Raw genomic sequence first — 72,089 nt, forward strand, 5'->3', positions numbered from 1 at the left:
GCATGATGCCTTCTGACATATGTAGCAAGTACAAGTTATTTTCTTCTAGATTCTGTACTTATTTCACTTAGTTCACCACACTCAAAGGTTTTATGAATTTTTGAACTTTTCTTGGGCCCCACTGTCTGAGACTCGATTTCCTCTGACTGTAACTCGGGTACCTCTATTGTTGGTTGCAACTTGGGTTGCACTTTTTGTTGCTCAGTTTGCATTGGTTGCAACTCGGGTTGTACTGTTGACTTAGATGACTTTGGTGGTGTTGACTGCTAGGGTGGTGTTATCTATTGTTGCCCAATCACATTTACTTGCACCTTTGGTAAAGTATCAAGCTCAAATTAAGCCAAGTTTTTGTAGTCTTTAGGTTCCTTGCTAATTTTTTCTTCACTCTTTTTTGCAAACTCATCAATTTTTACATGTACAGTCTCTACAACCTTGTGAGTAGCAAGATTCAAACATTTATATGCTTTCCTCTTGTTGGAGTAACTTAGGAATATGCCTTCATCACTTTTTGCATCAAAATTTCCTTTCCTTGTCTCTTTTAAGATATAACATTTGCTTCCAAATACTTTGAAATAACAAAAATTAGGTTTATAGCCATACCATAATTCATAAGGTGTATGATTTGTACCTTTCTTTAGTTAAACTCTATTTAGGTTATGAATAATTGTACTAATTGATTCCTTCCAATATTTGGTTGCAACATTTTTCCTCTATCATCAGTTATTTTGTACAATCCATGATGGATCTATTTCTTCTTTTTGTTATGCTATTCTGTTGAGGTGCACTAGGTGTTGATACTTGTCTTTTCAGTCCTCTTTCATTGTAGAATTCATTGAATTCATTAGAGATGAATTCACCTCCTCTGTCTGATCTTAGGCATTTTAGATTCTTTCCTGTTTCTTTTTCAACTTTAGTGAGATACCTTTTGAACTTTTGAAAAGCTTCAAATTTTTCTTTTAAGTACATTATCATCATCATCCTAAAATCCATCAACAAACAAAATGAAAAATTTGTCTCTAGTGTAGCTCTCTATCCTATTGCTCCATAAAGATTTGTATGAACTAGTTCCAGGACTTCTTTTGTATTGTAGTTTTTACTTTTGAAGCTCGTTTTAACCATTTTTTCAATCTGACATTGTTTGCATATGGCCATTTCAAGTTTCTTCAAATTTGGAACACATCTTACTCTTTTGTTCTTACTTATGGTAACTATATTGTCAAAGTTTACATGACGCATTCTTTTATGCCATAGCCAACTTTCCTCTACTTATGAAAAAAATTTGAACTTTTAGCAAGATCAAGATAGAATAGATTACATTTTGTCTGATTGCTAGTTCCAACTAGGTTTCCTTTACCATCCAATAGCCTGGCTTTCCCATTCATGAATTCTACCTTGTATCCAATGTTGTTCAACTATACCACACTTAGAAGATTGTGTCTTAGTCCTTCAACCCAATAAGCATTGTCACATTTGAATTCAATAGATAATTCAATGCATCCTTCTCCCTTCACATAACATGGTTCATTGTTTCCAAATATATCACTTCCACCATCATAGTGCTCCAAGTGTTCAAACTTAGTTTTGTCATCAGTCATGTGATGAGAATAGCCATTGTCTATTATCCATGAGTCATTCTTGCTAACATGAGAAATAAGTGCCATATTTTCATTATCCTTATCATATAATTCATCTTTCATAGCAATAAACACCATTTCATCTTCATCATCACTGTCAAAATCTTTAGCACTATAACAAGATTTCTTACCTTTGCCTTTGTAGCTATTGAAGTCCTTCTTGCCTTTGAACTTGTTGAATTTTTTGTCATCTTTGTTTTCCTTATTTGGACACCTTGCAGCAATGTGACCAACTTCTTCACAAGAGAAACAAATCAATAGAATTTTTCCTTTATATTTACCTTTGCCTTTTGGTAACCTTCTTTCGAGCAAGGCTTTAATAGCTTCAAGTTCATCATCTAAATTTTTATCTTCTTTACTATCAATTTGTTTGCCTTTTGAGTTTCCTCCCTTTCTACCAAGAGTTAGTTTGGCTTTGAATGTTGATTATGTGTTGCAAGAGCTAGGAAGATAGTTATCAAAGTTATCCAATTCAAAAGTTGTTAATTTCCCCACTAATACATCCAAAGTTATATCATTTTTGGGATCACATCTCATATCTTGAATAGCTAAAATTCTTATTGCATAAATAGAAAGAAGAGTTCTTAATACATTGTTGACTATTGTAACATCATCTATTTTTCCTCATGTAACTCTGGATTGCACTCACACTTGCTTTACTTCTTTCACTATATTTAGCAATGTTTTCATCTTCTCTCATTTTCATTTGATCAAACTTGCCTCTTAGACTTTTTGCTTTGGCTCTTTTCACATTGTCATCTACTCTATAGATTTTTTCTAGCTTGTTCCACATGTCATAGGTAGTAGAACAATATTTGACTTCATAAAATTTAGAAGAATTGAGAGAGGAAGCAATATCAATTATCATTGTGTTGTGATTCTTCATGTCCGCCATCTGACCCATAGTTAAAGGCTTTGGAGGTACCACATATTGATTTTCTAAGAAGTGCATACCTGTATCTCCAATGGTTCCCAAATGTAGCTTTATGAGTTCTTGTCATGCTGAAAGGTTATCTCTATTAATCTTGGGGGTCTCTCTTTTGTAAGACATCTTTGATTTTTATTTGAGGTCCTTGAAACCTTTCTTGTAAGCATCAAAAGTATTGATACCAATTGTTGGAAATATAAGAAGAGTAGATGAGATGGGAAGGGTGAATCAGTTACCTCACAAAAACAATTCCAAATCCTTTAGATGTCAATACAAACTTCTTCTAAATCCAAATCCTTGTACAACTCGGTTTAACAAAGCAATCTTAAGATAATGATGTGTGTTAATCTTTGGTAACTTAGTTGTTGAAAGATAAAGCAATAAGAAAATAACATGAACACATGAGACACCAAGATTTAACATGGAAACCCAATTTGGGAAAACCACCAATGTAAATAGTTACAACTTTTCACTCTTTTGAAGTGAGCCCAATTAGGAGCCAACCCTATTAAAGGTTAAAAAACACATTGTTAGGTGTGACCATGTTAAAGGATTTGAAACATCCTATTAGAAGTGGCCTTCTTAGAGGTTTTAAGATACTTCAATCTAAAAATGCCACGTTGGTAGAGGATTTAAAAAATGACTATAAAGTCAACTCTATTAAGGTATTTGTTCACTGCTATAATTGTTAGAGAGTAACAATGATTGACCTGATTGATGAAGCAACTGACTTGCAGATTCAGATCATTATTCTGGTTTGTCCTCTGGATCCTCCTTGATCAGAATATTCTTTATAGCTCCTTGGATGTTTTTTCCCTTAATCTAATATCCTTCTTTATTTGCATCTTATTCTCTTTCACTACTTCATCCTTCAATCCACAACTTAACCTTTCATATATATGAAATCCCATGTCAATTCAGCTTGAATACCCTCTTCAAATAAATAATTAACATCTACTAAGTTGGCTTGCATAAACCAAATAATGAACAAAATTATTCTATTGTTACTCGGTTGACATTGAAACTAAGTCACTTGGTTAACATTGAGTTCTTGTGGTAATCGACCTAACTTGGTTTACACTAAGCTCCTTTGGTAACCAACCTAACTTGATTTATATGACTTGGTTCTTTCTAAACTTTTGATTGGCTGATATTGGAGTCTTTTGGCTCAATTACTACTAGCAATGCTTTGTTAGAGTGTGAAATTTGTGTAACATCAATGGAAATATACAATTGAATAATTATTTTCAACACCTCCAATGTCCTCAATTTTGTTAATGAAATCTCTACTGATGTAGCCAATTTTTTGTACAACATCAAATGCATAAGCAAAGGGTAGTGATGGAACTTAAGATCTCCCAAATAATTGTTCTTTTCTATCATGATTTCAGTATGCATCACATATATTATATTTTGCACATAGTCAAATTATGTGTTTGTGTACAAATCTTACACATTGGTGGTCATCACATAAATATCAACAGTTACATTTGTAGACCTATCTAATCCTAGCTCTTTGTGTAAACCATAAACAATATTCTTGAAATACCCACTTAAATATTTCAAAGGTAAAACTTTATCTATATTATTTGGTATTTCACCAACTTCCTTCTTCTTCCTAGGAATATGCCACAACATAACCTTGCTAGTGTAATATTTTATCTATCTTCCATATAAGGCCTCATACTCTTCTAGCTTAATCTCCACACTCATAAGGCCTTGTAGGTCAAATGCTTTAACAAATGTTTCCTTTTCTAGTATATACAATATAATTATGTCCTTCTTGTGGAAATATTACATAGTTTGGTTACATGTATCTATCAGTGCATTCATTAGATCGACATCAACAAAGACTTCAAGCACAATAAATTTTGCCATATTTATGTCCCAAGGATTCGAGGCTAGAAATCCTTGGAGTCTGTTATTATAAATATACATGAACAATTCATCCCCATTATTCTTTGGACATATAGAGAACCTGTTGAAGGTATAAGGATCCCTTTACTCATGAGTATTGGTAGACTAAAAATTTGAGGACCCTGGGAACAAATTTATCCATTATTCTACAGACATGTTAGGCTTTCTCACTCTTGTATGCACTTGTTGAGTTGGAACCTCTTCAACCTCAGGTGAACCTTGTTCTACCATTTTAGTTTGAAAGAAAGTTGTAATTCTATTATAAAAATCATACAATCTTAAAATCTCTCTGATCTACAATTTTGAAAACTTGATATCTCTATAATGGTAAAAAAAATTGAGAAGTGAATTTTCCTTAATAGCCATGTAAATGGCCTACTGCATTAACTCCTTACATGCATGAATCTTTTATTTTTACCAAAAATCATCTCTTTTATTTAGATTTGGTGGTGATAAAAATACCATTAATTTATGACTTGGTTTTATTTTTTAGGATCCCTCTCATCCTTCTTCTGCCAATTTCAAAACCTATATCCTTTTGAAAATTATAGTCAAGATGGTTTCAAATTTTCATACACCAATCATACTAAACTCATCTCAGCATTTTAACTATTAGTGGGCAATCCCTTGGAATCCTTGTGAAGTTATGCCTTCACCATTTGGATACTATTGCAAGGTTAGGGCTTACTACACAAGCTTCATCTTTAATGTCATTAAGTTACATAAACCTTTTGACACAACTTGAAAACCTTTTCTCAACACAAACCCTTGAGTAGTTCTGAAGCCATTCTCAATAGCCACATACTTCTTTCGCTACTTTGTAACTCCCAACTCAAAATGTCTTAGTAGCCTTGAGATGTTTTGCTCTATCCTTCAAAATATCTATCTTAATTTTGATGTGAGATTTTAATATTTTAGTTAACACTACAAATAAATAGGGTAAGAAAAGCCCTAGGACCCACATGATTCAACAAGCGCTAAAATCTAGTCATTAATTTGCACTAATTCTTCAATCAGATCTGCCTATGTGGTGCAACATCTTGTCCCAAATACCTCTTCCAAAGTTACACAAACCTTCAATAGTAACCTTGAGACCCTTTAACATTTTTGGGCATAAAATATCATGAAGTTATGATACTTGATTCCTCTTCCCATCCTAACCTCAAAACATCACTTCCAATCAAGCTACAAATCATTGAGAATTTACTCTTGTCATCGAGGATTCATATTAGAACTTCAGGACCATTTCATGCTACATGATTTTGACAAATGAGAAGTTGAGAAACAATTATTTTGACCTATCTTCACAATGTTGGAACATTCCATTTCATTCATACCTTAACTACTATGAAATCTTAGCTAACCTTTGGTCATGTCTTTGGAACCGCTTATATCATATAGAAAATATAACTTGCAATATTATGTTGGCCCTTTACATCATAAGATCAAAATTCTTTCTAAAGGCAAGGACATGAGACTTGAGATGTTATGATCAATGTGATGTCGTGACTTTGGAACACTAAGGTAAAAAAAAATTATGTTCAATGTTATGTCGTGTTGTAATGTCGTGAATTTTTTTACATGGCACAATGTCCCCATAGCATGATTAAAATACCCTTCTCTTAAGTGACCAAAAAGGTAATGATAAAATATAATAACTCTAAGGTTTTTAAGATTAGGAAAGTAAAATTTGAAACCCTAGCAACACAGGAAGACCAAAGTTCATCATTTCTAAGGCAAATTTCTTGTCTTCTTAAATGTTTTTGCACTTATTGTAAAACATACCATAATGTACCCCTAAGCTTGGAATGATTTCCTTTGCGTTCTCTTCAACTCATAAAATTCAAGAACTTGTTAAATTTGCATAAGATGCTTGCAAAATTTTAATATAATGAGTCTTTATTGTATTCATCTTTACTTTATATATTTATTTTCTATCAGTATAGTTATGGAAAATTATTCCATTCTGAAAACTTGAAAAAAGAAGAAATGACTTAGCTATTCAAACCATTCCCTATTCCTTCATCATAATCACTATCTTAGATTGGGTTCACTTACAAATTTACTACACCATGATGAGATTGGTACTTACCAATTGAGTTCACATCTTGAGATACATTATTTCATCATCAATAAGGTAGATACTTTTTTATCAATGAAAATTATTTACATTTGACCCTATTTAAGTGTACGCACTAGGGAAAAAATAATTGGGTTAAGAATACCCCAAGTGTAGCTTGGGACTGAAGTCCTATAACATAAGTATGATTTCCCTGTAAAGGGTCTTTAAGAAGGCATACCTTCTTTAACAACATATCTAGATATACGTAAATGAGATTAACACTTTTTGTCTTCTTTAGGTTTGAAATTAACCTTACAAAGAGATTATAGAGAGATTACGTAGAAATTTGAGGTTAACCTTACATTAAGAGTACATGATTTACTCTCGTAGATAACCTTACAAAGAGATTACATAAAATAATGGCCAATCTTTCTTGAACATCTAAAACCCCTGCTAAGTGGAGCAAGGATGTAGAACTTAGTAGAACATCCAAACTTGGGTAAACCTACTAGAAAAACTTTCATCCACAAAATTCATTAACATTTTAGAGCTAAAACCATTATATCATATTTTAATGCCTAACTCAAACATATGACAATAGGGTAACCAAGGGTAGCCCTAGGCTAGCTAGGTGCGAGGGAGTGATAAGAAATCATTTTTGACCATTTTCTGGCTATGGTGTACTTCCCTTGGTAATCCAGACCAACCACTTTGTTTAGACAATGGAAACCCTTTAGATTAATGAATTTGCTAAGGATAATAGAGTTTCTAAGCTTTGGATAGAGGGTGACTCTATAAATATAGTTAAGTGTCTTAATGGGTCCTCTTGTCCTTCATGGACTATTGAAAATATTATAAGGGGGACTATTGATATCCTTAAGTCTATGGACAATTATTATGTAACATGTGTATATAGGGTATTGAATAGGGTAGCTTATTCAATTTCCAATGTAGTGGTAAGGTGTGATCCAAATATGACATGGCAGGGTACTACAAATATGCCCAAGGTTCTCATGTCGATCATTGAAAATAACATTATTAATGGGAAGGAAGAAACAATTAGTATAAAAAAGGAAGTGCATAGAAGTGATGGATTATTGATTAAAAGATGCCAAAAGGGGAGTAAGGATGGGATATGTAATTATTTCTCCTTTATTTGGCATTCTTTTTGGGTATTTTTTAGAGCCATGATGTTTATTTTCATATATCAGTCTCTGGATTTTTGTGTGAGTATCATTTCCTATAGCTTTTTGGAGAGTAAGGATAAGAACAAGAAAATGGGTAGGCAACGAAGGGAGTGAGGACCCTCAAACTGTGAAAAATGGAGATAGTGCACTAAGGTTTGGGAGATCTTAGAGAGAGGTGGTTTGATAAAATTCATGGAAAGACTCCATGGTGGGAATCCACAAGTTACTCAACTATTTATGAGAAAATAAAATGAAGGCACACTAAATGTGGGAGGTAAGAATGTTACTATCACTAAGGAACTTATTTCCAAAGTCACTAGCATTCCAATTATGGACAAACAATTCTACATGGATTGTAAATTCTTGAACCCTTTCATTGAAGAGTTTCCCAAGGTTCAATACCAAAGGTAAAACTCATTTTTAGCCCGACAGTATCAAGAAGCTTTGGCATTTTTTTCTACATGCAATTGTCTACTATATTACTTTGGATGGTAAATTTAGTAGGGTTTGTTTACACCACTTTCCTATTATGAATCATTTTAGGCAGGGTATTAAGATTTTGATTCCCTTTTATCTTTACTCTTTGATGAATGCCAATATTAATGTTATGAGGGAAAATTATTTCCAACCATTCCCTTCATGATGGTTTAATGTTTATTATCTATGAACACATTAAAGTTCATTATGTGGGGAAATTTGTTGAGGTGAAAGGTTTGGAAAATGACGAAGAGGAGTTTAAGAAATCCCAGGGTTTCTCTGAAACTGAAGATATTGAGGGCATTCATTTAGAGGATGATGATGCTTCTAAACTCAAGGGTAAGGAAAAGGGGTCTACTCCCAAGGCTTATGTGATGTCTACTAAGATAAAAATGAAAGCTTCTCCAAGTAAGAAGAAGGACAAGAAGGTTGTGGGATATGATGATGATTATTATAATGAGGATGGAGATATGGAGACCAATGTTGAGGAGGTGGATTATGGCAAGAAGAAGCATGGGAAGGGATTATAGAAAAAATGGAGGAAGGGTAGCCCAACTATGAAAACTCTTAGAACCCATGTGACCAAGAAACATGCCAAAGTTATTATCTCATCTAATGATTATGATGAGGATGATGATGATATGGCAACTAGTAATGAACATGACGGAACTAGAAAAAAAATCAACCTTTAAGGAAAAAATAGAGAATTAGGAAAGGTAATGATGGAGTCAACAAGGACTCAAATTCCCTATTGAATCTTATCAAAGACTGGTACAAGGGTGCTTCTCCTATTGAGGAGATTAACTAGGACACTAATGTATGGAAGAATATGAATATGAACTTAGTGAGGGTTGGCAATACTAGAGAAAAAATAAATCTTATGGTTGGTGAGGTAGAGCCAGGTAAAATTGAATTTTGAGAGCTTATTGATCCTTTTATGTTGATACTTAGTGACTATAGCAAAGAAGAAAATATGGATGTGCTTACTAATGCTAGAAACAACATGTTGGAAGATTTTAAATCAATCAAATTATTATTTCATTAGATCATGGATTTGAATGAAAAGATGGGTACCTTGGAGGGTAGGATGGTTGATCAAAGGAACCCTAATTCTACTGAGAAGCAGAGCCTTATGATGGAATCCTTGACTAAAATGGTGGCTTTTCACAAACTGAACGACAAGGTGCTAGAATTGGATAACAAGGTGAATGCCATTACAAGTTGTCTGAGAAGAATTGTTGACTAGAGCTAAAAAATTCTAAAGGCGTCCAATGAGCACATTAGAATTTTCATCAGTAAGTTGGAGAATGTTTCAGGGGAAAAGACCATTTTTATTGTTCCTAAGGGTCAAGGGGGTGCTCCTGACAATAAAGATGAGCATGGTAGGACTAGAGCTAGTACCAGAAAGATGCCTTCGACTTCCTTTATTGATGTTAGTCAAATTAAAGATTTTGTAGAGAAGATGGATCACCTCAAGCTACATGATACAAAACTCCTAAATAACATGGGTTAGGTTCCCCCTGATGTCTTGGTGTTGTTTGCGTTTTCTATTAATTGATTGGGGTGTTGTCCCTTTTTGGTTGGCATTTGCTCTTTTGTTGGATTTGTCTTTTTTTTTCCTATTTTGATTGTTGGGCTTAATGCTTAATCTTTAAGGTTTTAATGTAAAGGGTTTTAGGAACCCTTCAAAACCTATTTTCTTAATAAGAGAAACTAAGACATATGACAAAGATACCAAAATTCTCTCTGCATAGAAGCTGTATTTTATTTTTACCAATAAGAGGCAAACGACCATTTTTATTTATTTTAAAATTATACGCATTTTCTCCTTTCAAGTGCAGGCACCGAGGGAAAAAGAATGGGGTTAAAATTATACACAAATACAAACATTAACCACTTTCTCTTCTTGAACAAATGAGGAATTCCATGAGATTCTAAAGAGCAGACCATGTTGGGGGAGAGATACTAGAGAAGATCCCACCAATGTTTGAGAATTATTGTCAAACACAAACCATCAAAACCACCTTCTCAATACTATACATAATTATTAGAAAAAAAAAATGCATGTGCTAGATAATGAAGCTAATGTAGAACATCTTACTAATAGGATAATAAAGAACATACCATAGCTAAATCCATAAGTAACTAGAAGTATATATCTACCAAAGTATTTAATTTTTTAAGTGTTCTCATAGAAGTGTACATCTACTAGAAGTTTATACTTATGCAATTTAAGAGAATTGTTTAGTTCTTCAATAGATCAACTCTTAGGATAGAGCTTGGCCAGACAGTATAGAGTAGGATAAAAGAGATACAACCTCAATTTTGGATAATACTTAGTTAAAATCTAAGATGTATAAGTATTCATAACCATAGTTAAAATTAAATGCAAACAAAGTTGGCTTCAATTTAATATAATATAGTAAATATTATAAAGCAAAAACTAGTGACATAAATAATTAGAAAGTTTTCGAGGGCTCCTTTCTTTTGAGAGTCAAAAGAATCCCCAGCACATAAAACCAATATTAAGATGTGCCAAAAATAAAACATAATCCATAGCCATTGAAATGTAAATTTTGAACTAAAATAATGATAACTCTATCATGATAGTAGAATATAACTTATGCCAGATGACTGCATGGAAGGCTACACAAAATCATAAATGTACTCAATCCATTATCGAAATTTTACCAAAAGCATAAGTGCAGAATTAAAAGTTTAATAGTTTAAGAATAAAAGCTAGTATTAAGATGGAATTTTCCAAAAAAATAGAGGTATTCATTAATCTTCTCTAAAGGCCACTCACAATTCTTCAATAGTAGCATGCATGGTGTGTTCATGCAAGATGCCTTCCTCCACAGAGTTTCTTTTAAGCTAGTCTTCCTCTATAGGATCTAGTATAACAAAGAAAAGCAAAAGGAAGTGAAGGTTCCTTTTACAGATCCTTCTATCTTGCTAGAAAGCTATCAGATCTTCTCTAAAGATTATGGGGTAATTTGGGACTGAATAACCCTTGGTACACATAATATTCTATTTCATTACTAGATGAATCATGATATCCCCCCTTATATTCATTAGAACCATATCAAAACTCCCCAATAACTCAATTTCAAACAATTCTCTACAAATACTAGTAATAAGAGTGTTGTTTGCATAGAAGTGCCTAGCTATAGCTATGAACCTCACCATTATATCTACATTGGAGCAAAATATATTATGACAATTGGTATATTGTATACCTATTTAATAGAGAACTACCCTCCAAATGACATTGTTTCTCATAGGGATGAATTGCCTAATCCTATCTAAGGTTGTGGGGGATTTGAAGGCCATGAGTTGAGATGAGGTTTGGAGTTTAATGTGAGTATTCATGGATTTAGAATGCAAAACTAAACCAACATTTTTCTATAAATAGGAAAAACTTGTGATAAAAAGAAGAAGCCATAAATGCTTACACTACCTAAGATAGAATGAGAATTAAAGACTCAAGCATGGGAAGGTGATATCCTCGCATGGTAAGGACACATCACCTTTCTTAGGACAAAGTGAGTAATTAATCCTTGATAAAGAATTCAATAAGATAGCAATCCAAGGAAGAATACATCAAAATTGTAGCTTTTTTTAAATGAGTGGCTTAATATTAATGACATAGACTTAATTGATAATTATGGTGGGTACATATAAGGATACAAAATGGTTTCAAATACCATCTACTCCCTCATTAGCTAATTTTTCCACATAGTTGTTTCCTTCCCTCATTAGAATAAATACTTAAATAAAGAACATTAATTGAAGATTATTTGATTTTGGTGAACTATTTAATCAATGACACATAAAGGTGATAAACTGGAAATTATCATTTCCAAGGATGAATGCCTCATGTAAAATGTCTCTACATTTATGATGAGAAAAAACTAGTAGCAAGACATTCTTTATATTTGTAGACATTCTTGTTAGTTTCTCAAATGACTAATCTTGCAGTAAGAATGGGTCTTCCTATAATTGAAGATTCTTTTAATGATAATCCAAGCCCACTCATTCAGCCTGACTTAACTTAGGATAAAGAAGAAGAGAAGAATGATATCCTTACAAGTCTTTAGATAACATCTCTAAATGTTTCTACTAATCCTAGGGAAGATATGATTATGTTGGAAAAGGAATAGAAGAAGAAAGACCTCCAAGATATTTTCATCCATTTTGGGATGGATATGGTTGATTATGAAGGTCATATAATGGATGTGTTGGAGAACTTGAATTTGGATGATATTTGAATTTTTTGATGGTTCAAAGCTTGTTGTTTCCTATTTGATATTTTTTTGTAGGTATATATGTAGGTAGTTTACTAGAAGGAAATATGATAGAATGTAAGGAAATATTCAGAATGTAGATATGCAGACCCTTTTTTTATCATTTTGGATGATTTTATACTGAGTCAATAGAGGAAGGCTAGTTATCATTATAGATTATCTTGATCTTGCATGTATTTTTTGTGGATACTTCTAAGTAACAACTTTGGAGTTGCACCTAACGAAGAGACTATCAATTTTCTATCTATACAGTTTGAGTTCCATGTCCATGTATCAATTTATAGTTAAGTTTTTGTTGTTTTATACCCTTAAGTGATCACTAGCTTGTTGCAATCCTATTCTATAAAGGATTTTTAAGATAACTTGAGGAAGGTCCAAGTAAAATTTGAAAAGTAGCAATACAAAATCTCTGTTTTTAGTTAGATAGAATGTGTGATATCTATTAGAATTGTAACCAATACAAAGAATGGTTATGGTGTCCAATTTGTGGATGTAATCCTCTGGGTCTATTTATTGTATGAAACTTAGAAAGAAATGATAATGAAATCAATAATTTTTATGGATCTCTCAATTTTTAATTTTCAATGAATGGAAATTAGGCCTTTTATTGACAAGGGCCCTAGATTTATCTAAATATTTTAAGAATATCACTACAAAGATGTGATCACTTTAGAACATCTTGTACTACACACATTTCTTTTCTCTGCAAAATGCTATAACATAATTGTATATAAAAAGGTCACACACTATAACATAAGTTGATGCAGTGCAGGGTAGGAGTATCCCCAAAGGAGAAGTCCTAGCCCCTAAAAATATAACCACATAGAAGAAACACAATAGCAAGAAACAAGAATGCAAGATTTGATACCGACTCACAATAATTTGTTCATAAATATAATTGATTACATGCAATATGCTCGACCGTAAGGCCTTTCGGCATAGGGCCAAATACAAATAGCAATTAAAAAATCAGTTCTGCAAGATCCAACAAGATCCAACTTACAACCAATCTTAGCTAGTCCAAATACACAACTGGATAAGAACACCAAGAAGAATCCACACTTGTATCCTCAAGTCCACCAAGAGGTCCTCTAGTTCCTAAGCCCCAGCTCTAGCTCTTCAAATTAGCATCTATCCTTCATTCCATCCCCACTCCATCTAAGATCCAAGTGTAAATTACCTCACATTCAGCACTTTGTCCATACATTCACAACTCCATCACAATCCTACTGTAAACTACCTTACATTCGATGCTCTATCCACAGACTCAGGAAAAATCGCTCTTTAGCTACTCCCCACACTAAAATAAATGAATAAAAGACTCCAAAATATACCTACTTATACCCAACTAATCCAAAATTTGGCCTAGCAATTACAAATTAAATAAAACCCTTACATTAAATACTTGAAGAGCCACAAGTTGGCCTCCAACAACAATTAAATGTCCAAAAATCAATATTCGATAAAAATTGTGATATCTCATAGCTCCGATTGAATTAGAACTCATGCTTCAAACCAACGGTACAAATTTAGGTCCTCTATAACCCCTTAAAGGTGCAAAGGCTGATTCACCAAGGATAAGTGTGCATCCATCCTGAAAGTCAAGCACATAAAATTGTTGCACAAAACTATTAGAAATTGATACTCTGGGAGAATTTCCATATCTCCCAAATTATAAGGAATTAGGACTTGTGCCTTTACTAAGAGATATTACTCTAGGACCTCTTCAATCCCTAAAAAGGACATCCTCTCATTCATTGCACAAAATTATTTACATCTCTCACAATGGGCACCCAGAAACTAGAAAACCATAGTTCTAGCAGCAAGGTAAAAACAACACAAACTTCAACTCAATCCATCCAATCTCTATGCAATCATGAGGAAAGGTTCTCCAATGTTTCTTCAACACATCGCTAACTATGAAAGCATAACTCCACCAAACTCCAATTTTGTTGCTCCTGCATCAAACTCCCTAGGTAAATAGAAAAGTATGTCCCATACTTTGATGCCCAAAGAAAGATCTGCAACCAACTTCATCTTTACCAAAGGCTTCCACTTCATCAAAGTCAATAGAACGAATCTGCACATCATCCATATCTGCATCACACTATTAAACACTATAATCTCAATGATACAATCAACATGCTCACTCCCATGAACAAACTAAACATAATGCTTCATCAACAAATCCTCTACCACATAAGTAATTAGTAAATCCACACTAGCATCAAAAAACTCCATATTAGCAGCACTATGTAACTCCTCAAAAACATATGCCAAACTCTCAACACCAACAACCTCATTGCTCATAACAAGATGCTCCACAATACACAACTCATCACTAATAACAACCAAATAATCCATGGCCAAGTGCTCTACAATTTCCATGTCAGACCCAACTAACTGATCATGAAAAAAAATGTCTATCCTAGCATCAACAAGGTTAGGAATATCTTTAGCAACAACCTCAATTTGTTCTATAGGTTCTGTATCAAACTTCACAAACTGATCAACAAAACCAACCTCTTCCACCTCAACCTTGCTATGCCATTTTCTCTCATGAACAAGTCTCTTAACTAGCCAAACAACTCTCTTTCATATTGGTAAACTTGAACTCCATAAACATCTACGAAATGCCTTCTTCATCTTGTCCTTATCTCAATCAGTCAAACTAGTTTCAAACTAAGCAACCACCTTCTTAGTTTGATCAGCCAAACTAGCTTCAACCCAAGTGGACATCTCAAAGAAATTCCTCTCCACCACATCACAAAGATTAGTAATCATCTCAAGGTCCAATCCTCTCAAAGCCATCTCCCAAGATCTTCATAAACTCTCTGCAACAAATCCTTCCCACACTCCTTGTGATAACCTTGAATTGTTTGCAAGTCAGATCACAACTTGCCACCTCGCATGAATAATCAGGAAACACATCACAATTCAAGGACTACAAATCTACAATCCCCAACTCTCAACGATCATGCCTCAACAAGATCAATCTTCTATCTTTGCATCCATCGATCTATCTGTAAGCCCATTGAAATTGCAAGTTAGAACCATTATCTGCCACCTCACAACCAAGAGATCTAGGACTCCAAAAAGAAAATCCACCACCAGATCAAGATCAACTCAGATCTACTTCTCCAACCCAAGTCCTGGTGAAAAATGCCACAACTTCGGTGATTTGTCTACACGCTTAGGAACAACCTTCAATTTGATACCACCTAATGCAGTACAAGGTAGGAGTATCCCCAAAGGAGATGTCCTAGCCCCTAACAATATAACCACACAACAGAAACACAATAACAAGAAAAAAAAATGCAAGATCTGATATTGACTCATAATAATTTGTTCATAAATATAACTAATTACATGCAATATGCCTAGCTGTAAGGCCTTTTGGGTTAGGGCCAAATATAAACAACAATTACAAAATTAGTTCTGCAAGATCCAACTTACAACCAATCTCAGCTAGTCCAGATACACAACTAGATAAGAACACCAAGAAGAATCTACACTTGTACCCTTAGGTCCACCAAGAGGTTCTCTAGTTCATAAGCTACAATTATAGCTCTTCAAATTCACATCTATCCTTCATTCTATCCCCACTCCATCCAAGATCCAAGTGTAAATTACCTCACATTTGGTGCTCTGTCCACAAAATCAGCAAAACTCGCTCTTCAACTGCTCCCCACACTCAATTGAATGAATAAAAGAATCCACAAGACCCCTACTTGTACCCAACTAAGACACAAGTTGGCCTAGCAACTAAAAATTAAATAAACCCCTTACATTAAATACTTGAAGAGCCACAAGTCAGCCTCCAACAACAATTAAATGTCCATAAATTGATATCCGAGCAAAATCGTGATATCTCATAGCGTTGATTGAATTAGAACTCATGCTTTGAACAAAAGGTACAAATTTAGTTCCTATACAACCACTTAAAGGCACAAAGGTTGATTCACCAAGGATAAGTGTGCATCCATCTTGAAAGTCAAGCACAAAAAAATTGTCACGCAAAACTACCAGAAATCAATACTTTGGGAGAATTGACATATCTCCCAACTTATAAGGAATTAAGATTTGAACCTTAAATAAAATTTATTACTCTAGGCCCTCTTCCATCCCTAAAAATTTCAGCCTCTCATTCATTGTGAAAAATTAGTTACATCTCTCGCAACATGCACCTAGAAACTAGAAAAACACAGTTCCAACAGCAAGGTAAAAACAACACAAACTTCAAATCAATCCATCCAATCTCTATGCAATCATGAGGAAAGGTTCTCCAATGTGTCCTCAACACATCCCTAACCATGAAATCATAACTCCACCAAAATCCAATCTCGATGCTCCTGCATCATAAGTAGCATACTAAAAGTAACCTTCCAAGAATCCATGCAAGTATTTCTTAATATTAATTGATTACCAAATTGAATAATTAAAAGAGGACCAATTTAAAATGAAAATTTCTTCAAATGTTTAGTATTTGTATTGATTCAAAACTTCAAAAAGAGTACATAAGAGTTCATGTTTCTATCACCAAGTGCACAACCCTAGTCACATCAAATGAATTAATAATATTATGAAACTGTGAAATGGTACATTTATATATTAAAATTTCCTTTAACTCTAAATGATAGGAAATAATCAAATGTGAATGTGTGACTAGAGTCACATCAATGTACATTGTCCTTGGTCAACTTATTTGTTTAAAATTTGATTTGTATTAACATCTCTGGCCTAGCAAAAGGTGTGATCAATTGAATTAAATTTGGCTCATTTTAACATCATGGATCGATGTAAGGTCTACTCATATGGAATTAATGCTACTAATTCTATTAATTAATTATTTTTAGTGCAATTCTTGAGTGTTTTTTTACACAAGCAAATGGTGGTTTGACTCTTAGGGAGAATAATGGAGTCATCTTTCTCTTTAACATGCATAAAACAACTGAATCTATTTTATGTACAAGAAAACAAACAAAGGTGGGATTAGCTATTCAATTTTCATCATGAACATCTTCAATAAGTAATTGAATTGTTGCTAGGAAAGATGTTTTTTAGAGTGAAAATTTGATATAGGACAAACAAAAATATCTATTCAATGATAATGGCGTGGGGTTAGAAATTGGGAGATTACAAACCCAAAGTAAGATTTATCATGAAAAGGTTAATTCCAATAAGATAAAGGATGGGCATGGAGGAAATACTCTATTTTTCTACTCTAAAGGTGGGTGTGTGGCTTAGAAACTAGGACACATGCATTGAAAAAATAACACGGACCATGGTAACACCTTTTGTATGAGGTTTCCTAAGCACTAGCACTATGAGAGGTTTAAACAAGCTTGACTTGGCTAGTATTAGGTTCAATAATTTATTATGGCACATGTTTATGATGTGGACATCAACAAAATGAAAGATTTAGTGAATTGGGGCCCAATCAATGAAGCAAATTTGGTACTTAGCATGCTTAATAGGGTTCAAAATCCTTGAAACCATAAGCAGGAGGATTTTGAACCCATAAGCAAGAGGATGAGTGGCCATAATAGAAGGTCAATGCAATTATGGATGAACATATTTGTGACATCATGTCGAGGTCCCTTTAAGTAGAAACTTAGTTGTGGAAGCTTTCTTAGGTCTCTGGTTTTTTTAAGTTGATTAATGTCTCGTTACTGTGAAATGATACCATCGGATAGTGCAATATTGGGCAACACTTTTTCAGTTTTTTCTTTCTACTCTACATGTTTTTAAAATTTGATAAATATATTTTCAGATGTAAAGTCTCTAGTTAAAGAAAGAAACGACCCTGTGTCTGGAGTAAAGGAAAGTTGGTTTGTGGAATTTTCTTTTGAGTTGCTTTGGAGGTGATATTGGTTGGTTTGAAGTTATGTCTCCTACAACTGTGCTCCCAAGTGAGTTATGTGGCTTTTTGGGTGGTATTTTGTAAAACAAATTTTGATTTAGGTCGATTTGGCCACAAGTTAGGTAACTAATGTTAGCAAGATCATAGACTCTGAATTTTGTGGAGGGACTTTAGAAAGTTGTTGTTTTTGAAAGGAAAATTGAACATTACATAAATAGTATGAGTTGATGTAATGCAATCTTGTTTTTTAAAAAATCAATAAAATACAAAATTATTTCCAATAAAAAGTTGCATATAAACAAAATTTAATAGATTAAATATTAATTTGAATTCACCATTTTTTATTGCATATTTTTGTGTGAACCAAGGAAAAATCACCCATTTTTTATTGTCGTTCTGTGCACTAGAAAAAATTGACCAAAAACACCAGTGAAGGGGTCCAACAACTAAAAAACTAAAATTGAAATTATTATTTTTTTCATATTTATTTGACTTTGTGGTCACATCACTTATAATTTTGCACTAATTTTGGTTGATTACCAATTGTTCACCTGCCAAAAATATTTTTTCCTTTGCATAGGAAATAAAAATTTCTACCATTATAACTACATACAATTTTTATAGGTACCAAATTTTTTGCCAATGCAATTCTTAAAGTTATTGATGGTTTCCACTTGTCTATCTTTCATTTTATTTTTCTTTTGTTACCTTTGAATCCCCTTTGTAATATTAAATTGATCCATTTTATAAATGTTCTTTAAACTCTCATAAGCCAAGTTTAATATTATATGAGTTTAACTTCATAACTCCTAATGTCCCAAAAAGGGAACATTACAGTCCTCCTTCGTCAAGATTGCTTGGACTCTAACAATCATGAGCCCATTATCCAATATCATGAGGGTCCCATATCCATCTTCTAGCATCACTTTTGTCCATATTGGTAACTCTAAAGTTAGGACTTGTCATGTTGTTGTACCAAAAGTGAGAATATAACCCAACTATCAATATGATCCCTAAATTCCATGTCAATCTCTAAATGCATGTCAAGTGACAATAGGTTGTGCAACTTTGATAATAAATCTATGAATGTGTAGCATCACAACATAATCCACAAAATGCAAAACATATATCTTGTTAACACCAGGATCCCAAACTAACCTATCAACACGATCATGGGTATAGAAATAGATAATCAATGAACCTCAAACCTCCTGCATTAGAAAACTAAATAATAGATGTCCAACACAATGTCCATGTGCAAGCAAACCAAATCAACATTACTCAAGATGTCATTATCATAATTCATATTGACATCAAGAATGACAATGTTGTCACCAATATGTTTTTAAACTGAAAAGGTAAACATCACATATGCAATATATTAGAACATCTATAGTTCCCACTCATCTATATGCAATTAAATGACCATTGTAGGCCAAACTAAATCTTAAAATATACTAGTAGTCCAAGAGGGACAACCACTAATAATTGGAGTATGCAGAAAGATAAAATCATCAATCAATAAGTAGGCAACTATCATATCATAAGAACTTGGTGATAAATCTCTAGGTAAGTTGTAAAAACCCTCACAACACACTAAGGACAAATCTCAACTATCTACTTCACCATGAGTATCATCACTAAAATCAACATCTTCAACAACATAATGATTATCTTCACACATAGTTTTTGAAGTAAAATTACTTGGTTCATCTTCTACCACATGATATAGTGAGAGAATATATCTGTTGTTGTAAAAATTAGAACTCATGTGTTTGATTTCTTTTTGGTCCTTGAAGCTTTCTTCATCATAATGAATCTCATATGGTGAAGTAGAGAAATTAAGTTCATCTTTATTCTCACCAAGGGTATTGATCTATTATATAATATGTATGATATCCTTAGTTCTATGATTGTGTACATCATCTATGTGAGTGACTACTATAGAATTCAGATTTTGAGCTTGATATAAAGGGTAATGTGTCATACTTAGTTGAAAAAAAATTTCATCCACCTCCTTCTCCTTATCTTTTGCATGTTTGATGGCTATATCCCTGTCCTTGAGCAACTTTGAGTAATATAATTTCATTCTTTCCATCACCCTCTTAAGGGTGTGAAGGTTTGCACTATAGATTCCCCTCATTATTCCCTTCCACTCCTTAATATTATTAACTTCCCTAAAGGTATCTTCAATATTTTTATGGGTGTTATCAAAGTGCACTAAGGTTGCAATGACCATATAATTTGATACTTTCATCTTATCCTCTAAATTATATTCTCCAAAATCATCAAATAGAAATGAAATTTCTAATTGGTCCTTCAAATCAGCCCTCATAGTAATATCACATTGATCTAGTTCTAGAACAATACACTTTTTTGCAGCTACAATATTTTCAAAAGTGTTCTCCATCTCAAAATGCATGACCTTATCCTTTGTCATCTTATCAATTTTGTATGATTTACCATCATGGAAGGTTTCATTTTCTTCTTTACAAACATCAAAGTTTTTGTCAATGATAACCTCCAAATAAACAAATAGGATGTTATTACAATTACAATTCTTATCATCATCCATAATGGGTTCCCTCTCATGGTCTTCATAATGTTGAAGCTAGACCAATGAATCCTCAACTCGCTCAAAACTGATTTGAACTTCTTGAACCAACTCTTCCTCTTTGTTATCCTCACAAGTGTGCCCAAGTGACCAAAGTTGTATGCAACTAAAACATATATGATCTTTCCTCATTTTGTTCTTGCTCATTTTTTAAATACCCGTAACCTATATGGCTATTGATCTTAGCTCATGCTCAAACATAAGTTCCTTAAACATGTCAAATTTATGTTCAATTATTTCCTCCACAAGTTAAGCCATGTGTCAGACTTTATCCTCCTTCCTCCATATAGCTAGAAAGTTTGATTTTAACTACTTACACACATCATCATCCTCATCTAGAATTAAGGACATGATTGTTTTTATGCAAGTTATCACCTTATCTATAAGATGCTTCCTTACTTCACTTAAGAAACATTAAAATTTTTTTAGCACCATTTGTTCACAATTGAGATCCAACATGATGATAACAAAATATGACCTTTTTCATGAGTTCTAGGTATTAGCCCTTCTACCAAAATGGGGTTGGTAACATCATGAAATCCACATAATCTATCTATGACTAGTTGTAGAACCTTGTTAAAGATCCTATCATCATAAGGATCAATATGAGATGTTATTCTGATGATATCACTAAGACAAGTAGCAATCATTAATCTCACCTCTTCACATTGTTAAAGATTCTATCATTATAAGGATCAATAGGAGATGTTATTCTGTTGATATCACTAAGACAAGTAGCAACCATTAATCTCACCTCTTCACACACGGATGCTCCATTCACATGTGTTGGACTAAGGCAATCATGGAAGGTTGTAATGCCTAGTATAAGAACCTCTAATCAAACTGATCCACTTTGCCTAAATAAGAAAACCTTCCAATTTTGTAAGGACACCATCCATACACTACATAGACACCAATTTCCATTCCATAATGTACAACTTATTCATTGTTGCCTTTATCTTTCTACAAATCCCTTAGTTGCTCATAATTAAAAGTGTTATTAAATCCCTTCAAGAAGATAATATTTTTTAGATTTTCCATTTTCCCCAAATCTAAAATCCACAATGTAATACGCTAATCTTATTTTAATCTTTTGTTTAATTAGCTTTAAGGAAAATTTTGAAACTACTTGAACAATCCTTGCAACTCACAATCATGTTCCAAACTCCAACCAATAGTCTTAGCACTTAGTCAAAGTTTCAAAAGACCAAGGTTGTAGTATATACTGATATAATTTCCTTCCAAATCTTAACCCCAATCCAGTTGAACATTATGCATGTTGTCATACATAAAATTTACTAGTCATATTGGAATAGTGAGCAGTATTCTCCAAACTTTGGATGTCTTGACATAATGCCCAAGTTTGTCCTCATTGGTGTAGTGTGTTGGTTGCCTTCTAGTGATAGACTTAGATTTCAAGTTTGCACAAAGAATAGTATCATCATATTTAGAAATTCTACACAATAAGACTTATCAATAATGATTGCCAGAGCTCTTCACCTATTGATATGTTATTTGTGGCCTCTATAAGCCTAGTTTTAGAAGGATAATGTGCCAACAATAGCTAACATATAAATCCATCAGGAAATCATATAATTTGAATTCAATGTCTTTCTTCAATATAGACTAGAACTAGCCTCTAAACTCCTCCCTCTTAAATTATCTCTTCACATTTATTTCTTCAGATGTTGTAATGATAATAGTTTTATTTTCTAAGCTGACTAGAACCACTACGGTATCATTGAAGCTCACAACCTGAACCAATTGGTGATATTGTACTAGTTTTACTTATGAACATATGCCCTTGCAAATAACTCTTTGCCTCCAGAGGGTAATGACAACCATATAAGATTTAGTTAAAACCATGAGGGTATATATGCTACAAACACCTCCCCATAAACACAGATCTCCATAGACTACCACAATGGTTTTTTGAAGGGAAATTGCATGAGGGTTAAGGAGTAGAAATTATTCCAATTTTACAACTGAAAACTCTTGACTTCTTGAATATCTTATCTTTGCACACAGTGACTACAAAATAGCTTGTTGGAATATCACAAGGTGCTCATTTAACAAGAGCTCCACCCCATGTTTTAAAATATCCACTTGGGCATTGATAACAATCTAGAAATAGATAATCTTTGCCACTTTCTGAAAGTATAGTTTTCATAAACTCTGATAATATATAAATTTTCTCTTGTGTAATCAAATTTAAAATTCAAAATTGCAAACAACTTTATTACTCACAAAACCTCTTATTAGATCTAACATGATGGTAGGGTAGATGCACTAATACCACTGTAATATCCTACCCTGATATACTCCAAAATATTTTTTTCTCAATAAATTTCAGAAATAACATCAAAGAATTTATTCCACTAAACCAACATATATATGAGAAAATGCTCATGTATAAAATACTCATAAAATGTTATTGCATTATAAACTAGCATACAATAAAAATCTAATAATATAAATAGTGATAACAATCATATTGGAAAAATGTACTTGAAATGTAGCTGTGAACTTCATAGTGAATTCACCACACAAAGGTGAATCAGCTATGTCCAATCCACCAAAGAAAAACCTAAGGGTTTGCATTCTCTGATCCTAAATAGAAGTTGAAGCTTCTGAGAGATCTCAACCCAAATCAATATCCAAGCATGCCCAAAATGAGTCTCCCTTCTTTTAATGCATCGAGATGTCACTCTTCAATTTCCACTTCTCTGTCTTTCATCATCTTCTTCTTTTGTCACCTTTTAACCCCCTTTATAATATTATATTGACCCATTTTATAAATTTTCTTTAAACTCTCATGAGTCAAATTTAATGTTATATGAATTTAACTCCAGAATTCCTAATGTCCCAAAAAGGGGACATTACATATGAACATATAAAGGCCTTATCAATGGAGCTCTTGGTGAAGGAACCAACATAATTTATAACCTTGATTCAAGCCTCTAGATGTTTCAAAGTTTGTTCTAATGAGGTTTGAAAATTACAATGGTCCATCGTGGAACCAAACTAACCCTAAGGTTGTCCCAATACCTCAAGTATCACTAGGCAATCGAAAGAAAATGCCACTCATAGTGGCATGAGCCATAACCATACACAAATCCCAATGACTCAATGAACAACAATTGACATTAGAAAAAAGAGAGTCAAGGTCTAATGTTCATTGCCATATTTAGACTTGGGTCATTAGATGACCTTCACATTCAACTGATGTTTTCCTTTGATAGATATTCCAAAATGGAAAACAACCCATACACAATAAAAAGGAAAAATGAGGCTCGATTGCACCAACTCACTTTCTAACAAATCAAGGTCTTACAGATATTTGAAGACAAGCAATAAAATATAAAGAAAGAAATTCAAATATAAATAATGAGTATTTTTAAAGAAATATATATTGAAATGATATTAGACAGAACTTTATCAATGTAAATTGTAACATGAATCTATACATATGTACTTATTTTTGTGCATGTCTTATGTGTCACTACACAATTTTATCATATCATCTATTTGGATTTGTATTGTAGGCATTAGGGATTGGTAATGTAAATTTTTAAATACAATTAGACTAAGAAGGTACACATAAACTAAAATTTATTTTTATTTCATCTAAATAAGATAATGGAGGCTAAACCTATAAGCATTTTAAATTTGGATGCAATTACCAAATGTGAAAGGAAACCACATTTTTTGATAATTTTGGGCCAAAATAATCTTTTTTATTTTACTTAGAGATCCCAAATTAGCCAAGATTGATTCTAAAATCATAAATGATGACCACTATGTAGAACAACCTCTGGACCTTCCTAATTAGATGAACTTTCCTCTCGACAATCCACATAGAGGTCAGTTGCACAATTAACCTCTCAATGAACAATCTTAATAGAAAAATCTTTTGTTTGATCCAAATGTTCCCAAATATTGACAATCCAATTCTTTAGCTTTGACTTGGAGATGTGTCTATTCTAGGGTTGCATGGAGAGACATCCCTAAACCCCTGGAACACACCCCAAAGATGGGGAGACATCTCCCTTCTTAGAGAATTATCTAGAGACTTGGCAGGATTATTGATGCATGAGCATTTTAGGTCTTAAACAATCTTGCATAAACCTAGAAAAATTATTTCTTATTTTTAATATCAGTTTGTTGTTCGCAAAGTAGCTATTGCTACTTTTGGTTTCTTTTTGTGTGTAGTTGATATCATTCAAGGACCTCTCTTAGATCCTTGTCCTAAGTGTGCAATATCTAATGTTTCATAGTTCTCGAGTTCTGTGTCATTATTTGTGGTCCCTATTTTCTTATTATTTTTATCCAGTGAGGCATGTTGTTTGATTGGCATAGTTTCCTATGCTTACATGGTGGTTTGCGTAGTTTGGAGCTAACTCCTAACACACACATGGACCTATATCTATGTGCACGTGGTTTAATTTTTTCCTATGCTTGGGTTTTGATTTACTCTTTCAAGAATGGACCAATATTGTAATTAAATGCTTCACTAGCCAACTTGTGACTTAGCTAGCTATAAAAGAAGCTTGGTTAGATATAGGAAGAAAACATTCTTAGAGGGGTAGAAGATAGAAGATGTGAGCTTGGACTCTGAATTGTAATTCTTGATTCTATATAAGATCGCAACCTAGTAGGCCTCATAGTCAGGCATGTTGTTATTTTTTATGTGAAGTTAAATAATTACATCTATAAATATGCTACATTTGGCATTGTGTTCTTTGTGGTTTATCTAATTTTGTGTGTAGCTTCCCTGTGTAACTCTGAGAAGGAGAGTGTTGGTAGGTTTAAGTCAAGTTTATTCCACATGTTTTAGGCTCCTTTCATTTCCTCCAACGTCAATTACAGTGTGCTATATTTTATATTTGGGTGCAATTTCAAGGGTTAAGAATTTTAGATAAACTCTAACAATGTCTAGATGAGTGGGGAATTTTTTTTAGTTATCTTGTGATAATTTTTAATCTTTCTATATTTTGTTTGATAACTCCATAACCCTTTCCTACACATAAACAAATAAGGAAAATATTTCCTAAGGGAGTTTACATTGGTCAAATGCCAACTTTGTAATCAACATTGGAAATTAAATGAAATTGCATAAAGGAAAGGATATTAAAATGGTAAATGCTTGATTCACCTTGCATAAACCTCCATAGACAAATGTGAAAATTGTTCATACCCATGGAAATGCTTGAATATATTTGAAATCAAGGAGTCAACCTTGGAATGCGATGTAGAATCAAGGAGTCCCTCAAAGATGCATGGATCTATGAACACTAATCCTATATCTTGAATACAACTATGATTGATAATCACTTGTAATGGAGGAGAGAGAAAGTGAATGGGAGGAGATATCTTCTTGTGCGATTGAGAACTCTTCTACTTGGCCATCATGGGAGAGGAAATTGCTTCAATTGGAGAATATTTCCTTTGCCTTGAATGATCTTGAAGAATTGGAGACTTGGAGAAACTTGATCTTGGATGCTTGCCTTCCAATCTTGAATCAAATTGCTCAATTGATCTTAATTGCTTGATAATTTAATTGAAAATTTGTAAATCATGAATGTATATTAGAATGAGGAGAGATGGGAGGTTTGTATACTCAATCCATCATTTCAAATTCAAAAATGACCTTGGGCCAAATTTGTGCTATAATCCTTAGGGACAAAATGCCATAACTCTTTCCTAGGTATAAAATTAATTTAGTATTTTGTACCCTGAAGAATGAGACAAATTTGGAAAATGTGTCAAGATTGATGAAAAGATGTAGGGCGAAGAACAAAGATTGCTAGGATCAAGCATAATTAGAATTTGGACCTCGAAGCCTCCAAAATTGGGTCCAATAGGTGTTAATGAATAACTTTAAGCAATTATTTTGCAATACTACATGTGGTATGTTGAATATTCAAAGATCCCAACATTAATTGTAGATTTCATATTATATAGTGTAAATAATAAACAATATTATAGATATATCATTGGTAATAGAATGCATTTTCATAGTAATAAACTCATTGCCAATATCATATGATATATTGTGAGCTTTATGTCACATTAGTTCAATCATTATTAGTTCACTTTTGTTAAATATATTATCAAATAAATGCACATGTGTTTGCATTGTCTTAAATTACTTCATAAATTATCAATTTACATAGTAAGGAAAGGGAGTCAAAGTAACAATCTCAACATTCTCTTTACATCGAAAAAGGGACATTACAATGACTATCAAAACTCCACAAAAAAGCCCTATTGATCTCTTCTTCTACAACTTGCAAGATACAAAACTAAAAATTAATTGATAACTCTAACAAAGAAATACTTGAAATCTAATCAGAAAGCTCTATTCTAAACTTGCAATCTAAGTTAGTTGATATCAACATAATAAAATAAAATAGTTCAATTCCACAATATAGAATCAATACATGATTAATAGAAGCCTTAGTACTCAACTAAACTTAATCCCAAAATAATTTGGAATTCTTTACCTTATAAAAATTAAATATACAAATTTAGTCAACTATCAAATATTTACAAAGAGTAGGCAAGCATGACTAAACTCTTATTCTTTCTAACCTAAGCATAACTTTAAGTCTTGACCAACACATGTTAATCTTAGAATCAAACTAACACAACACTCAAAAATATGCAAGGTTTTCTAACTTATTACATGACCACAAACAAGGACAACACAAACTTACATGTGTGTGGACTTAGATGACATCGATCACCTATTCACCATGTCTATGTCCCTCTATTAGGTAATACTCTCCCTCTCTTTCCTTAAGAAAAAATAGATAACATGTACCCACTTTATCAACCACACCAATAACTAGTCATTACATTCTAATAATCATATACATTAAAATAAAAATAATATTCATTCATTATTACTAGGAATGATAATATTAGATTTTCTAAATGATCATTTCAAAACATCATACTATTTTAAAATAAATTATCAAATACATATTAACATGATTTTGTTTTATTAACAATATCCTAAAAACAAAATGTAACATTATGTCCATATGACTATAAATCATTGTAGACCATAAACAAAGTAGACTATAAAACAATCCATTTTCATTCCACTATTACATAACCAAACTAGACTATAAAACAATCCATTTTCATTCCACTACTACATAACCAAACATTTCCCGTGCTTGAAGTGGAATCCATCTCTGGTAAGGAAAAATAAAATACAACATATGAACTTTTGCTATGCGTACTACGTGGAAAACCACCCGCAGTTTCAACAATTTTATATTGCGCATAGGCTGATCAACCAAAGCTTCCACTAATCATGGCCACGCTCAATACTCATCTTCATACTGTTCCTAGTGGTGAAACACTCGAAAATGCTCTGGTTTGCCGGCAAATGAGCAAGCCTCGCATTAATATAGAGTTGACAATCGGCATGATAATTTGAAACACAACAAAATACTCTTCTTCCTCTTTCCGTTAGGTTTTCTTCAGCAGTTGCAAAAGAGCAGATTATATAGCCCAATATCACAATGATGAGCTTTACTATCCCGACGGACTCTACTTTCACCCGCTTGCCTGCTGCGCCACGCCTCGATTGCAGGTATTTTCCTTTTCGTTTCCACTGCGTTTTTTAATTATATTTTTTAGTTTACAGGGCTTATATTCATGGTAGTACCGTTGCAAACGTAGATTGGAATTCGTAAAAGTAGAAGCTTTGAGCTGTAACTCTGCTCACTTGTGTTTTTATATCCAGCAGTGTTAGGGGATTATTTTTGAAAGTGTCCAAGATTAAGGCTTGTGCAAGTACCACTTATAATGAATCTTCATTTCAATCGCATGGCCTTGGAATAAAAACTACAGCACGCTCCTCCCTTATTAATCAGTCAGGTGAATTTGGCACCTTTTTGCATTCTATTTGTTGGCAAACTAAGTTTTCTTGCATTTAGTCTTTCTTTTCTCCAGTTCTCAAAAAGGCTTTTGTTTCTGTTTTTTTTCCTTTGCATTGTATTCTTGGTCTCTGATTTGTGTTGCCCACTTGCGTACAAGATTTTGCTGTTACCTACTTTCAACACTTTAACGTGTTTGGTACGGATTTTAGATCCCCGGCTTCACAGTGAAATCGCCCGTATTTTAGTATTTACAATAAAAAAGCTGTTGACTGTTATTTTCAGAACACATCAATTAATTACGCATTCGGTCATGGTATTTAACAATGGATGGATTGATGAGTAGGAGTTATTTTCCACAGCAAGTTAAATTGTGATATTGCTATCATGATTCAACTGTGTAATTTTTGAGTCAAACTCATTGACCCATGTTTCATGAGTACTGGTTAATAAGAACCCACCTCTAATGCGAATGAATGAAACACACAGTAGTCATTAAAGGGATGGGTTTCTTGAGTGGTTCCATTGAAGGAGGCAACCAGGAATTTCTATACAGTTTTGCATGGGTGTATTTGGAAAACTTTGGATTACAGTTTGGCCACATATAAGTCTTATGTTGCTGCTCTTGAATTTCGGTGGCTTTTTAAGGTAATATATAACTGCAGAGCTGTTCTATAAATGATCAGGCACTAAAAAAATTACTGTAGATTTTTCAAAAGGATTTGTAGTCACATCTAGAGTAGGAGAGGAAGGGAGGATGAAAATATGTGGGTACAGTTCAGCTAATTCTCTGGCGTTTCTTTTGCTTGATATTAATCTTGGAAGCTCTTCTGTTTATTATCTGCTGATCTTGTACATGTGAACCATGCTTTAGGTGAGGTGGGAGATGGGGGGCATCTTACTACTGCCTGTCCTCCATTCACCCCTTCCAGTCCCTCTCTTTCAGACAGATTTTCAAATTTTTTCTGGCCCTAGTACTGGTATAATGGATAAGGAAGTGATGATAATAATGGATGTTGTAGCCAAAAAGAACTGGAACATCAAGGAAGGATAGCTAGTCCTTGCATGTTGGCTGTGGAGGAGAATACATTCATCAATTTGGAAGCCACATAAATCAAGATGAATGTGACAACTCACCTTAGCTGTAGCTTTATTTGTAGATTCATGGGGATCTAACTTCCTTAAGAAAATATGCTTGCATGGGCTTATAGAAATTGCAAAACTAAGCATGATATTTATTATAATATTATAATGTTTCTTTAATGGTTATCTTAGTACTGTCCATCCTTCATTCGCCCCTTCCAGTCTCTCTCTTTTAGACAGATTTTCAACTTTAATCTGGCTCTAGTAGTGGTGTAATGGATAAGAAAGTGATGGCATAATGGATGTTGTAGCCAAAAAGAGCTGGATCATCAAGGAAGAAGAGCTAGTTCTTGTATGCTGGCTCTGGAGAAAAATACATTCATCAATTTGGATGCCACATAAATCAAGATGAATGTGACAACTCACCTTGGCTGTAGCTTTATTTGTAGATTTATGGGGGTCTAACTTTCTTAGGAAGATATGCTTGCATGGGCTATAGGAATTGCAAACCTATGCTTGAGACTATTAGAATATTATAATGTTTCTCTAATGATCATCTTAGTTAGTCTTTAGTTTATTAAGTAGTTTCTATTTTCGTTTTTAGTTTCATGATTGCTTCTGTTAGAAACATCATTTTTAGTTTTCATCTCCTTTGTTTAATAACAACATTGATTTACCATATCATGGTATTAGAGTAGGTCGATGGGATTTCATAAAATATGGCTATATTTTAAAGGAAAAATTGAGCTTCTTTTGATTTGGAATTTTTTCTAGAAACTTGTTTTTCAATTTTTCAATTTTTAAAATAAAAATATTTGGAGGTATTTTATTAAAAATTGTGGTTCATCTTCGAATATTATTGGTGAAAATTGTAAGCCTTGTTGACGGTTTGGACTGTGCAATTTCTTGGTTTGAGATAAACTCTTTCATTTTTGAGGGTTGCATATTGCTTGCATGTGCTTTTTGTGAGTTGCATAATGCCTATCTGTGCTGTTTTACCTCATGAACTCTTGTGTTTTGCTGCATGAATTTCTCTTTTGGGTTTAATTAAACTTTTTCCTCAAACATTATCTATTGGGTTTTATCTTTTTTTCCTCAAAAACGATGCTTTGTATGTTGATCCAAATCTTGGATTCTATTGTCTGGTTTTGATCAAATTTTCACCTCAAAAAATCATGTTTGGTTTTTTCAATTTGTCTCTTTAAAAATCGTGGCTTTTGGCAGTTTCTTTTGAGGCATCATGCTCATTTGCAAAGTTTAGAGGGTTTGCTGATTTATCCTTAAACTGTGCTAGTTGTTCTCAGTGCTTGTCTTTGTCTTTAGGGAAGAGCAACTCTCTTATTCAACATCATGTTGGATGTTTTTGTGATGATTTCTGCTTAGATGTCTTACTAATTTTGGGAATGGCAGAGTCAATGGCGGACTCTTATCTCTTGTTGCAAAGTATTCTAAAGAAGGGGGTACCCTTCTTTGTTTTCTGACGAATTTTGGTTACTTGTGGTCATTGACATGTTGTAGATCCAGGGAGTGTCTCAGCAACAACAAAGTGTTTTGAATAATTTGTGACCAAAAGACATCAGTTAGACAATGACCATTAAGGGAGGGTATTAGAATATTTCAATATTATAATGTTTATTTAATGATCATCTTAGTTATTCTTTAGTTTATTAAGTAGTTTCTACTTTCATCTTTAATTCACGATTGTTTCTTTTGGAAACATTGTCTTAGTAAATCTATATAAGGAGTTTTCATCTCCCTTGTTCAATAACAACATCAATTTACCAGAGTAGAGATCAGATTGTTTATCTGATGATGCTTCATTGCTATCATCGCTAATGATTATGATTGGGGTCAAATCTTTAAAGTAGGTCTGTACTTCTTTAGGAATGTGAGATTTGTCACAAAACATTGGCATTTAGGTTTTACTTTTAAATTGTTGGAGGAGTTATCGACCATAAACCTTGTTTGTATTCCTTTGTATGTTCTGCAAATGGGTCTTGATTATTTGTATTTGACACTATTGCTAAATTGTTGTAAAAAAATTGATTAATACACCATTTCATGGAAAAGGTCTTTCTTGCTATACTGGAACCAATGTGGAGCTAGCTTTGTCCATGCCGTTGCCAAAAAGCATCACTCTACAAGCAAAGGATATAAAGTTGATGATCCAACCTCTAGTCTTTGAGAGCCTACTAGAGGATATCATGCGTACAGGCATCAAGGGAACAATCCTCTTTACAAGAACTACAATGATCAGGCAAGAGCTCAAGAGGACATTAAATAGGACTTGAAAGGAATAATTTAGTGAGAAAGAAAGTAAACAAGAAAGTTAGGACCAAAGATTAGAACTAAAAGAAAAAGGAAGTTGTTTCAGAGTTGGCTCTTGTTGAGAAGAAAGAGGTGGTTTTAGAAACCCAACTTCTGATAGGAAATATGGTTTGTAAGGACAATCCTATCCTTTTTGAATAACGTTTTAGGTTTGATTTGCATGATCTCATTGTGGAACTTGAAAAGAACAAAAAAATGAGCTGAAATAGATACTTTTGGAGTAATGTGATATGAAGCCCCCATCCTTTAAAGGAAGAGAGGTAGAAGATCCAAGAAAACCCTCAGATCCAAGAAAACCCTCACCTTCAAGAGGTGTTTACTTGGGTGGAAATGAGAAAAATAAAAAAGGGGACTTAAGCAGGAGCAGGACTGACCAAACACGTCTTTCTTCAAAATATTGCAATGGTTGATGAGGGGGTAGGTAACCATGCAGCTGAAAGACATTTAGGTGGATACTAAGAGATCCAATCCTTTCTTGTCACACCTTATCAATGAAGGCTAACAGATTGCAGCTCCTATGAAAGTTATATCACAGCAACAAGAAAACACAGTCAATATTAAATCATGGTCGTGGCCCATAAAGTATAACTTAGGCGAATTAAAATGTGATGCTAGTGATGCATAGAAAAAGCAGGTCATATAATTAAGAATCTATCAAAGGGCAGAATTTTTGTTGACAGTTAAACTATTATTCTTCAAGTGCAATGATGAAGGGTTGTATCCCTGCAAGGGCAAGATTATCGATAGGGCGCGACTCCTTTTGAAGCTATACGAGGGAGGACAAATCAATTAGATAGGCATCCAAAAAGGGATCATCATATGTAAAGAAACATTCACTCTATGATCAGAATATCAGATCAGATTGAAATAATAAGGCAGCGGCTCTATAGAGAAAGATTATCCTTGACAAAGGTTGTTACTATGCACTCTCTATTGGGGACTATATGAGGCAAACCTTTTCTACTTTTGAGAAAGATTATTTTGGCAAAGGTTGTGAGCATTCATCCCCTCTTGAGGACTAAGACAAACCTATTCTTGGAGCACGGTATTGAAGAAGATCGGATTTGATATAAGTGATTTGCATACAGTTAAAATCAACAATCTTGTGGTATGCAATGTGATGATATTGATTAACATATAATCTCTTATGTACTATAATATAGTGAATAATTATAATTGTTATTCTATCTAGATTCTTAAATTATTTATTTAATCTATTTATTCTCATACAAATAGTCATGTAACGGTTAGTAAAAAAACATGATTAGGAGGGTAGAGATGGTTTTCCCCTCTAAGTAGCCATCCATGTTTGATGGACAAGAGTTTTTACCACTTGTGGGCCAAGGGGTGTTACATCATGCTTTGGGTTTAATTGTGGCTAACATTTTGGACACCCTGTCATGCTTTCTTCTCCAACCCCTATGATGATTGGTTGTTGGAAGTGAAACTAAAGAATAGAAACAATCATATATGGGTTAGTAAGGAGACATGATTGGGGGGCCCATGACAGGTTTCTCTATCTAAATAACTCATCCCATGGATGAACAAGAATTCCTGCCTCTTGGGCCAAGGGGTGTTATATCATGCCCTTGGGGCCTAGTTGGGGTGAATGTTCTAAGCAATCTATGGTGCTCTCATCTCTTAATCTTTACTATGGTTGATTATTGGAAATGAAGCTATAGGTTAAAGTATGTGATAACAGTTAATTTCTTATTTGCTTTTAAAAGTTCAATAGCTATTTATACGATTTAATTATAGAATACTATTTGTAAATAAATTATATTATGGAATTATTCTTTTGGGCAAAACTTCTATGTTACTTGGGGATGCATTCCAAGGTTTTTTAGGTGTCCTTGGCCTAAGGACATCCTGGGTCAAGGAGCGACTTTGATTTTGAATTATAGAGGCTATTTGACTTCAGCTCTCAAAATAACACAAGTTTTGCCTACAAATTCTGTTAGTTCTTCTATTTTAAGTTTCTCTAGTGTATAAATGCATGGTTTGTTCATGTTTTCATATGAATATTTTAAATCTCCTTGCATATTTTTAGTTTCCCCTATTTTTATTTAGTTGTTCCCTAGCCATTGACAAAATTGGCAAAATCGTTTGTTGTGTTGGTGTTAAAGCATGTCGCTTTGGTCTGACATCACTGTGATCAGCATATATATATATGTGTGTGTGTGTGTGTACAACAGTATGATGCACATACTATTATACATATATGCATACATACTTGCTGTATGTAACCAATGCACTGTAGAAACCGATGATATATATTTTCTGAGATAATTTAAGGCATGATCAAAACATATTCTGATTTCTTTGGTATTTAGATCTCTTTCGATCTACACTTTATATTGGGCCACAGATCTTAATGATTAGTATTACATTGTTTTACTTGTGTTAAGTTCATAACAAATCGTAAATGACTAGTTACTTCCGAATAGGTGTAAGGATGAATGTCCATGTCTCCATTCGGAGACATGACCATTCATCCCCACACCCTTTCACTCAATATATATACCTGATCTGCCCGAGTAAACAAGGCATCAAAATCAATTAATGCAAGCATATCAAAGGATCGAAGGACATTTTGAGTTCAAGAATATAATTTTATCTCTGTTATCTCTGCACTAACCTCTACAGTTTCTGGAGCGAATCAGTCCATTATCAATAGTGTTCATACCTGCAATAAAATTGTGCAGCAGTCTGCCATCGACGTTGAAATCTGGTAAGAAACCTTACAGTTGGAAACTCATCCCTCTGTCCACTGCTGTCTAATCCTGGGAACTTGGTGACCTTGCAAAAATCAGGTATTTCCCAATTCTGGGACATTACATTTCTCATAAATATATTGTCTTGGAATCTTTAGGGTATTGATGCCCCTACCAAGAGTAGAGTACTTTAGAGACTCATGGATAAGCATAACCCAAATGCTAAGTTGCATGGGTACCTCCCCCCCCCCTCCGGACCACGTACCGGTTCGACTTGGGTTCGTTTTTGGAGGCCTGGTTCGATCTGGTTCGAACCAGAGTTCGAACCCAAGAGAACCACATATAAAATTTCGGACCAGGGTTTGAACCCAGGAGAACCACATATAAATTTTCCACATTACAGCATGTTTTAATTTAATTTATGTTGATACATCTTGGCTCTGGGTTGGTAGGCATTACAATGCCACAGTTTTTTAGTGTTGAGTAATCCCTAGCTGTAAAACACTTTCTATTTGAATCAAAATGCTACTAAATTTGAGACACCCACAAGAGAAGATGCTCAACATGTGGCGACCACCATGACCAATTTCGAGGAATTTCAGGGCCTATTTGAGTAGCAATATGAATTTTTCAAACACTAAACAATAAACAACGTTTTATTGGGAAATGTTGCCCTGTAGAAGAAAGTTACGGTCACATGAATATGGTCAAGTGTGGCAGCTACTTACCACATTGTCTATCACTGTTTGGCTGATTATTTCTCCTCTAGGTATATTAAAAATTGTATTAAAGAATATTGAATTTGGGACGTCAGACTGTGTTATCCAGAGGCCTCCATGAATGGTCTTTTTCCAATTTACTGTTGTTGATCAGTGCTTGGGAGATTGTGCCCAAAGAGATTGAAGAATATTCAGCTGGTCAAAGGGATTTACCTTCTGCAAGCTAGATCTAATTAGTTTTTAACCACGTTCAATCGATTATGTTAATCATAATAAGAGTTTGGTAAATAAATTTATGAAAAGAAGAAATTTTTATTAAAACTTACTGTTGATCTGCATAAACTAATCAGATACAGTTATGAATTTTTTAAATGAAAGGGAAGAGATCTAGTCGCTAGGGGTTCCAATGATCGCTGTGGTTTGCTACTATATTGTTTATGCTGTTTTAAAGTTTTTTGTTGTTCAAATGTGTTTATGCTACTATGCTACATTCTAATTCTAACTCATGCTTCATAAAGATGTATATATATATATATATATATATATTAAAAAAAAATATTTTTTTTACATGTTTTTGTACTAACAAACCCAAACGAACCCAAACCCCTTTTCAAAACTTTGTCGAACCAGCGAACCAGTTCTCGAACCCGAACCCGGAACTGAACCGCGAACCGGCAACTTAGCCCAAATGTTGTTTTAGCGTAGGAAACTAAGATAGGATCCCATCAATTGACTTCTCTCAATTTAGGGAAAATGAAAATAAAAGGCTGCGAGGTGAAAGCTTGAAAGGTTCCTAGGGTTTTGGCAATCATTTGGAATCATTTGGTGGTGATTAGTTGTAGGCAATCTAATATGATTTTTCTCTTGGTTAATATGTATGGGCTGCAAAGTGATTCAATAAAAATGTTGTTTGGACCAGATCCTGCAACTGATGAAAGATTTTGAAGGTTTTATTTGGATCATTGTAGGATATTTTGATACTTAGCTTGAATTTTTTGAGAATAATTTTGGGATCTGTTTTTCTAAGGAAAATGGAAGTTTCTCCACCTTCATTGAGAAGTTTGATCTTTGGAAAATTAAGCTGTTTCACAATTGGTTTACTTGATTTAACAGAATAAAAGGCCAATCTCATATTGTTGGTTACTTGGATAGATTCCTTGCCCTACTAGTTGGATTGATTATAACCAATGCCTATCTTTGAAAGTCATGATGGTGGTAAGCATAGACCATTGGTCCATCAGCTTGGCTGTCGAGAAGTATTGATTTTTGAGTACTCCTTTAAAATTTGAGTTGTGGCTTAATCATCTTGGCTTGGAGATTGGGACATATTTCTTCCATTAATAATAGGTATGGTGCAATTAGTTCTTCCATTAATTACGAGATTTAAAGAGTATCCTTAACGAATGGAATTCAATGTATTTAAAATCTTGTTTACTTAGAAGAGAAGTCAAGAATGTCGGAGTAGTCAAGATCTGCTTGCAAACTCAAAATTCTCCACAAATATAAAAATGCAAAATGAGAATACTATAAGTGTGTAAAATAAGATGTACAAATGAGCCTTGTTTATAAAGGCAAGCAAGAAGAGGTGAGAAGGTAGGAGTCAAACTCTAACAATTAGTTCTTCCATTAATTATGAGACTTAAAAGAGTATCCTTAAGGAGTGGAATTCAATGCATTTAAAATCTTGTTTACTTAGAAGAGAAGTCAAGAATGTTGGAGTAGTCAAGATCTGCTTGCAAACTCAAAATTCTCCACAAATATAAAAATGCAAAATGATAATACTATAAGTGTGTAAAATAAGATGTACAAATGAGCCTTGTTTATAAGGGCAAGCAAGAAGAGGTGAGAAGGTAGGAGTCAAACTCTGACTATCCCCCAGGTATGAAATATTTGTACGACTCTATGGACAAGTGTTGTAACACTTGGTGACTCTACATGAGGTCAGACAATAGTCTAGATAGTTTCTAAGTGATATTAATTCATTAAGTGTATTGTGAATAGGACTCTACTAAGTAGGCAAATAGCCAAGTAGTTTGATGATACCTCTTTTCGCACTAGCATAACCCCCAAAGCAATACTTTAGTAAGCTAATCACTGAAAAGATGAGTCTTGACGACATGGCTGGATAAGGCACTCATCTGCAAATGAAAATCTCTCATAAATAGAGAAAAACCGATGGGAACAAAGACCCACTCTAAACAAGAAAAAGAGAAGGCTAATACCTCTTGGAAAAGATGTCCATATAATGATGAACATCTGAAGCATGTCAAAACTATAAAATTCTGGTGAAGATGAAATGGTATTTGTTAGAATCAATGAACCTCCAAAGATGTAGATCAAGAGATTCAAAACTCTAAATGGGTGAGCATATATGACACTACTCAATCATAAAGTTGAAGATGTAGATACAAATATGATCAACGAACACGATCAATAAAGTATGAGTGACCTGTAGTACACTACTAAAATGTGCTTGGTGCTCTATATAAGTGCTAAAGTAGGATAGACAAAAAGACTAGGCCTATGTGAGCCCCTTGTAAATTTGTGAAGCCCATTTGGCTACACTAAAGTTCCTCAATTTCTTTATTAAAACAAGGAAGCATAAATACCACCCTAATGTTGGTTAGGAAGTGGTATTGGCAATCCAACTAAAATTAGGCACAAAAATGTGCACATGAATGTAGAACCAGTATTAGGTGAAGAGATTTACAAGAAAATGAAAAAAATAGAGTGCATCATGACACATGCACATGAGGTGAGAATCAGAAGGATCCATCACTATGACAACAAATTCAAGGCACTACACAACCCTCCATTGCACTTTATAATTAAGTGCAAGTACAAGATTCCCTTCTCAAGGATACACATTTAGTTTAATGACACTTTATAGTTTATACTAAGTTATCGATTTGGGTTTGATGGTTTGCTCCATGGGTTCGGTCAATTTTTTTTCAACACCATTATATTAGTAGTCAAATAACACAGCAAAAAACACTGCCATATTAATAGTCAACCATTAGTCAAACTCAAATGTCATGATATATATTAGACTTCAAAATAAAAAAATAATAATGTCAAGAGTCAACAATCAGCCATCTTTGATCAAATGCTGTGTGGGTCATCTAAAATATCATCATCGTCAGTCATATTAGATGATTTATGTTGTGGTGAATTAGAAGAACCATAAATAGTGCTACCAGCACTTGCATTGGCATTGGCACTAGCACTCTCGTGCTCACTAGGTGGGTCGTAGTCATCTTCAACATCAAGTGCAATAGAGTGGGCAGTGGATGCATCCAATTCAATATGTTTTGGCTTGATATCCCACTTCCTTGTCTCCACTTCTTTGTAGCCACTTTGTTTGTGTAAGGAACAACAAATTTGAATTCACAAACACTGAACACCGAGTCCTCTTACTTTTTGGAATTAAAAAAAGGTCAACATAGATTTAAATAAGTCCGAATTTGGTAAATTTTCACAATTGGAAGCGAAATTCTCCATGGGTTCATACAAGCCAAATCTATAGGCTTTGAGTCAGACCTTGTCCAAAACTACAAGGGATCCCACTAGGACCTCAAATTGGGACTCAAGCTTTACTTGGGTGGATTGGTAACATAGTTTTATAGCTTCATGTCAGTTTTCTTACTTAGGAGCGCTATAGGAATGATGTAGCTTTAATACATACTTCAATCCACTTGTAGTTGTGCTATATGCTAAGTCTCTCCAGGTTTCCAAGATGGATTTATTTTTCTCGAAGCAGGGGATGACAGTCGGGACGACAAAATATAAAAATAGGGAAAATCTCCAACATATTAGGAAATTATAAATATCTATATAAAAACACGGATACAACATGCTTATATATATTACGAAGTAATTCAAAAATATTTGCTTGTTATTAACAGAGACCAAGAGGCCTATATATACAAAAGAATAAAGTGATGTTTCCTTAGGAAACAATCGTAAAGAATAGAAATATTCTACTATAGCTAAAAGAAAGCTGAAGAAAGCTAATAGATAACTACAACTAACTAAATATTAGAAACATTCTAATATTTACAATAGATTACAATAGATAACCATTAGATACTAAGTAGAGATAATAGAAACTATTTATTATCGTAATACCCTCCCTTAATGTTTAATCTATCTAGAACACAAAGCTGTCAAAAAGCATAAAGGGCAAATTCTGTCTGCTTAAGGTGCTCCACACCATTTGCTCTGAGCTGCGAATGTGATTGCTTAGATAGGGCAGCTAAGCGCTTTCGAAATTCAACCTTCATATGCTCAAACTTGTGGCAATAGTTGCATTGAATGTTTTTCTTTCGAGAGCCTTCTGAATCTGGAGTAGAGGATGTCTACTGAGAACACTGTTGATGCTTGCCTTGATCCTTCTGAAAGGATTTAGTAGTGAAGGCTTGCTCTGTGGAGGTGGAGCTGGAACTACTACCTAACTGTTGTTTACATCGATCTTGCTGAAGTAGAAGTGTACAAAGATTAGAAGACGTGATGTTGAGAGTCTTAATAAAGTGCTCATAGGACTTTGGTAAATTCCAAAGAGTGATAACCACAATGTCCTCTTCCTCCATCTTGCGATCGATGGCAAGCAACTGATCACGGATTTCCTGAATCCTATACAGGTGTGCATGGAGTGAGGTTTGCTCATCCATGATAATAAAAAACATAGTGTTCTTCAAAAAGAAAGCTCTACTTTTGTTAGAAGTCTCATGAAGACCTTTGAGATGTATCCAGATCTCGGTAGGTGTCTTGCCGAATGGAATCTGAGAGAGCTGATCATCAACCATGGATAATTTAGGAAGCATCACCACCTCTCGATTATTTATATCCCATGTATCCTGATCAAGACCAGGAGCAGTCAGACGCTTCGTAACACCCAAAACAAGTTGATCGGTGTTTCAATATTCAAAAATTGCGATGATCTATTGCTTCTAAGTGCCATAATTTTGACCATTGAATTTGGAGTTGTGCTCGAGCAGAATGTTTGTCAAAGATGCCATGGCACGTTTTTCAATGAAAAAACGTGAAAATCTGTTAAGGTACATTCTTTGAGGCAAAAAATGGAAGACCTAAAAAATTTGGAGAGTGACCCAGAAGAGACCTTGAACAATATGTTGTCGGTTTTTGGAGCCGTTGGATCGAAAATCGAGGCACCCAAAAAAATAGACAACCCAATTGAGTTCTCGAAAAACCCATCAAAAATCCGAAATCAAAATAAATATTCAAGCTTAGAAATTAGGGTTTCAAAGAAAACCCTAGTTGGTGGAAAAATGAGATCCAAGCAATGGCAAATTTGGACCAAATTCGTAGCAGAAGTCGACCAAAAAATAGGCGGATTTAAAAGGTGACAAAGGATGTGTGAAGGGTGTGACTGTATTCGGGAAAAAATTGGAGAAATGTAGAGTCGCGATCTGCCATACACCACCCAAAAATGGCGCCAAAGTTCGGCACACACAATGAACATACATGATTTGGAAAAAATTGCTTAGGGGTCGAGATTAGATGCAATTTGTCCAGTTGTGAGTAGTAGAAAATCACACGGGATGCAGTCAAATGGCCAAAACTTTGCATCAACGAACCACAAACTAGGGATTATTTGAGTTGCAGACAAATTTGGTGATTTGTTTTCTTGAAAACCCTAGCCGTATCTATTATAGGTGCGAGTTTTGGTTACAAATCTCCAAGATTTGAACAGATGATACAAAAAATGGAAACCCCAGACAGGTTTTTGTGAAAGATAAGAAATAATTTCGAAAAATCTTAACATAATTTCAATAGAAATTATAAAATTTTCTATAAGCATTGGCTCTGATACCATATTACGAAGTAATTGGAAAATATTTGCTTGTTATTAATAGAGACCGAGAGGTCTATATATACAAAAGAATAAAGCGATATTTCCTTAGGAAACAATCGTAAAGAATAGAAATATTCTACTCTAGCTAAAAGAAAGCTGAAGAAAGCTAACAAATAACTATAGCTAACTATATATTAGAAACATTCTAATATTTACAATAGATTACAACAGATAACCATTAGATACTAAACAGAGATAATAGAAACTATCTATTATCATAATAATATACATTATAAAACCTTAACATATAAGGTTTGTGTTAAATTATTTAAATTGAGTTCCCATGAGAGTGGAAGTCAAACAAATTATCAAAACTCAAACACTATTTAAATCAATTTTATGGAATAGCTAGGAGATGAACTTCCATAAGTTTACAAGTTTCTAGGACATCCCCATTTCTGGGATGAGCTAAATTATGTTGAAAATGCATCGTGGGGTAACACTGGCTATTCAATACACACAGGTTGCTATTGGCTTCCTTCAAACTGCTATTGGTTATTTTCACGTGTTAATGGACTGCTACAGAAAAGGCAACAGGGACTGCATATTATCCTGCTCTAGGCCTATGTATTTCTGCTACAGGATTTGTGTACTAAGATGTTACCACAGGAGGCCTTTATCTGTTATGCCTCAGGCTGTGATAGGAAATATAAGGGTTGCTATATGTACTAGTTCTAAGTTATGTATGGTGTTGATTAGATAAATTGATTGTTATCACTTTATTCAATATAATTGATATATGTTTTTAAAACTGCCAGCCTTTGTCTTTCTCAAAGGCGGTCTTTTGTTTTACTTGTAGAATTTGGATGATTTGTTTCGTATTATTACTTTTGCTTCTATTTTATTATTTAACAACAATTTGCGGCAGAACTTTTCCAGATAGCAGTTGATTTTGGTTGTGATTTTATTCCTTCTATTATGGGCAGTTTAATGTCATCATGCCTTTTTACATTCTTTTGTTTGTGGCCACTGATATTGTTTGTGTGGAACGTTTTCATGCACACAAGGGCTTCTTACTATTTTGGCGTGTGTTCTCATTTCTATCCTTCTATGCGCTAGCCATCTAATTGGTTAATTATTTTCCTCTTTATTATGGTGATATTCTGTGTTTCATATTCTATGTTTCCTTTGTTTAATCAATTCGAAGGGCAATTACAACATTGAAGATGTGTGTTATTCGACTTTGGCTTTCTCTTTGACTGCATGGATTTTTCTTGGGTCGTTATCTTCTCTGTTTCTGTGCAAACAATTTAATAATTCTTGGATAGTGTGATGGCTTTCCAAAACACTTCTGTTCTTGAGAAAACTATAACTTCCTTGGCCCTATGATTTTTCTTGCACATTTCTTTTCCCTAGCTGCTCATTATTCTCAATGAAGCGGTGGCTATGACACATGTTGGCATTTAACAATAGCAGATTTCCACAATCCATTTAACATGGTGGCATGCTATTTTTTTGCTGGTTTGTGGTAGGATCTGCCTTACGCAAGAGGGAGCTGCTGCAGCTTCCTATAGCTTATTATTTTATTTGTAACTTAGTTGCATACTGCTATAGACAACCAATAAACCTACTTTAGCTTATTGAAAAACTGTAAGCAGGTCGTGTAATGCTACATAAGGATTGATAAGACTATCTACCATAGTTTAGCATTTGTTGCTTCTATTTACATACGAGTTTGCTGTCTGATTATGTGGGCTGCTAACTCGGGCAACATTTCATTAAACCTCTATATCTTGATTGCATCAACGAGTTATAGCAAGTGGCATAGAAAATGGTCTTCATCATCTTCAATAGTTCTACTTAAATATTGTAGAAAGGAAAGTGCTAATCCTTTCGCAAATTGTTTGAGTGAACCCAACTTCAAGCTTTTCTTCCCTGTGCTTGAGGCATGTGGACATTAGAGCAACTTTTCAGTGAATTGTAAAAATATGGTTTAGACTTCTTAGGTATCTATATGGCACTGCTTATTGGTGAGATAGTTTTAGGTTACTACTTATCAAATGAATTCCTGTCTTACCTTGGTGCTTGTTGTCAGTAAAAAGTATATAGTCGACAGGTAGAGTTGTATCTGAAAGGGCATGTGACAGTTGAGTCACCCCTTCAAGAAAGTATATGAACATCGTCTGAATGAACTATTGGATTATCATTATCATTGTAATCGTTGTTTGCATATTATATAAATAAATTATCCTGTTCTGCGTTACATTCTAGTATCTTAATGCGATAAGTATCCATTTACCCTATACAGTAAACATTTGGCGCCATTGCCAGTTGGACCTGGTATACAAGAGGTGTTATGAAGATTAATGCTAAATCTGCTTAATAAAGGTAGGAATAAAATAAAAGACAAGGATGGTATATGCATAACATAGGAAGCATTAATTTTAGCACAACAGGTGGAGTGCACACAGAAGTTTCAGCAGCTTACTGATGGACACTGAGGGGGTGAAAGAGCACTGACGGAGGGAGTGCATTCACCTAGCAGACCAAGGAGTGCCAAAGAATTGCTCGAAGAAATGCGATAGAGATTGAATTTGGTGGAAGAGACAAGGGAGGAGTTCCTTAACTTGTATACGTTGAGGGTAGAGAATCCAAATGGAAGAGAAGGTACTTGTACGACTCAAAGTGTCGAAGGAGCATGAGTGTGGGGTGAACTCTTCGTTCCGGAGACACCTGATGAACGGATACAAGTAGACAATTGGACAACTTCGCTTGAAGAAGATCCCTTTACACCGGTTAATGCGGTTGTCCAAAGCAAGACAGTTGTCCAAGTTAGTGCGGTTGGCAGAACAAGGCAGGGACACAACAAGCACCATAGATTCAGAAGAAATTAGCAATGGCAGGACCGAAGGAAAATTTGCCAAAGTTTAATGGTGATGGGACAACCGATCCAATTAGATACTGTAAAACATGTGAAATGATTTGGATTCAAAATGCCCTAAGCAAGGGCTGAACTTGTTAAGTATTGAAACATGTGAGGAGGAGACATTAGCCATCACTCATGAGCAAGCAAAGGAGGCAACGTATCCAGATGCAGAAGAAAAAAGAAAAGGTTGCAACAAGCGCGAGCAAAATTAGAAAAACAAATGGAAGCCGAGAAATCACAAAGAAAAGACACTTCTGGCACCTCAAAGAGGAACCTGGTAGAACAAAATATTATACAATAGGTAATGCAAATGGAAGTTCTTATGAAATTGAATGACCTTCTTATAATGCCTTAGCTACGAACTACGATATTGAACATGACACCACTCTCAAAAGCAACGGAAGAGATAGGAAAAGATGGCAGCGGAACGATTGCGACAGACCGAATGCTACTGGCACTTGCTACGAGAAGACATCCTACAGTAGTAGAGATGGGTATCCTCAAAACCATACTCACAGACACAATCGTAGATGGAGGGTCAGGAGTGAAAGTACCACCGGAAGATGTATGGAAGCAGTTGGGGCAAACTACATTGTGGCCACCTACATTTCAACTACTCATTGCTGATCAGCATGGGATCAAGCCTTTAGGGACCTTGATGGCGCAACTTGTAACCATTGGGACACAACCATTCTTATTGGATTTTGTGGTCATGCCATTAAAAAAAAGGGTAGGATGCCATCCTTGGACGGGTCTAGTTGGTACAGATGAAGGTGAAACATGATTGAAAACTGAATACTTTGTCTATGGAAGGCAGAGGTCGGGGATTTCGAAGGTGAAGGCGGAGGTGACAACGACGGGAAGAAAATAATGGAACTTGACGAAGAGGGAATATTGAGATTGGAAGGAGGGTCTAATGTTGACGACCTGGACTTGGTGAACGACGTACTCTATTGGTAGATGGAGGACTATGAGCTCATGTTAGAGGTCCAAGAGGGGAAAGACGAGAATGACTTTCCGAAGGAGTATAGCAAAGTAAAGGAAGGAGAAGCACAAATAGATGAAATGCCTGCATATACATTTAGTGAAGACAAACCTATTAAGTACGAAGAACCTACAGTAAAAATGATGAACTTAGGGGATGAGGCCAATCCAAAAAATGTTTGTGGGAGATGACTGGAACCCAGTCTTGAAAGCGACAGTGTTGAAAAAATTCATGGAATATAAGGACGTATTCACGTGGACGTATAAGGACCTGAAAGGGGTACCACTAGAACTATGCGTCTACTGTATGCCACTGATAGGAGCAGTACTTGTATGAAAGTGGTTGTACCAGATGAACAAAAACTATGCCGCAAGGGTTACTGATGAGATCAATCGAATGCTTGAAGCAAGCATTATTTTTAGAGTGCAGACGAGTGAGTGGGTATCACCAATTGTGATATCTTTGAAGGACACCACTCAGATAAGAATATGTGTGGACTTTCGATGCTTGAATGCATTAATGATCAAGGATTTGTTCTCAATACCATTCACCGATAGTATCTTGGAAGAAGTTTTGAGGCACAAAATCTATTCATTTATGGATGGATTCTCTGGATACAACCAGATATCCATTGCGGAAGAAGATATGCTTAAAACAACCTTCATAGTTGAGGATGGAGTATATGCCTACAATAGGATGTTGTTCAGACTGTGTAATGCTTCGGCAACACTTCCGAGAATTATCTTGCACATATTTGATAAGATGTCAGTCAGGAATTTCAAGGCATTTTTGGACGATTGGACAATTTTTAGTGCGGAGGACAAGCATATAACTGCACTCAGAGAATGCATGGAAAGATGCAGACGGGCGAGACTGGCACTAATGCCGAAGAAGTGCAGATTCATGGTACCGCAGGGGAAGCTATTAGGGCACATAATATGCAAAGTAGGATTAAAGATGGATCTTGACAAAGTTCGGGTAATCTTGGAAATGCCACCATCAACGGATGTAACAGAGGTAAAATTGTTCCTCGGACATATTCAACATTACCAAAGGTTCATTACGCCCTTTGCGAAAATATCCCACCTACTGGACAAACTAACTTGCAAAGTAAAACCCTACAAGTGGGATACAGAGTAGAATGAAGCCTTCGAAGGATTGAAAATGAGACTAGCTACAACGCCTATCTTGGCTTATTCGAAGTAGGATAAGGATTTTCATATTCATGTCGACATGTCGAACTATGCAATTGGAGCAATGTTGGCACAAATAGGTGATCATGGATTGGATCATCCAGTGTACTTTGCGAGTAAACTACTATCTAAAGCAAAGAAGAATTAAAATACAATAGAGAGAGACACTTGGGACGGTATACACCGTAAATTTTTTCAGACATTATCTATTGGTAATGTCATTCATATTTTATGTGGACCATCAAGCAATGTTATATCTCATGAACAAGCCCATCACATAAGTAGGTGGCTAGTATTGTTACAGAAATTCACATTCAAAATTGTGGTACAACTTGGAAAAAGTCATGTGAGCATGGACCATTTATCAAGGATCAAATTAGGAGAACCAGCAAAAGGAGTCAACGGCGATTTTTCGGAGGCACAACTATTCCAGATTATTGTACTACCATCCTGGTATGCAAGTATCGGGGAATATCTTTTGATGGAACAATTTCCTAGGGAAATGCCGCCGAACGAGAGGAGGAAATTGATGTTGAGGAGTCGAATGTTTTAGTTGATTAATGGGTGGTTGTATAAAATGGGACCCGACCAGATTTTAAGACGGTGTGTTTTAGAAGAGGAAATACCAAAGGTGTTGAAGGAAGCACATGAAGGACCAGCAGGAGGACACATGGGGCCAGATACAACTGCGCGGAAGATACTTCTAGCAGGGTTATGGTGGCCAACTGTGCACAACGACGCCGGGTAGTGGGTTGTTGTATGCAATACATGTCTGAGGGCTGGGAAACCACTGAAGAGGGATTTCATGCCTCTCAACCCTTCACATGCACAAGAGTTATTTGAATGATGGGGGTTGGACTTTGTCGAACCCCTCAAGGTAAGTAAAACCAAAAGATGTAGGTACATCGTGGTAGCGATGGAGTACCTTACCAAGTGGGTAGAGGCATGAGCCCTAACTGACAACTCTGTAGTAAGCACGGCCGAATTCACTTACGAACAAATCATCACAAGGTACGAAATCTCACTATAGTTGACAAGCAACTGTGGGGGACACTTCATCAATCACATCATCTGCCTATTGACCACAGAGTTCAAGATATACCATTCCCTATCAAGCCTATACTATCTAAGAGCCAATGAGCAAGCAGAAGCTACGGATAATATCTTAGTTAGAGTAATATATAAATCTTGTGTAGACGAAGGAGAGGATTGGGAAGAAAGGCTACTATCAACATTATGGACGTACCGTACTTCATACAAGGTAACTACGGGACACACTTTGTTTCAGTTGATGTATGGATAGGAGGCTGTGGTACTGACGGATTTCATGGTACCAAGTTTAAGGTTCGCAATTGAAAACAAACTAGGAGATATGGAAAGCCTGAGGGAAAGATTGTATAATTTAAATAAACTTGACGAGCGATGATTGCAGGCACATTGGGCCGCGTAAGTTACATTACATAGTATAGGCGTAAGGCATGGCATGACAAGCACATGAAGTTGAACAAGTTCAATTGGGCCAACTAGTGTTGAAGTATAATGAACGCAACGAGATCCAACTAGGCAAATTTAAAGTGAAATGGGTCGGGCCATACAAGATCTGTGAAGTTGGTGATAATGCAACAATAAAATTATGGACGCTCAACGGGAAGGAAGTGCTCAATGCAGTGAATGGGTCGAAGCTGAAAGTCTATCATGAAAGGAATAACATGCCTTCATGGACGAACAACTCAGAGAGTATAAAAATAATATTAAATAATGTATATATGTAAAATAAATAAGTGTAAATGATGTATAAGTAAAACTTATTAAAATTTTCATAGTACGACCATAGACAAAAGCAAGCAAATAAGTAAATATAAGAGGGAAAATTATAACATGCTCATAGAACAAGGACATATAGTACCGTACAACAATCACCATACGTCCATTGATTGGACACTGTACGGTCAAAAGGAAAAAGGAAAACGTACTGTACAATTATATATGCAGGCTATATATTAGACTACCATACGACCAGATAGGGAGACATACTATATGGCCAGCCAAGGAAGGACTAAGGAATATACTGGAAGGAGGAAGGAGAGAACCTATAGAGCATCACTATATGACATATGACCAAAGAGACGAGATACCGTACAGTTAAGAGAAAGAGTAAGTAGCGTATGACCTTGGGAGGACATCGTACGACTTGAGGAGAGGGTACTGTATGGCCCAGCATAGAGCAAGCAACACTAGAATGCCATACGATTAGAACATTTAAAAGACAGAGGATACTGTACGGACTTTTGGAGAAAAAGAGTGTAGACCGTACAACCTATTGGGTCTAGCTTATACATCATATGGTTCTTGGAGCATATCGTATGACCCTTTTTGAGCATATCGTATGACCTTTTTGAGCAATAGGAGACAAACATGTGAGAGTTCCATACGGCTTGGAAAAGAAGCTGAACAAAAAGAAGTACGACTGGTGGAAATAGGAGACCACGGTTTGAGATAGGAGACTATGCATATTACACCACAGTACAACTAATATCTACTAGACTATAAACTCACCACATGTCTATAAAGAAAGAGCTACTGTACGGCCTGTAGCAAAAACACTTGTGGAGGAGGGCGAGTAAACATAGAAGCATTCAAAACATACTGTACAGTAAGAGATAACAGATAGAGTAGACCATCACTGTACATAGTACAACCATTTAAGACAGTACATCACTGAGTAGAAGACGCAGGGAGTAGTTATTGTACGACAAGTCTTAGTTAGAAGATCACGACAAGGTAGTGAAGCTGTATAGCCGTACCAACCAAGCACTCGGGATAGGTTGTACCGGCGATTCTAGCAACTGACCTAACTGTTTTTGTCTTTTTCACAAAAAGAGAAGGAAGTGATAGTATGCATTCAGCTGGGAAGAGAGCATGGAAGAAGAAACTAGAAGAGGATTCATCAAGCAACACAATGAACAAGAATGTCCAATCTTTACCATTGAGTGTACGTATTGCAGGCAATATTGGCAAAAAGAGAGCAAGGGCACAATTGGCTGCAACAACACATCTCACACCTTAGAATGTGGCATTTGAGAGTTTGAATAGATTGGAGTGTAGAACATGGTGGCAGGAGGCTCCGAATGATCATTTTGCAAAGGACAACATACGAAGGGCATAGGTGGAATGGGTGCTGCGGATGCTAGTATTCTACATTCGTGACTTGGAGGGGTTTCTTCACACCATGCTAGAAACCTATGACTGGTTCTCGCGAACATGCTCATTTCCTTATCTGGGACAGAATTTGATGATATCTTTTAGAGTTGTAGACTTTACCAGGGTATTTGGCTTACCAGGTCATGCGTAGGGAGGAAGGAAAATCAATAATAAGCCAAAGAAACTTGATCGAAAAACCAAGGAGCAAATGGTAGAATTAGTTTGTGGGAAACGGGCGGAGGCAGAAAGCGAAGCATTAATGGATTCATTGAAGGCAAGAGGACTAAAGAAATCCGATGTGCTAGAAGGACATTGGTGGTGTCTGATGGACTTAGTGAAGAGTAGACTCACCAGTTCGAGTAGGGCATTAGACATATCATTTTTGCAGGTGACCATGATGAAAGGTATCATGAATGGCATAGTGTATGATTGAGCATCCTTATTGGCTGAGCGCATGCATGAGTTGATGTCGCTGAAGCACAAAACCTTTTACATGGCATAGTGTATGATTGAGCATCCATTTACAGGGGAAGGACATAGAGGTCTTTATGAGATCTTAACTACTTCATGGCATGCTCAATTAGCTCAAATATTGACTCAATCCTCTTGAAATCAATGCATATTTGAGTCAAGATCAGTTGCTAGACAAGTGTTGAATGATGGAGAAACAAAATGCACAAGTATAGCAACTATATTGACCAAATCAAACTCATACAAGTATATTGACCAAATCAAATTCATATGCGATGGTGACCAAAACAGCGCCTTGGGAATCAAATGTACTTGAAATTGATGAAAAACAAGCTGGAAATGAAGCTTCTTACCCTAGAATCCTTCCTTGCTCCAAAACTTTGGGATTGAATGCACAAATTGCCCCTTAGCGGGCCATTCTTGGCGAAGCAATGCCTTTGGACGATCTGTTTTTGAGAGTTTACATGTAGTTTGAAACATGCAAATGCAAGTAAAATCGCTGCCTAGAAAGAAAGAGCTCAAACACATGAAGAAAAGGAGCAAAAACTTGTTTTGGATTTTAAAAACATGTGTTGGGCCTCTAAATCACCACCGAGCTGAAATTTATGAGAATTTAATCTTAAAAGCACATGTAAATGCCTTCATTATTGATGCCCAGCCTCTTCATAACTCAAATACTGCCCTTGGATAATAAACACAGGATTTAGAAGTTAAAACATGTGCAATCCATTCAAAAATTGCTGCCCAAGCTTATTTGTTTAAGTCCAAGCGTAAGAACGGACTTTTTAAAGTCAAATAACACATGCAAATTGACTCAAAATTGCCACTTTGCATAAAAACACACTTTCTGGAAAGAAATACATGTATAGCAAACATGTAATCTCTCCCAAAATTGTCGCCCAAGTCATTCAATGCAAAACATATCACTTAAAAGTATAATGACAGGTTTTTAGATTGCAAAAACACATCTATTTGCTTAAAAAACAGGCTTTTCATATGCAAATGGGTTAAAGTTTGCCACCATAAAGCCTTTAAGTTAATATGTTTATAATAATGGGCTTCTTATATGCAAACACAACTTAAAACCCCACTTACATATGTTTGGTTATATGAATTTGCATATATTTTAAAGTCAACATATGTGTTTGCATTTAAAAAGCCTGCCTTTATGCATTTGGGACTTGGAATATATTGATAGTGCAATTTTAAACGTGATTTGCATAATGATGACATGCAATGTCAAATAAAAATCCCACTTAACTGGTTAAAAAATGTCTCATATAATTAGATTTATATGTAGCTATGATCTTAATGATATAATATGCAAAAGGACTACCAAAACCCACCTTTGCATTGATAAAACATTAAAAACTATACATAAAACTTCTCAGAATGATGTGAAATTTGCAAATGGGGTTCTAAAGCCACTTGACATATAAATGACATTTTAATTTTCTGCAATTACCAATAAAAACTCCACTTTTTAAAGGATTTTTAATAAAGACATGCAAGCAGGCCAAAAAATCCCCACCTGCAGCATGCTTAAAACCTTAATAACTTGAGTTAGATAGCTCCGTTTGAGGCCCAAGCTATCTCAAAACAAGTGTAATTTCAAGGGCTACAATCCTAGGGGAAAAAAACAAGACTAAAAACCAAGGTTACCAGGAGACTGGGGTACTTGGAGACCTTGGAGACTGGTACTGGTACAGCTAATTTTCAAAAATAGGAGACGGGGGTACTTGGAGACGTTAATTGTTGTTTAATAAAGAAATAATTATACATCATTGACAAGTCTTTCTAGAGGCAATTAAGCAAATTGATTGGAAAACTATAGTGGCTATCATTATAATTACTAACATATATGATATAAGTAATAACAATTTTTTAAGGGGTGATGATAGAGGATAAGATTTAGGAGTTTTATGATGCCTTATGCTCAATATTTTTGGTGGGAGACATCAATTGTTGGTTGGGGGACTTTGGAGATGGCGACCAAAACCTTTTGCATCCAAACATTTTTGGGGACGTCTCCGGTACCTAGAGACGTGTCTCCGGTATTGGGGGTCTCCGAGACGCGTCTCCAGGTGTAGGAGACGGGTCTCCTGGTAACCATGCTAAAAAAAAAAAACACAAAAATAAGAAAACCAAAGAAAAGACTTGAAGGTTGCCAAAAGTCAAGTGCTTGCAGTCAGAGAAGATAAACTCATCCTAGCAAGCAATGAGGTGATTAACTTGATGGTAAACCTCAAAAGGGATGCATGAAAAGTGCAAAATAAAGGACAATTTAAGAATAGCAAATTGCCTTTTCATTGCATCATTTAGAACATAAAAATTGTAGAGGATGAACTTACAAATACAGGAGAAAATTGCATAGGGTTGCCCTAATTTTGTGATGTCAAAATTGAGGACAATAAAGTCAAATGACCTTGAACTTGTGGCAGCTTAAAGTCTAGTAGACGATAATTTCTTGATTATCCTTTTGATGATTGAATAACTACATTGAACAATTTAGATAGAAGGCAATACCATTTTTGATTGTCAATTTTGTAATTGTAATGATTTTCACTATTTGAATTGCTAACCTAGACATATATGATGCAGCTTATTTGAATATTTTTGAACTATCAATTGACATTTGAATATTTTTGAACTATCCTTTGTTTTGCTGTAGACCTGTGCTGATATTGGGCCTCCCACTGGAGAGGTTTCTGTTTCCCTGGTTCCCTCTGTTTTGCTGCAGACAATGTTGGTATGGGACCTGTCACTGAAACAGTTTCTGTTTTTCTGATTTCCACTTTGTGGTCGGCCCATGAAGCTGTTCAAGAGGTTGCTTAAACCAAACCTAGTTTGGGGGCTTTGGTGGTGCCTGTTTCTCTGGGTGTTGTTGATGCTAGAGCTGGAGGTTTCCTCCTTGCTAAAGTAGTAGTTGTTTAGGATGAGAGGAGGTCTGAGTTCTCTGGTTGCTCAAGTGATGATCAGGTTGTGCATTCTCTCTTGAGTGTTCCTCTCTCAGATGCTGATTCTAGATATACTTTTCTGACCGGAGTTTTTGAAAATGCTACTGTTGAAAAGGTTTGCCATTGGCATCACAAACAGTGTTTAATGAACAACATAGATTAAGATACTATGACAAAATAGCATATGCATATGTAACTAATAGACAATTCAGCAATTGGATTTAGACTATTAGACAGTGAATTGGTGTTATTTAGAACCGAGAGCAATCAAGATAAAAATTGATTAGGTAAGGCAAGTCAAACGAATGTCAAATATTAACCCAATACTAAGGTGATAAACTTATTTAAGGTGGAGGTTCATACTCAAATGGTGCTGTTTAGATTAAATGATCTGTTACAATGGGTGTTTCATTAAATAATGGGATCAGTTAATCAATAAAGCTGAAAGGAGATCGTATTAAACATAAACAATAATATAGTGCAAAAGGTGCAATGAAGAACAAAGGGATGCATTTGATTAAATTGTGTTAAGGAAAAGGTATTTAGAAGATGTAATTGTATTTTGGAGAAGAAAGACATGTCATTTTGATGAGATCTATAGAGAGGTTGAAGATGGAGAAGAAGGGTGTGTGTGTGTGGATTATCGAAAGAAGATAGATTGAGTGCATACACTAAAGAGATTGTATTATGAAGAGGATTAGTTCAGAAGTGTATATGAAGCTGATGAACCGGTTATAAGGAAGAGATTATGATCTCTTTGCAACAGATTTGTGACCAAGTTTGTAGCAGACTTAGTGGTGATTAGAATTTCATTACGGCAAAATAGTGAAAGCAGTTTGTGGCAGATTTATAGTCATCTGTAGAAAATTTAAAGATAATTTTCAGAGGAAGAATTATAGCATAGATTGTGAAGAGTAAGTTAATCCATCATCCTTGCAGAGGCGGAGATTTGAATGAGGGGTTGGTGCTTCTAGTGGGAAAGCTCTTACGGAACGAATGAGAGGTTGGTGCCTCTAAATTTGCTACAGAAAATACTATATAATACAAGTATCTTGCCCTGGTTTTCTCCTGTAAGGGTTTCTCATGGAGGCTTCTGGTTCTTCGGTAAGACCCTTCTCCATTTGTGTAGCTGGTATGCTTGTTTTAATGCTACCAAGGTAAACAGGCTTCCTATTTGGGTTTGTCTTCCTCAACTCCCTTTAGAATTCTGGGATGACTGGATTATTAGGGGTATTGCTGGTGCTTTTAGTGATTTTATATCCATCGATAATTACTAAATCTAGAACCAACTTGCTCTTTACTAGATTTTGTGCTTTTTTGTTGAGGCAGGTTTGATCCTGCTGAAATAGCCGAAACTTCGATCAAAGTTCGGGGTTTCGGAGCAGGAACTGTATTACGAGACTTCTCATTGTTTTCCATCTATCTCCATATTGTTGGGCACTTATTCGAGATTTGTCAAGATTGGGATGACAACATGATTACTTGTTCCAGGTTGTCTTCATATCCTATAGTGAGTGGTCTCTTTGGAAACGTTCTCAATTCTTTTGAGGAACAAATTGATTGTGGGAGCCCCACCTTGTATATCCAAATTGATGTTCATGTTGAATCTTTGGGCAAGGTTAAATGGAAAATTGTTGAAATGCATGGAAATCCATTGGTTTGAACTTTTGAAATATAAGTGTTTTCACTCCCATCTTGCCCCTCATCTGAAGCCTCTACTTAAGGTTGGCTTCAAACTGCCTTGAGTGATTTCAAGTCACCCTGTTTCTTATTGTCTTTTTGGTTGTTGTGGGGCTGCTTCTGCTGTTGTCTTTTGCTTTAGCCACTGGTCGGCTGTCTTGTTCAGCTTGTCCGTTGGTTGGTTTCTGTTTCACTCCTTATGAGACTTGTTTTGTTTTCCTCCAAGGTTCTTTTGGCTTCTTGGCTGTTTCTGTAACCTGGTTCATAGATCTGGTCAAAAGAGCTTACCTAATCAAAACACTTTGGATTCTACATTCCAGTCGATTGAGTTAGAAAGAGTGATAGATAATATTCCATTTTACATGAAGTCAATGACTAATGATTGATGGGGTCCTTACCTAGTCAAAGGTGCTTTATTACACACTCACTTTTATCTATGCTTTGGTAGCATAGAATGTTTCATCCCTAGCTATCTGACTCTAGCCAATTTGGAATAGAATGGGACAATAGTACTTTTGTGAAAATAGGATAGCTCTAACGGTTCAAGGAATGTTGAAACCTGAAGGGTTATTAAGGTTTTTCCCTGTAATTATGACAATTCTGTTACCTATGATACTTATCAAATATGCTTCGTTAGTTTATATTTCATGCATATATCTTTAATCATGCTTCTTGTTATTTTAATAGTTTTTGTTAGTACAGGGAGCCGGAGCCTCTTGGCTACCTAGCAATAAGTTTAATGTTAGACTGTGGTCTGTAGCATCTATGGAAGGTTGGAAGACTTGTGTACTCAAACGTGAAATTCATCAATATAATATCTATTTTTAAGTTTTTAAGAAATATGGTATGCTTTGTGTTTTATTTTTTGAAGAAATATTGGTTGGTGTATGGGAGATCAAGCTATATAAATTAATAGGTCTAGAACTTGTAAGTTGTCTTGAAACTTATGGTTATTTTAATCTTCTTGCTTTATGTTTTGGAATGTCTGCAGGGAACAGCAGTCCTAAAGGATTTATACATATTAGTGATTTTGACAAGAATACAATAATTCATATCCTTCAAAGGGCAGCAGAACTGAAGTCAATAGTTAAATCTGGGGATAAGAATTTCCAGCCTTTGAGGGGAAAGTCAATGGCTATGATATTTGAAAAACCATCCATGAGAACACGTGTTTCTTTTGAAACAGGATTCTTCCTTTTGGGTGGGCATGCCATTTACTTAGGCCCAGATGATATACAGATGGGAAAAAGAGAAGAGACACGTGATATTGCTCGTGTGCTATCAGGTTATAATGATCTAATTATGGCACGGGTCTTTGCTCATCAGGTATAATGCTTACAGCCCCATATTTGTTCTAATATGGGTTTCACTCAAATTGTCATGAGTAAAACATATAAACTGTTTGTTGGCTTTCATACAAGTGTAAATCTTTTAGAGTTGTGCAACATTGCTAACCATTTGTTTTTTATTGGTTAAACAGGATATTCTATTAGAGTTGTGCAACATTGCTAATCATTTATTTTTTATTTGTTAAGTAGGATATTCTAGATTTAGCAAAGTATTCCAGTATACCTGTTATCAATGGCTTGTCTGACTTCAATCATCCATGTCAAATTATGGCTGATGCACTGACTATTATAGAACACCTTGGTCGACTGGAAGGTGTTAAGGTAAATTTCTAGGTCTCCCTTTTTATGCAATGTTTTAGAAAATCTGTTTTAGTAGTTAACTCGATTACAAGAAATCTTGTGATGGTTAGCATAAGTGAGGTGTGATATGGTTTCCAACTTTCCATTGTCCAGGTAGACAATTGGATTTCATAATGGTTTCAGATTTGAGTGATTCCATATTTTTTTGATGTTGCTTCTACCTACGGCTAGTTATGAGGATTCTTTCTTTGATAATGATCTTTTCTGGCCAATTTTTTGACTTAAGTTATATTCCTTACATGATTTGCTGGCTACAACATCTTGTTCCATACAGGTTGTGTACATTGGAGATGGAAATAACATTGTGCATTCTTGGCTTTTATTGGCATCTGTGGTGCCTTTTCATTTTGTTTGTGCATGTCCTAAAGGTTTTGAACCCGATCGTGCCACTGTAGAGAAGGCAAGGAGTACTGGGGTCAGTAAAATTGAAATAACAAATAATCCTGCTGAGGCTGTGAGTGGGGCAAATATTGTATACACAGATGTATGGGCAAGTATGGGCCAGAAGGATGAAGCAGCTTATCGCTATGAACGATTTAAAGGCTTCCAGGTACGAGAGAGGACGGTTGTCACCAGAATGCATTTAAATATTTGGGAGAGCTGTTGTAGCAGTTTACAGAATTCTTATATTTTAGAGCAGTAAAGAAAATAAACCTATAACTAATAATTACAGCAATGCGTAACCTGCAGATTAATGAGGCTCTGATGAAGTTGGCAGATCCGAATGTATTATTCATGCACTGCCTTCCTGCTGAAAGAGGCACTGAAGTCACTGATGGTGTTATAGAGGCTTCCAATTCTATTGTTTTTCCGCAGGCGGAAAATCGGATGCATGCCCAAAATGCCATTATGTTGCATGTTCTTGGATTATGAAGATTGAAATGATACACATTTTTAATTTTTATATTTCCTGCTGAGCAATTTCTGTCATTCAGAGTTTGCATCAGCACTTTTCAGCTGGGTAAACCAACAATGTAATAAATGCCATTTAGTTTGGGAAACTGGATTTTGAAAATTTAAGTATCATGAAATTAGGTCAGAAATGACACGGAGAGGTTCAGATTTCAATATATCAGACATCTCAATTATTTTTAATAGTATTTTAGAATTTGAAGCTTATATTTATATACTTGCAATAAAATGGTAGGATACTGTAAGGAGTAGATAGACTCTTCCAGGCTATTGGCAATAAAAAACAATGACTAGTAAAATGTGCCTGTAAAATTGAACTTGTTAAATGCATCCATAGAATTGATTATGATGAATATCATTGAGAATATGGAAGCACACATCGTTCCCAAGGATACATATGATTATAGATTCTTCAAATAGATGAAGATGTTCGAAGGTCATATCTCAGTGGTTTGTTTACACAGTAGATGCCTTGCAAGAGTGGAATCAGCTTTAGAACAAAGTGTAATGAAAAATAGAATAGTGTAGTAAATTGCAGAGTAGCAAAATCACACAACATGATATTTACCTGGTAAAAATATACTAGTAAAAAATCAAGGGCCAATCTCCCAACTTTATTTCTCAGGGATTTTCTCAGTTACATAAATGTTCAAAACATATGAACAGTCATGACTCCGAGTTGCATATAACAATCGAGTTGCAAAGTTCAAATTACACACCACTTAGTAAATTTAGTATGACTCGTACAATTTCATTCTAAACACTGGTCGATCCTTTTTGATGACTAAACTTTATTTCTCAGGGATTTTCACAGTTACATAAATGTTCAAAACATATGAACAGTCATGACTCCGAGTTTCTAAACACTGGTCGATCCTTTTTGATGACTCAACCATAACTTGATGATGAATATGATGACTTCACACTCAAACACAAAGTAACATCATCTATGCTCTCAATTTGGTTAAATGCTTTGATTAAATAAGTGGATTTTACAGATTATAATACTGACATTTTTCTAGATAAATATTAAATATTAATATCGGAAAGACATAAACGCCATTAGTACAAAGCAGCTGTGACAAAGGTCACGACTTCCAACCAAGTTCCTTAACACTAACAAACTTCCAACAAGAGTATGCGGCGGGTATGTTATGTAATCTCGTCAAAATTATTATAATTCAACTTCAGAGGGTTGATAATTGTTTGATTGGTTAGCCTCTACGAAAGATGTGGTGATGAATCCGTTTCTCTAGACCTCTCAACTCATTGAGAAGAACTCAAAAGACTTCCTCAAACATCCTCAGTGTCGCCAACATTGGATTAAAGGCATTTTGGTTAAAGGTATCCAAGTGGGTTTCAAGTAACCTTCAAGTTGTAAGGATCCTATAGTTTATTCGGTGTATTTTTATATATTGGACTCTCGTGTTTTCGAAGTTCTTTGCTTCAGTAGAGTGTGTCGTTACAGTTATGTTTATTGAGTTCAACCTTGTGATTATGCTATCATGCATATGGAAATTTGAATTATCTTGGTGTTGGATGATTTTCAGTGAGATATACATTATGACATTTTCTTATTGGTTGCTATATATTGTGTTTCCTATCTGGTGTTGTGTATGCATGCTTGATGTTTTATTGGGTGTAAGACATGGATTTCCCCAGTGGTAGTCAATTGGAGACGATTGGTTTGGGTGGGGCGTCGTTTGCTTATTAAAATTTCATTCGGTTTCGAGTTATAAGATTCTCTTGTGTAAGCTTGAATTTGAATATGTTGATTTGGGGTTCCCAAATCACGTGTTTATGTTGTAGTTTTGCATTTGCGGAAAGGGTGCATGTTATTTAAGTATTTTTCTTCAAAAATGAATGCAAAAGTGTTACCTAAAAAATGTTATATATTAAGTGTGAAATGGAAAAGGGGTGATTGTGAAAAGTGAAAATTTACATTGTGGACAAGAGAATTTTTTGTTTCGGGGAGCTTTATTTGTATTATGTTTTTGTGTTGCATTTTTCTCTACTTTGTACTGTGGAAAACAAAAAAAAAATCATTTTGGGTAGTGTTACATTTTCTTCTCCCCTCTTGTTTAATTGAGATTTTGGAATGATTGGTTGGAAGGATTTGAAGTTGGATTGTTGAGAGGGATTGAAAATTGTATTAAGGTGTTTCTGAAATTGGTTTGAGTGGAGGAGGTTCTTTAAACTCTCCTATTCATTTTCTTTCAATTGTTTGGATTGAAGGTAGGTGATTCAAATTTCAATTTTTTATTCATATTGCTAGGGCCATGCTCACATGTGGTTGCAAATAACATTTTTGTTTTAGGATAAAGCATGTATAAGAAATTGTTAAATTGTGTGAAATCAATATATCAATTTTCATGCTCTAAATTTTTGGACTATCCATTTGATTGGAATTATAGTAATATTTTGTAAAAATAGTTAACAAATGTGTTTTCCGTGTTAGATCCATCAAAAGGCTATTTTAAGAATTAGAAATCAGAAATTTGGATCTCGATAGAAGTTTTCCATCAATAAACTTTTAACGTTTCACAAATTTATTCATGCTGTTGAAGAATGAGATTTGGATTGCTAACTTGTTTTGTTGTATTGTTTTGTGAGAATTCTTGTAGAAACAAGATGGATATTAACATGGCTTTGTGTGTTATGATTGGACCTTGATTTTTATGCCATGCCTATTGAAATGGCAATGAACCCATCATGAAGTTGTAGACTTCAAAGATCAACCACGAAGAATGTCAATTACAAGAGTGTTGCAACAAGAGCTTGTATAAACAGGTTTTGAAGGGTGCTTGAAATAAAAACAAGAGCTTGTATAAACAATGAGATTGAATGTCTCAATAAGCTTTGAGATTGTGATAGCAATGTGATATATTACAATGTACAATAGGTCATGCTTATGTAGGAAAGGTGACGTGGCACAATTGAAACTACCCTTACACACATAAAATGCTCAATGCATAGTATTAAACACTTAAAAAGTCTAAAAGTAAGTAATGATACATGACTCAAATGAAGTTATCTTCTCAAATGCCAACAAGGATAACTAGCATAACCTTAAGAAAAATATTAAACAAGTTACATAAAGTAACTTAATGACTATTAAATTATGAAAACTAATGCCTAAGTTAACTTATCATGTAAATTGTGTCCCATTCACTAGGAATCAAGTTACATGACTACGTTAAGATATTATTCACTCTAATATTGCCCATATTTTTTTTCATGTTTCCCAAATAAAAAGATGAATTCCAAAGTTTATTTTCTTATGCAAATATTAGTATAATATATGATTGTGAGTGATTTCATTCAATCCTAAGAATCAAGAATGGTGTTGTTGAAGATACCCATTGGATGGGTCATATTATGTAGTATGCCCATGATGGTCAAATGGATTCATGTGATGACACTACATTATCATACATGCAATACTCGCTTTTTTGTTAGATGAGTGCTTGTGAACCTAAATTGTCTATGCATTGATTAGCGGCATCTTTCTAGTTTCATGTGTGGGTATCTTTTTTTTCATGTGTCCTGGATGTTCTTCTATTTAATTGAGATGTTCATGTGTCATACACAAGTTTGTGTGTACATGTGCACATGCGTGTTGAGTAATTTCTTGGTTGTTTTCTAGTTTAAAGAGGTGGAACTAGGGGTTCCCAATCTTGTAGATATGATAAAATTATCTTATACTTTTTTATAATTCAAGATTTCTTAGTCCTTTTATGTAAATATTTAAACATGATTAATGATAGTTGTGACTTAGATTTTAATGGCCCTACATATTTGAAGTCTAACATTTATATTTTCTTGATTTGGAGTCAAACATGTATAGGAATGTATAGTAAAACCCTCAAATTCATTGAATTCAGGATACATAATTTGTCTTGTGAGGCTAAACATGAAATTAAATGTTAATTTAAAAAATAAATTTATTGTAATTGGAATTTGTTGTTAGTATGAATGTTGATATTCCTATGGGGGAGTATCCTAGCATTGTTGGAGCATTGGAGAGATTGACATCACGACCGTGTGTTGCATTCATAACTATGTTTGTCATTGATGTCAACACACTGTGAAGATTGGTAGAGTAGCATACAAAGATTGAGATCATACGGATCGAGTATTCAAGATGAGGTCAAGCATAATTGAGGACATGTTATACAGTGTGTCTTGATGACATGGCTAAGAGCGCATGCAAAAAATCAAAGACTAGTGAGAGTTATTTGAGATTTACAGAAGATAGTTTACAAGTAGAGCTCCTAAGAAGTGGTTTTTGGTAATTGGATTATATCTCCTAATAGGGATATAATTTGGTTAAGCACAGTTTGACAGAGGAAGAAGACATCCCAATGATAATGTCAGCTAGTGTGTGATGTCTGAGGTCGTACGTGTGAGAAGTTGTGAAGACTATGAGCCAATAATAATATGTAATTATGAAAAGATGTTATGTGGCTTGTTATCTTAATGAGGTCCTATTGTAATTATAATAGGAAAGCCTCAAGGCCAACTCAATGAATTATTTTGAGGACATGGTATAAAGGAAAGTTGTTTTCCTTGTGATGAAGTATGGAATGAATGGAATTGATCAAGTGAATGTGATAAGTAAATAAGATTCGTAAATGCGAGTAAGTGATCAAAATGATTATTGTGATGCGAGTTTGTAGATCTAGTATTGAGATCTAAGAAGTGTTTAGGTGTAGTTGTGGCACAATAAGAGGATAGAGCAAGAGTTTGAGTTGTTGAGATCAGTTATATTTCTATTATTCTTAAAGGAATAATACAAAGGCCGATTGGAAAGTGAGTTTGGTGGTCTAGCCCCTAAAGCTATTTGGATAGTGGGTCCATTTGCCTCCTACAACTACTAATAAGGTTGGCACAAATCCTAATAGGGTTGGAATCTCCTCACAGGGATTCAAATGTCTTAACATGGACTAATATGTACTAAATGTATCTCATTGGCTCCTAATAGAGTCCATCCTCTTACAAGGAACTTATATATTAGTACATCATTTTGTTGGTACCATCCCCACTGGGGTTTTCCCTCTAATCAAGGGTTTCCCTAGTTAACATATCTAGTGTTATTGTGTATGTGTATCTTCTTATGGTTGCTATTTATATTGATCACATATTTGAAGTTTAATAAAGTTGATAAAAGTAATATTGATTGATTAACTCATTCACCCCCCATCTCAATTATCTTGGTGGACTTTACTTTCTAACAATTGGTAGGATAACATCAGGTCCTTAAAGGAAAAACTTAACAACTTGAGGAGATCAATGGTGAGTCATTTCATAAAAGAAAGTCTAAAGTTTGATGGAGTTAATTATGACAGTTGGAAAGAGGAAGATGAGAAGCAAGATGAAGGTATGAAAATTTTTGTTTGTTTGACATGTAAAGAATTTGGTAATTTTTCATGCAAATGTCCTAAGAGAGTAAAGAAGTCTAGAAACCCTTACAAATCAAGAATGTCTAAGGATTGTGTTTTTGATTATGAGAAATTTTATGCAAGATTAGAAGAATTCTGGAGTGATAGTGATGACAAAGATGATGAACTTTGATTGGTTGGGAAAAGGGGAAGTAATAAAAGAGATAGCTAAATAGTAGTTATTGTTGATGATTACAATTTTGATGAAGATACTAATTCAAAGGCTAACCTAGAGAATGTTGAATTTTTTTATGAAACTAACAATGATTTGTAGAATGATATTTAGATTGTGGAACATAGAGAACCGAGGAGTGAACCAAGAGCATAATAAAGAGTTGAGATAGTGACACCTAATAGGGATTTGATAAAGAATCACCCTATTGATCAAATTATTGGAAGCAAAGATAGAGGAGTTATGACAAGAAATAGAGTTCATGAAGAGTTGTGTTTGATTTCTTGAGCTGAACCAAAGAGTGCAGATGAGTCATGCAAGGATGATCATTAGATTTAAGCAATGAAGGAAGAACTAGATCGAATTGTGAAGAATGAGACATGAGAATCGGTCCCTAGGCTTAAGGACAAAAATGTTATAGGAACTAAGTGGGTTTTCATAAATAAGATGAATGAACAAGGTCAAGTTGTGAGAAAAAAATATAAATTGGCATGCAACAGATATTCACAACAAGAAGGTATAGACTATCAAGAGACATTTGCACCTATTGCCAGAATTGAAGTAGTGAGAATGTTCTTGGCTTATGCAGTAAACACAAAGTTCAAAGTGTATTAGATGAATGTGAAGTCAACATTTATGAATGGAGAACTTGAAGAAGAAGTCTATATTGAGCCTAAATGATTTCGTTTAACAAAAGAAGGAGATATAGTATGTATGTTGAAGAAAGCATTGTATGGACTGAAGCAAGCACCTATAACCTAGTATGTGAGGTTGGATAATTATTTGACAAAATTGAGATTTTCTAAAGGCACTACAGATGGTAACTTATATTTGAAAGAAATTGAGAATGGTTTGTTGATTATTGTGATATTTTTGGATGGCATAATCTTTGGAGGTGATGATGAGGCAAGTGACAAATTTCCTGATAAAATGGAGAATGAATTTGAGATGAGCATGATTGTTGAGATGAAGTATTTCTTGGCTTTACAAATTGTGCAGAACAATGATGGTACTTTCCTATAATAGACTAAGTATTTGAAATACTTGTTGAAGATATTTGGCTTGGAAGGTTGTAAGCATGTTGGTACACCTATCATAACTTGTCATAAGTTATCTAGCAAAGATGAGACACCTACAATTGAGCATAAGAAGTAGAGATCCATGATTGGAGGTTTGCAATATCTGACTCACATAAGACTAGATATAGAAAATGCAGTTGGTATAGTAGCAATATTTCAAGCTGATCTTAAGGAATCACACTATGTAGCAGTAAAGAAGATATTCAAATATTTGAAGGGTACACCTAATTTTGGGTTGTGGTATGACATATCAAATGACTTTACTCTATGTGCATATACTAATGAAAATTTTACAGGCAGTATGGATGACATAAAGAGTACAAGTAGTGGAGCATTTTTCCTTGGAGGAAGATTGATTTTTTGGCTAAGCAAGAAACAACCTTGTATTTCATAGAGTATAGTAGAAGCAGATTATGTAGCAACAACAAAAAATTGCAATCAAATAATGTGGATGAAACAAATGCTGAAGGATATTGGGATAGATTTTTCAGAACCTATTATCATACATTGTGTTAACACAAGTACAATGAGTATGTCTAAAAATCCCGTCTTACATTCTAACTATAAGACAAAGCTCATATCGATTAAGTATCATGTTTTGATAGAGAAAGTTGCAGAGAAAGAGATCAGATTGGAGTGTGTTAATACAAAGGAGAAAATTGCAGATATATTTACAAAGCCTTTGCCTAAGGATACATTTGAGTATTTTCAAGGTATGCTTGGGGTTATGCCCCTGCCTACTTCAGAGTAGATGATGCATAAATTGCATTAGTCTAGTGGTATAGAGCACTATTGTTCATCTGGACTAAATGTTGATTCTTCCTTTATGGGGAAGTATTTTTGTTTAAGCTGATTCATCAAGGATTCTTGCTAGCTATTATTGAACAATGTCTTTGGACACTTGAGCTAGTTGAAGACATTGAGTAGACGATTGACATAATGATGCCTTTTTTATTGATATCAATGGGGGAGGTAGAGCATATGAAAAACATCTCTTGAACATTGGGTAGAGAATGCATGGAAAGATAAGAAAATAGAATGGGGGAGACTTTTAACATAAAAAAAGTATTAATGTCAAAGGGGAAGTATATCAGTGGGAGAGAAACAATTGTTCCTGAGAGTTTCAGATTTGATTAATGAAGAGGATTTGAAAAGATGAGAACAACATCAACAAAGTAATAGAGTTGAATCTAGTATTCTTGGAACTTAGATGTTTTTCATCTATGTTGCCATAATGCCAAAGGGGAACATTGTTAGCATGAATGCTGATGATATTCCTATGGGGGAGTATCCTAGGATTGGAGAGATTGACAACATGATTGTGTGTTGCATTCATGACTATGTTTTTCATTGATGTCAACATACAATGAAGATTGGTAGAGTAGCAAACAGATATTGAGGTCGTACTGATTGAGTATTGAAGATGAGGTCAAGCACAATTGGGGAAATGTTCTAAAGTGTTTCCTGATGATGTGGATAAGAGAACATGTAGAAAGTCAAAGATTGGTGAGAGTTATTTGAGATTTACAGAAGGTAGTTTAAAAATAGAGTTTCCAAGAAGTGGTTTCTAGTAATTGGATTATATCTATTAACATGAATAGAATCTAGTTAAGCACAGTTAGAAAAAGGAAGAAGACATCCTAATGATGACATCAACAAGTGTGTGAAGTCTAAGATTGCACATGTGAGAAGTTGTGAAGATTGCAAGCCAACAATATTATGTAATTATGAAAATATGTAATGTGGCATTTTATCTTAATGAGGTCCTATTGTAATTGTAATTGGGAAAACCTCAAGGCTGATTTTGAGGACATGGTATAAAGGAAAGTTATTTTCCTTGTGATAAGTAAAGAAAATTGGTAAATGCAAGTAAGCAATCAAAGGGATTATTGTGATGCGATTTTGCAGATTTGGTATTGAGATCCAAGAAATGTTTTAGCGAGTTTGTGGCATGGTAAGAAGAAAGAGAAAGAGTTTGAGTTGCTGAGATAAATTATATTTATATTATTCTGAAAGGAATAATTGGATAGTGGGTCCATCTACCTTCTACAACTCCTAGCAGGGTTGCACAACTCCTAGTAGGGTCAGAATCTCCTCATAGGGATTCAAAGTCTACTAAATGTATTAAATGTATTTCATTAGCTCCTAAAAGAGTCCATCCTCTTACAAGGAACTTACATATATTAATATAACATTTTTTGGGTACCATCCCCACTGGGGTTTTCCCTCTGATCAAGGGTTTCCTTATTTAACATATCTGGTGTTATTGTGAATGTACATCTTCTTATGGTTGTTTATATTGATCACATGCTTGAAGTTTAATAAGGTTGATAAAAGTAATATTGATTTGATAGCTGATTCACCCCCCCCTCTCAGTTATCTTGGTGGACTTTTCTTTCTAACATGTATAAAATTTATTTTTATGGGAAGTTTCCCCTTTGCACACCTTGTCATATCCTTAGCATGTGGAGACCCATTTGAGTATGATAAATTTTAGATTGGGTTTGTATAATAATTGAGGCCTTTTGTACCTCTTATTGGCTAATGAAAGGCTTATACATAGTATTTGGTCCAAAACATTTTTGTATTACACACAAAATGACAACCCTTATCTTTGGTTTACAATAGTTGGTCTTGTAGTCAAATTTGGGTCAACCATTATAGCATGCAAAATTGTATCTAGAATTCAAAGTTTGAAATAAGATGATACTTTGAAGTTCTAAATGTTGTGAAATGGTGCAATTTGAATTTGAAATTCAAAATGATGCAATTCAAACTATGAAGTTCAAAATGATGTAATTCATAATTTGAAATCCAAAATGTTGTAAAAATACATTTGGATTTTGAAGTCTAATATGATGGAATCTAGACTGCAAAGATATGAAATAGAATATCACTTAGTTGTTGTCGCCCCACAATGCAAGAATATAAAGATAAGAAGTTAGGAGAGACTCTCTAAAAGTTATACATTTAAATTGTAACTCTGCATCTTCAACACACTTGTTATTTTATACTTTTCATAGTTATTTGACATATGTTTTAGTAGATGTTCTTGTAACACCATGCTTGATGCATTAGTGATGTTACAATTTGTGTCATTATGTTTCATTGTACCTTATGCACGTAGGGGTGTAAATCTTAGATACTTGTCATTATTATCAAAGGAAAATTGAGTGGCATAATGGTAGGATGAATTATACAAAATTTATGATGTTATGATCAAGAATTTTCTAACTCATGTAAAAAACTATTTAATTATTAAATTGAATAAACTTTTAATGTCTAGTGTCCATGCTTGAAGAATAATTAAAAATATATAAAAATAATGATACATTGTTGATGCAGTGCAAGGTGGGATAATCCCTAGAGGAGATCTCCAAACCCTGAGAAAATAACCACATAACAGAAACACAATAAAAAGCAACAATAATGCAAGATCTGATACCAAATCACAACTCTATTCATAAAATCACTGATTACATGCAATATGCCCGACTATAAGGCCTTCCAGGTTAGTCCCAAATACAAACAAAAATTACAATATCAGTTCTACAAGATCCCACAATATCTAACTTACAATCATAATCCCAACTATTCCAAATCCACAACTAGATAAGAATAACAAAAATAATCCACACTTGTACCCTCAGGTCCACCAAGCAAGAAATATTTTGATCCTCAAGCTGCAACTACTAACCCTTCAAAGTTCACATTCTCTTCTCCAAGATGAATCCTCATAACTATGCCTAAAGGCTTTACAAGACTTGCACTTATACCCAACTAAGCCATAAGTTGGCCTAGTTCATTACAAACTAAATTAAATCTCTTACATTAAATATATGTTGAGCCATTATTTATCCACAACACTAAAATTAAATACCCCTACATAAATTAAATACCAAAAGTCAGCTCATAGACAACTCAACACTGACAAGAACCAAGACCAAGTCAGACGTTAGGAAGACTAAACTGAGCATCAAAAAATTCCCAAGCATTGTCAAGCTCCTAGAGTATGCTAAGCTCTACAGACCATGTTGAGCTCCATGACCATTCCAAGCTCCAAGGCCATGCCGAGCTCCATAGTGTATGTAGAACACCAATACCTACTGAACTCCACAACTTTAACCCAAAATCCCTTCAAACATGTAGGATTGTAAGCAAGCTTAGGATGCTCCTGCATCAAAAACCCTAGATTTGAAAAGATGTTCTTAGTAGCTGGAAAAACATCTTATGGGATTTAGCACATAAATCCAAATTTAGTTCTTCACATACATATCCTCCAAGTCTTCAACTTGTACACTCTTTCCCTTGTTTAGCTTCTAATTTTTCATTTCCATTCTTAGTGTGCTACAGGTCTTCTTTCCATAATGATCTCTAACCTTCTCAAAATCTGCCAACTCAACTCGGCTGCCAATACTCAAATTCCTCCCACCAAGCTCTTCATTTTGCAAAGGAACCATGGAAAACTTCCTTCCACCTTTCTCAATAGTAAATACATTCTTGACACAACCATGCACAACCCTACAATCATACTGCCAAGGTCTACTAAGAAACACATGACAATTGTTCATGTCCACAATGTCACACAACACTTGATCCTTATACTGTACATTTTGGAAATCAACAAGGCATTGCTCCCTCACTTCCAAAGTATGCTCACCTTGCAGCCAAACAATACTATAAAGATAAGGGTGTCTCACTCTCTTCAAACCAAGTTTCTAAACCATCTCCTTAGTAACAAGGTTATCAGTACTACCACCATCCAAAATCATGTTGGATACTTTACCACTAGACTTACAACAAGTCCTGAACAAACTAGTCCTTTGATAAGAATCTAGTGACCTCTAACCAACTAGTACTCGCTGAGCTAGAAAACTCTCTTCTTTCTTAGGTTGATTGTCTTGGACTACAACCTCATTTACAAAAACAATTATCCTACCATGTAGAAAATCAAAATATCTATGCCCTTCTTGACCACATCTGAAACAATTAACTCTGAACACACCTCCACCTGTCCTTCTCTTCTAATCAACAAGTTTTGGTTCACTTTTTGCACTCGGTTTAGCTTGTGATGAGCTATCCTACTTCTCCTTCCCTCTCACATTACCTTGAGTTTTCCTCTTCAACTTATATTTTGCCTTTAGAGCATACTGATAAGCATCCTCAATTGAATAAATATTCAACATATCAACCTCATCCTGAATATTGAATCTCAAACCATTAATGTACCAAGCTACTTTTTCCTTTGACAATTCTCTATGCCCAGATCGAATAGTCAACTTGTAGAACTCCTCGATATAATCCTTCACTATCATATCTTTCTACTTAAAATTCTATAACCTCTTAAACAACTCAAGTTCATAATCAATAGGAATGAACTTACCCTTCAATTTAGCCACCATCAATATCCATCTAGTGATCTTCATTTCACCTTCCTCCTCTCTGTCTCTTTGCAGTTGTTTCCACAAAAGAGCAACATGTCCTTTTAGCTTAGTTTGTGCCAACCTTACTCTAAGAGGATCCTTAATATCCTCAAGCTCAAAGTAGTCTTCAAATTCACCAATCTAATCAATGAGGTCTTTAGGAGTCAAAGTACTTGAGAAATTAGAAACCTCCATCTTATGCTTCAACTTCAATTGAGATCCAGGTCTATCAAACTTACCAACCCTAGTTCCAATAGGTCTCTCCACACGATTAGTTCTATCCTCACCACTAGATCTAGTAACTTCAAAGTCTTCAACAACTTCCTCATAGCTGTATTTTGTACCCAAATGCCTAGGTACAACACCTAAAGCACTCACAGTTTCAACAATCATGTCACTCTTCATCAATGCAATCTCAAATTTGAATTCTGCTCTAATCTTCTCTGAGATCCTTTCTTCTACAACATCACTAAGATCATCGATTTCCCTAGGGTCCAATATTCTTGGAGGCATCTTCCAAAAATTTTCCAAACCCAAAGTAAAAGATCCACCAATCCAAAAGATAAATCAGCTCCACAAGATCAATCTTCACTTCAAGTCTTGGTGCAAAATGCTTCAACTTTAACAATCTATCAACATACTTGGGAACAACCTTCACTTTGATACCACCTAATGCGGTGCAAGGAAGGAGAATCCCAAAAAGAGATGTCCAAATCCCTAGCAAATAACCACATGGACGAAACACAAAAACAAGCAACAATAATGCAAGATCTTATAACAAATCACAACTCTTTATTTATAAAATAATTGATTACATACAATATGCCCGATTATAAGGCCTTTTGAGCTAGGGCCAAATACAAATAATAATTACAATATCAGTTTTGCAAGATCCCACAAGATCCAACTTACAATCACAATCCTAGCTAGTCCAAATCCATAACTAGGTAAGAATCCAGGAAGATCCACACTTGTACCCTCAGGTTGACCAAGAAAGCTAGCTACAATTATTATCCTTTCAAAGTTTGCATCATCTTCTCCAAGATGGGTCCTCATAACCATGCCTAAAGACCCTACAAGACCCCCTACTTATACCCAACTAAGCCACAAGTCAGCTTAGTTCATTAAAAACTAAATTAAGTCCCTTACATTAAATATATGTTCAGCCACAAGTCAACTACAACACTAATTAAATACCCCTACATAAATTAAATTCTAAAAGTCAGCTCATAGACAACTTAGCACCAATAGGAACCATGATCAAGCCGAGCATAAGGAAGATTAAGTTGAGCATTAATGAATTCCCAAGCATTGCTGAGCTCCACAGACCATGCTGAGCTCCACAGTGTATGCCAAACACCAATGCCTACTAAAATCCACAACTTTAAGCCAAAATCCCTCCAAACATGTAGGATTGCAAGCAAGCTCAGGATGCTTCTACATCAATTGTTGTGGTCAACCTCCTTCTTAGACTAACTTATTTTGTGGGAGTAAAATGATGTATTTAAATATCAATCCTATTAGGGACTACCCCTTGAAGTGGTGTGCCAAGCTTTGGTGGAATTTGAATTAGATAAGAGTTACTTTACTTGGTCGATTGCCTTAATTTGAGTGCCCAATTTGGGAAAGGTAAACAAAAATTGACAAAAACATAATTGCTTTCTACCTTTGCCAACCTTGTTGGAGAGATGGAAACATTTGATGAAGGAAGATCAAAATTTAAATAAGGGATCAATTGGAGATTATTTAATCAATTTATTAAATGCAAGTCCTAATCAAGGAATATTCAATCACAATTTAGGGTATATCAGAGGATGATATGTGAGGGATCTATTGAAGACTCTGTGAGAAAATAGTTTTACTTTTGAGTAGAGGTTTTTGAAGGATATGAATTATTCTCAATTAATTAAGTATTGTGGACTTATTATTTATATTGTATTGAAGATTATGGGTAGACTCAAACAAGGCTAAGAGTAGCTATTGTGAAGATGTTTTATATCAAAAGTTTTTATATATTTATTTTCTAATTTGAAGGTTGATTCCTTTAATTCTAAAAGAATGTGAGGTTGGTGCTTCTCATTAAAAGAGAAGGGTGTCTCTTTCTAGATTGGTATCTAGTTGGATGAGATTTGTGTCTCATGCATAGGTTGATGCCTATGCAAACTGCAAGAGTTTTCTAATATAAAATATATCAATCCATGATATTCTCCTAAAAAGGTTTGTTAGGATTAACAAGATAGAAATAAAAATTACATGCAAATATATCAAATAAATATTAATTATAATGCACATAGAAGAGAACAGAAGACAGAAAAATTTAACGTAGTTCACCCAATCCGTAAGCTACATCCACCAAACAATAAGTCCAATATGTTTTTACTATCCAATGATTACAAT

General features: G+C 34.7%; 1 protein-coding gene across 2 annotated transcripts; it reads left to right on the plus strand.

Moving 5' to 3' along the window:
- Window positions 1-28,153: 28,153 nt before the first annotated feature.
- On the plus strand, window positions 28,154-57,784 carry OTC (ornithine carbamoyltransferase). 2 transcript variants are annotated; one of them, XM_089800517.1, is made up of 6 exons: window positions 28,154-28,598; window positions 28,752-28,885; window positions 55,948-56,282; window positions 56,495-56,626; window positions 56,940-57,215; window positions 57,356-57,784. In XM_089800517.1, the coding sequence occupies exons 1-6, from the start codon at window positions 28,528-28,530 to the stop codon at window positions 57,536-57,538; spliced, it is 1,131 nt and encodes a 376-aa protein (XP_089656643.1). In that variant the 5' UTR covers window positions 28,154-28,527; the 3' UTR covers window positions 57,539-57,784. The 2 variants fall into 2 exon arrangements, with proteins under 2 accessions (XP_089656643.1, XP_089656644.1); XM_089800518.1 differs by having other exon boundaries at window positions 28,755-28,885.
- Window positions 57,785-72,089: the final 14,305 nt, after the last annotated feature.

Source organism: Cupressus sempervirens, chromosome 9, assembly GCF_028749045.1.
Source record: "Cupressus sempervirens isolate cs-2001-9-10 chromosome 9, ASM2874904v1, whole genome shotgun sequence".
NCBI lineage: Eukaryota > Viridiplantae > Streptophyta > Pinopsida > Cupressales > Cupressaceae > Cupressus > Cupressus sempervirens.

What these genes read in the sequence shown, in the direction of transcription:
- OTC (XM_089800517.1), top strand. Translation starts at nt 28,528, where the DNA reads ATGATGAGCTTTACTATCCCGACGGACTCTACTTTCACCCGCTTGCCT. An exon ending in CTCCCTTATTAATCAGTCAG is followed by an intron (nt 28,886 to 55,947) that starts GTGAATTTGGCA and finishes GAATGTCTGCAG; the next exon opens with GGAACAGCAGTCCTAAAGGA. An exon ending in CACGGGTCTTTGCTCATCAG is followed by an intron (nt 56,283 to 56,494) that starts GTATAATGCTTA and finishes TTTGTTAAGTAG; the next exon opens with GATATTCTAGATTTAGCAAA.